Source organism: Boleophthalmus pectinirostris, unplaced genomic scaffold (genome assembly GCF_026225935.1).
Source record: "Boleophthalmus pectinirostris isolate CB_2022bp ecotype Guang Dong unplaced genomic scaffold, ASM2622593v1 HiC_scaffold_4, whole genome shotgun sequence".
Taxonomy (NCBI): Eukaryota; Metazoa; Chordata; class Actinopteri; order Gobiiformes; family Gobiidae; genus Boleophthalmus; species Boleophthalmus pectinirostris.
This window is the reverse complement of record NW_026571353.1, coordinates 20,788,724-20,860,812: the sequence shown is the minus strand read 5'-3', so window position 1 is coordinate 20,860,812 and position 72,089 is coordinate 20,788,724. Positions and strand designations below refer to the sequence as shown.

At 38.4% G+C, this 72,089-nt stretch overlaps 3 protein-coding genes and 1 pseudogene across 3 annotated transcripts in view; 2 read left to right on the top strand and 2 right to left on the bottom strand.

The window, feature by feature from the left end:
• rasgrf2b (Ras protein-specific guanine nucleotide-releasing factor 2b) overlaps window positions 1-19,558 on the top strand; it is a 42,323-nt gene extending 22,765 nt beyond the window's left edge. The window contains exons 12-28 of the mRNA XM_055162141.1: window positions 992-1,058; window positions 1,390-1,523; window positions 1,861-1,943; window positions 2,169-2,417; window positions 4,810-5,321; window positions 9,315-9,440; window positions 11,261-11,350; window positions 11,450-11,556; window positions 13,331-13,443; window positions 13,526-13,586; window positions 13,912-14,015; window positions 15,207-15,291; window positions 16,349-16,546; window positions 17,621-17,700; window positions 17,783-17,900; window positions 18,020-18,088; window positions 18,487-19,558. Coding sequence (XP_055018116.1) covers window positions 992-1,058; window positions 1,390-1,523; window positions 1,861-1,943; window positions 2,169-2,417; window positions 4,810-5,321; window positions 9,315-9,440; window positions 11,261-11,350; window positions 11,450-11,556; window positions 13,331-13,443; window positions 13,526-13,586; window positions 13,912-14,015; window positions 15,207-15,291; window positions 16,349-16,546; window positions 17,621-17,700; window positions 17,783-17,900; window positions 18,020-18,088; window positions 18,487-18,579 — 2,289 coding nt within the window. The 3' untranslated portion in view covers window positions 18,580-19,558. The remainder of the gene's footprint in view (window positions 1-991; window positions 1,059-1,389; window positions 1,524-1,860; window positions 1,944-2,168; window positions 2,418-4,809; window positions 5,322-9,314; window positions 9,441-11,260; window positions 11,351-11,449; window positions 11,557-13,330; window positions 13,444-13,525; window positions 13,587-13,911; window positions 14,016-15,206; window positions 15,292-16,348; window positions 16,547-17,620; window positions 17,701-17,782; window positions 17,901-18,019; window positions 18,089-18,486) is intronic.
• A 6,125-nt stretch (window positions 19,559-25,683) lies between these two features.
• On the top strand, window positions 25,684-28,211 carry LOC110175563 (creatine kinase U-type, mitochondrial-like; annotated as a pseudogene).
• Window positions 28,212-36,454: 8,243 nt separating this feature from the next.
• On the bottom strand, window positions 36,455-41,843 carry LOC110153186 (corticotropin-releasing factor-binding protein-like). Its single transcript, XM_020917068.2, has 7 exons — window positions 41,609-41,843; window positions 41,444-41,531; window positions 40,762-40,919; window positions 39,870-40,080; window positions 38,757-38,911; window positions 37,627-37,747; window positions 36,455-36,938 (listed from the first exon to the last, which is right to left on the bottom strand). The coding sequence occupies exons 1-7, from the start codon at window positions 41,690-41,692 to the stop codon at window positions 36,784-36,786; spliced, it is 972 nt and encodes a 323-aa protein (XP_020772727.1). The 5' UTR covers window positions 41,693-41,843; the 3' UTR covers window positions 36,455-36,783.
• Window positions 41,844-56,362: 14,519 nt separating this feature from the next.
• On the bottom strand, window positions 56,363-58,760 carry LOC110156811 (homeobox protein orthopedia-like). The gene is made up of 3 exons (XM_020921042.1): window positions 58,724-58,760; window positions 58,085-58,473; window positions 56,363-56,866 (listed from the first exon to the last, which is right to left on the bottom strand). The coding sequence occupies exons 1-3, from the start codon at window positions 58,758-58,760 to the stop codon at window positions 56,363-56,365; spliced, it is 930 nt and encodes a 309-aa protein (XP_020776701.1).
• Between the last annotated feature and the right edge of the window lie 13,329 nt (window positions 58,761-72,089).

Sequence of the window (72,089 nt, the reverse complement as noted above, 5' to 3'; positions counted from 1 at the left end):
AGTATCACTTACTCACATATAACTGCCTACTTTCAAACTTTCAGATATAGTCATTTCATTGTTTTATAAATAGGTTGCTTTCTTACCCTGTTACTGTGCTTTTGATGAAACTCAAAAATATTTTGTCTTCCTTTCTTGACCATATTTCTAAATTGGCTGACTCATAAAGCAGCTAGCACCAGTTACACAGTAGACCAGTCGTGTTACACAAGAAAATAGGTCACTGCTAATAGGCTAGCTCCAGTAGTACTGTTAGTGTTAAATAATTGAATAAAAATAGAACAGTACATTTAAAAAGGAGAATAAGTATGGTACAAATTTTACTTAAAGGTGCATGTTGTAGCTCTCTGGTGGGGAGTCCCGGCTTTGATACCTGGACTTTTCAATCTGTCTTGTACGATTACAAAATGTTTTGCTTGGCACAGATTTTTACTGTGAGTGGGGTTGCCTCTGCACAGATCTGTCATTAACTTGTCTCCATGGAGACAAAGGGTGGTGGACCATCCACCAGAAAAGTTGCACAGAGCACCTGTAAATAATTTCACTTTTCAATCTGTCTTGTACGATTACAAAATGTTTTGCTTGGCACAGATTTTTACTGTGAGTGGGGTTGCCTCTGCACAGATCTGTCATTAACTTGTCTCCATGGAGACAAAGGGTGGTGGACCATCCACCAGAAAAGTTGCACAGAGCACCTGTAAATAATTTCACTAATAAATCTTTAATACCTACCTCAAATTTGCATTTTTACTCACATGTTTAAGATTGTTGTTTGTCAGTGAAACAACAAAATATAGTGAAATGTAATATATATATATATATATATATATATATATATATATATATATATATATATATATATATATATATATATATATATATATATATATAATATGGTAATCCAAAAAGAACAATATAGTAGTTGATACCTTTTAGAACTACCACACTTTACTAGTGCTACTCTTTGACTGTTGATTGCTAAACTTTACAGCAGGGCGGTGTGTTGTCCCTGATAGACTGCACCCTCATCGAGGAGCCAGATGCCAGTGAAGAGGAATGTAAGTGCACTGTGCTTATTTAGACTTCCTACCTTCATAGAGGTTAATTAGATGTCACGCAATAACTGTCTCCAAATGACTCCCCTTTAAATATCAGGTGCATTTTGACATTACCGCTCCATTAATTTCCTATTGCTTCAGTATTTAATGGAACACACTTCACAGACACATTCTAATAATCACTGCACATAAAACATTTCCTCAGGGACAGAAAATGGAATCAGCGGTCAACATAATTAACCTGTGCATGCTCATCTTTTTCCTTCTTTACTTTTCATTTTCATTTGCTGCAAAAGGTAACAATGCTCTTTTAATATGTTTAACACTGTAGCCAAAGCTGGCCAGGGATTTGGTCAGCTGGACTTTAAACTGGTTATAGAACCATCGGACCTGCCTTCTTTCACTGTGGTTCTCCTCGCACCTTCTCTGCAAGAAAAGGCTGCATGGACCAGTGACATTAGCCAGGTAATAAACAGTTCCTCCCACACATGTATGTGTATGCCCAGACAACCTGCAGCAAGCTACAAATAGAGTCCACTGAGAATTGTGAGGCATAGTGTTTGAAAAACAATGTAGTGGATAAGCTCCCTTGGGAGACTGCAGCTTAATAAATAAATAATGCAGTTGCACTAACAGAAAAAACAAGTTCTACGCCATTATATAAAACTTCCTTTGACATGTGCTAGCTAGTTACTAAATATTATCTACATTCACAAGCCAAAGAGTGTAAACAATGGAATCTATTAGTTGTTGTTAGTTGAATAAATACAGGGGTAATTTCTCTCTTATTATCTCTCTGCAGTGCATTGATAACATTCGTTGTAATGGCTTGATGACAAGTGTGTTTGAAGAGAATTCCAAAGTTACTGTGCCTCATATGATCAAGTAAGTGTGTGTGTATTCATGCTAAGCATACTTTAATTTCACATTGGTTTTTACAAGGTCAACATTTATTTAACATTGGAATTATACAGTTTTTGATGTCGTTTTGCACTTATTATGGTTTTTAAAGAGGTTATTCATTTAGCTCTTTTGTAATAATCTTATACTTTCTTGCCCAACAGTCACCCATGCTTGCTTGTGTCTGTATGTGTGTACATGATTTATTAGATCCGATGTCCGTCTCCATAAAGATGATGTTGACATTTGCTTCAGCAAGACGCTCAACTCCTGCAAGGTCCCGCAGATCCGTTACGCCAGTGTGGAGCGCCTCCTGGAGCGGCTCACAGACCTGCGCTTCCTCTCCATTGACTTCCTCAACACTTTCCTGCACACGTATAGGATCTTCACCACTGCCGCTGTGGTCATGGACAAGCTCGCAGATATCTACAAGAAACCCTTCTCTTCCATCCCCATCAGGTCATTATACTAACCACTAATGTAACTAATATAACAGTATGGCATGTGTCTATGAACTGCTTCTTATTCTGCTAAACTTAGTATTATCATGAGTAAAATGTTACCTCATCTTTTACTTCATGATTGACTAAAAAAGAAGTGCTATACTGTAGTCATTATTCATTCACTTCACACTTGGAGATGATGAGCTACTATTGTAGCCACAGCTGCCTTGGGGCAGACTGGTGGAAGCAAGGCTGCCAATCTACACCATTCCTGACCACCACCAGCCATTCACCACCAAACAGTGACTGAAGTGTTTTACCTAAGGACACCATGGCAGAACCTGGTCTGATCTGGAATCGATCAGCTGCCCCCTTTTCAAAAAAAAAAAAAAAAAGACAAAAATTTAAAAGATACAAATAAATTCAAGGTTTTAGCACAAAACTTGGACTCATGGACAAACACTAGGAGCAGGGCATTTGAATGAGACGTGAGTGAGTAAACATCAAGTTTGAAATAATCCTGGAGAAAAGGGAAGGATTATGGAAATAGCTGAAGAATTCCAGATCAATCAGCCCGTCATATTGATGCAGAAAGTAGTAAGTAGTTGTTCATGCTCTCATCAATGGTCAGATTTTTGTAGAATAAGTCTTCTAATGTCATGAAATGATGTCACAGCATCAGCTAATATTATAAGAAACAATTATGCAAAATGGACACAGACAATTTGCATGTAACAGGGTAGAACAGCTGTACAGGCGTCTGGTAAAGGACATATTTACATTTCACTTTAGGTTTAAAATTACCTCAAGTGCTTTTCACATCCAGAGGAGGTGCCTCGTTCTGACTAACCCTTGCTCAAAAGTGGTGCTAAACCATTTATTGTTGGAAGCCAGTACAACTTAAATGCATCTCCGTGTACCGGTAAATGTTATTTCAGCCGTGTAGCTAGCTCATACTGTTTATTTGTCCAGTCCTTTATAAGGGCTATGTCAAGTACCAATGTTTAGTGCTTTTCTGTGTCCTCATATGGCACCATAAGCTGTTGTTAGTTTATTTTTTCCCTCTTTTTTCCCCACTTTTAAAATAGATTTGGGTTAGGATTTATTGAATAGAACAGTATGGAATGGATGCTGAGCGGGGAGAGACTTTCAGCATACTGTAACAGTCAGGAAATAATCTCACAAACACAATTGAGCATATTAATGGTTTTCAGGTTCCTGTTATAGGTGACATTTTGAAGACATTTCACAGAGATAGAATATTTTGTTTAAAATTGTGAATTGCTATGGCAGTTGTCCTATTTTTCTCATTCTGAAACCTATGCATAGGTGAAACAGCCTAAACCATGACCATTTGCTTATAATATTTTCTGTTTCATTAATTTGACACATAAAATTATTTACACAACCCTACCTGTGTTGTCCAATTAAGTTCGGTTTTATATATATGTATAAAATAAATAGAGGTTTGTACATAATATTCAACTATAACTTACTATATGTCTTCTGTGTATGTCTTGTCAACATCAAGAGTTATTCATTGTAATTGTTTTTATCTGTGGTCCACCCTCATGTTGCCCACAGCTACCGGACGCAGTATCACTCATTTGATCGTCTGTCCATCTCATCCATCTGTCCTGACTACAGCACCAGGATCAAGAAGATAACCATCGACCAGTCAAAGTAACACGCTCTGCCTGTTTCTTTCCTCTTCTTCTTCTCCTCCTCCTCCTCCTCTTCCTCCTCCACCTCCTTTAGTCCTTTGTGCATGGATTCATGAGTGTGCTTTGTTATAACAGACAGGGTTTGTGTTCAGATGTCTTCACCCAGGATCCTGTGGTGACATTGATACTTTCTCTACAGGACATTACTTAATCAATAGTCTTTATGCTCAAATCTATATTCCACACATCTGACTCTCCTTCAGTTCTCTTCTTCCTCTTGGTTTCTTTCCCACTTTATAATAAATAGTTCTTCTGTCAATGCATAATTTTAACTCTGGCTTCTGCATGATTACTCATATGACAATTACAAAACAATACTGGTGACATATTGTAAGTTGTATTGTTGAATGGAGGACATGCATCAGTGAGTCACAGCATCTTACTAGGATCTTAACTGTAATAAAGGGATTACACTTTAATATTTGATATTGATTTGCGGATCTTTCAAATGCCACTGAAAATATTATAAATGAGATCTCTCTTTAGATTAGTAGCTTGTCCATTAGGATAAGGTTGTAGGGATGGTAATATTCACTAATAATATAGTCACTAAGTAAATCGATTGGGAACTGACCTATGTACCTATAAATACCTATATATACTATATGTACAATTATGTGTGCAGAATCTTCAGAAATGCTGTATTTACAGTCATTATTACTTTAGTGCATCCTTCCTTTTCAGGTCTTTGGAGTTGTTCTTTGCCACCAGTCAAAACAACAGAGGTGGGGACCACATTAATGATAAATCTCCTCGTCTTTGCCGCAAGTTCTCCTCCCCGCCCCCCCTGTCCATCCAGTCCCGCACCTCGTCCCCTGTACGGATGCGTAAACTGTCCCTCCACTCTCCAGTCACATCCAAGGTGGGAGGTCTGGACCTGACCAGTCCTGTGTCCAACCCTACCCTGAACCACAACAGCTCCCAGTCTGCAGGCAGCAGCCCCACCTCAGCCAGCACTCCTCAGACCCCCACCCCCCAGACTCCGACCCTGAGTGCTGTGTCTCCCCCTCCTCCCTCCACCTCCCCTCCTCATGGCAACCCCACCTCCCCTCCACATAGCAACGGCAGGCTGCCCCAGGACCATGCCCCTCCCATCCCATCATCTCCAGACCAGAGCACCAGCCCCAATGCAGAGGGGGACGAAGTGCCCAGAGCTGACCCCTTCTGTGGCAAACTGCGCCGCAGCATTCGCAGAAGTAAGATAGTTCATTTTACTATCAAAGAAGTTGTCAAATTTACCCCTCATCATTACTCAAAGTGGTATTTTGAGTAATCCATATTTGAATGATCCATTATTATCCTGCATTTAAGGCTTTATTATTTAGACAATTTCAGTTTTCACCTACCCCCTATCCATTTTATTTAGCATTTTATTTCCTTGTGATTAGTTGAAAAATCCAGGCATGTACATAAAAAATGCTTGAAAGGCTGCCATTAAGAGGCGGTGCTTGTAGCAGAGAATTAGTTTAACAGTTTTGAACAGGAAGTCAATTAACCTGTTTCTATTCTCAAATTGTAAGTGATTATAATTTAAGATAATGGTCTACATACGTGACCATTAATTGCTAAATACCAGAAAAAAGACTAATATGTCTTCCTTAACTTTTCATATAGCTTTAACATGTTGTTTATAATAATAATTATAATAACACACACATTACATCTATAATATATATACAGTACCTTATTTTATCACTATCACATGCTCCCTACAGTAGATACTGTATATGAATCCAGTGTTCTCAGTAGGAACAACCTCACAGGACGCCATTATCTCCCTTGTACTGGTGCTCGTGTCCACTCTGATGAGTTTGTGCAGTTAGTGTTTGCACATTGGGGCCAGGCCTGTGTTAAACCTTCATTATCAAAACACATAGAACAGCAATATATGTGCTTTGGTAACTGTCTACCCTGTAGTGACATTAGATGTTCAAACCTCCTCTACATCCCTTTTAAGGACAGCTAGATTTTTAGAGCACATTAGTTTTGATGTGATTCATTCTACCTGCAGATATCTACTGGTTTCAGCTCACTGTTCAAGATATAGTATTTAGTTTTAAAATGTTAATTGCTATAGCAAAGCTCTTAATTTGTTACCATTCTGAAACTATGGACATGCATTTTACTGCAACACAATGATAAGCATTTTGCCTGAATTGCTAACAAAAATAACATAATATTTAAAATGTGAAAATGTGTATTTAAGCCAACCAAAGAGAGTCTCGAGAAAGTGAAGTATTGGTGTCAGTTCCATGGGCAAGTATTTAAAAGGGTAAATTAAGTAAAAGTCTCCATGCCACTGCATGCTTAGGGGTAATTGTGTTACCCTGCAGATTAAATCAAAATATGGAATGCTGTTTCCTCATCACGAACATACTTGGAGTTGTGTTTTGTTTAATTCACACATGTTTAATACACAAAGCCTGCATATTTAGAGTTCTTCTTTCAAACAAAAAACACTCCACCTTGTGATATTGTGTGGTAATACCAGAAGTCAATCAATCAATCAATCAATCAAACTTTATTTGTATAGCACTTTTCATACATTTAAAATGTAGCACAAAGTGCTTCACATGCAACAGAAAAATTACAATACAATAATTAAAATCAAGAGCAACCCCCCACCCCATCCCTTTGTTTCATCCATATATACAACCATTTAAACATAAACATAAAAACAAAAACATAAAACTCCTAAAGGTTATTATAAAAATCAAAATGGAGACAAAGTAAAACAGTAATGATAATTTAATTTAGAATAAATAAATAATAATAATAATAATAATAATTTAAGTTAAGACAGATAAAAGTTTCAATTAAAAGCTAAATTAAAAAGATAGGTTTTGAGCTTACTTTTAAAAATATGAACACTCGCAGCGGACCTCAGATCCTCAGGCAGACTGTTCCACAAACGGGGGCCATAAAAGCTGAATGACGCCTCACCGTGAGTTTTAGTTTGGACTCTTGGGACAGTTAAAAGAAAACTACCTGAGGACCTGAGAGTCCGAGAGGGCTCATATGATAAAAGCAGATCAGATAAATAAATAGGACTAAGACCATTAAGAGCTTTATAAACTAATAAAAGAACTTTAAAATCTATCCTGAACGCTCACAGGAAGCCAGTGCAGAGACTTCAGTACTGGGGTGATGTGCTCTCGCTTCCTGGTCCTTGTCAGCAGTCGTGCTGCAGAGTTTTGGAGGAGCTGCAATGGAGCTGTAGATTTCTTTGGAAGACCAGAAAGGAGAGCATTGCAGTAATCAACACGGTTTGTAATAAAAGCATGTATTAAAATCTCAGCACTGGCTTGAGAGAGAAATGGTCTGACTCTGGCAATATTTTTTAGATGATAAAAACCGGATTTAGTGATGGACCTGATGTGTGGCTCAAAGCTAAGCTCACTATCAAGAATAACTCCTAAACTTTTCACCCTCTCACAGGGGTTCAGTGAGTAGGTTTGGAGCTTAGCTTTGAGCCTCTCTCTCTGAGCTTCAGGACCAATAATTAAAACCTCGGTTTTGCCCTGGTTGAGCTGCAGGAAGTTTGCTGCCATCCAGGACTTAATATCTAAAATGCAGTTAAAAAGGGTGTCGATCGGGCTCAGGTCACCAGGAGACACGGCTATATAGAGCTGGGTATCATCAGCGTAGCTATGAAAGTTAACACCGTGTCTCCTGATGACCTGTCCTAGTGGCAGCATGTAAAGATTAAAAAGGGTTGGACCTAAAATTGAGCCCTGGGGAACACCGCACTCCATTTTACATTTTGCGGAGGAGTGTTCCCCAAGACTAACATAAAAATCCCTGTTTGTTAAAAAAGATTTGAACCAGTTAAAAACAGACCCAGAGAGACCGACTGCATAATGTAATCTATCTAGTAAAATACAGTGGTCTACAGTGTCAAATGCTGCCGTGAGATCCAACAGCACCAGGACTGACAGGTTCTTCTTGTCCATGTTGGATCTTATATCATCGAGGATTTTTACTAGTGCAGTCTCTGTGCTGTGGTGAACTCTAAAACCAGATTGATGAATTTCAAAGATATTGTTGGCAATCATAAAATCATTAATTTGGTTAAAAACTATTTTCTCTAAAATTTTACTTAAAAACGGCAGATTGGACACAGGTCTGTAGTTACTGAGCAGGGAGGGGTCCAGGTTGTCCTTTTTAAGCAGAGGTTTGACCATAGCAGTTTTGAGTGGTGTTGGAAAAACCCCTGTCTGCAGCGACAAATTTACAATGTTAAGGACTTCTTGGGCTAAAAAATTAAAAACTGATTTAAAAAGTGATGTAGGGATAGGATCTAAAAAACAAGTGGCTGGTTTCAATTGTAAAATTATTTTGTTAAGAGTCGTAGCATCAACCAGGGCAAAACTATCAAGTGTGTTTGATAAAATCAAAGGACTTGTAATACAGATGTTACTTGGTTGTATCTGTTGCAGGTCAGCTCTAATGGACTGTATTTTATTGCTGAAGTAAGTCACAAAATCCTCACAGTTTGGCATGTTTGATGGCTCCTTCCAATTACGAACAGGGTCGATAACCGAACTAATCGTGGAGAATAGAATCCTGGGATTTTTAATGTTATTTATAAGTTGGGAGAGGTATGCTTGTCTTTCGCTTTTCATACCATTATTGTATTTTCTCACTTGTTCACGGTAAATTTCATAGTTTATTGTAATTTTATTCTTGCGCCATTTTCTTTCTGCTTTTCTACAATTTTGCTTCAGTTGTCTTGTTTTTTCATTTTTCCAAGGAGAAGAAGTGCTCCACTGTGTTTTTAAACTCCATACACATTCAATATAATCATTTAGATAATTTCAGTTCTGAATTCCCATTCCTGCTGAACTAAAGGTAAAAAGTAGCTGTTAACTTTTAAACTACAATTGCATGGCACCAAGGTGGAACAGAGCATTTTGATCTTTGGTGTTATAGACAGACTAATAATAAAGGGTTGCTCAAACATGTGTGAACGAAACAAAACAGAACTCCACATATGTTTTTGAGGAGATAACAACATTCTAATATGACTTAACATTCTCAAGAGTCACTTTTGCATAATATAGGACATTTAAACTGGGCTAAAACCACGATCAAACCAGGAAAAGTGTGTGAATGCAGTGGGTTTAGCACCAGGATATTGAGTGCAGCAGCCTTATCATGATTCCTTCTATCCCTGATTTGTGCTTTAGCGGTGCTGGAGTCTGTGTCATTGGAGAAAATCCTTCCTGAGTCCCCCCAGAGCAGTGAAGCAGGAGATATGTCGCCATGCCGATCCCCTTCCACACCTCGCCACCTCCGCTATCGCCAGCCTGGAGGTAAGACGGCAACGCTTCCTGGTTTAGGAGCATACAGTGAGAAATGGCTCAATTAGCTGGGCATAGAAAACATAGCAGGTCTGTTACACCCCTGACAACATAACTAAAAAGGAATTAGCAGAATTTCATAGCTTGTTTTTGGATTCCTTTAAAGAGCTGTTTTCTGATTTATGTTATAATGTTGTTTCCTCATCAAAACGTGGAGTTGTGCTTTGTTTCGTTCACACATTGTATTTATCACACAAACATAAACAGGCGAGAGTTCTTCTCTCAAATGGAAAACACTCCGCCTCCCACCTTGTGATGTCATGTGGTAGTACAGGAAATGCACCACTGTGTTTTTAATTACACCATCACCAAAATCATCACCGGAAACTACTGCTTCATAAGATCACAAGGTGGAACAAAGCATTTTGAGCTTGGACATGTAGACAGACTAATAATGCAAGATTACTCAAACATTTCACTCAATAATTTTGTTAATGCCAAGTTGTGTTGCTTATTTATTTTTATTTATCGCCATATTATCTATCAATATTACACCCAGACAAACAGACACAAAAGCAAAAGCTGATGTCAGAAGTAAACTGACATGTGTATAATAAACATTTAAATGATATGGTTAAAGTGTCAGTTGCCATGGGTGACAAAACATATGACTCCAATAACGCTCCTTAGAGACAGTATACAAGCTGCTGACTGAGCATATGTGAAGTATAGTGTAATAAACAGTCACCATCATCTCCTTTTAGGATTATAATCACTGAAGGAAAGAGCTGCAAATGTCTTGGTGGCACAACGCAGGTCTAGAGAAGTCCATGGTGTGACTAATTTGGTCTATTTCGGTGCAAAAGGGACATTTTCAAAGTGATAATTAGGTGGTCTTTATGTGGTGTAGGTCTGTGGATGTGTGGTTATCGTGGAGCTTGCATTCACAGCGCTCTTGAATTGGGTGTCATAATTTCAAATGGAGGACAGGGACCTCTATAACTCTATGGGAGATTAAATGTTTTTGAAAGAAATGACTAAACTGAAAATTCACAAATGTTTGAACTTTATATTTTTGTTTGGGATCATATCCATGAACTTGCTCTGTTAATCTTTGTGTCTTAAAGACTTTCAGCTAAAGGCATGCTTGTGTGCCTGAATAATGCCACCATTTTGAATATCGGAACTGGAAATTTATTTTTGTGGACCTAAAAGAAACTGTGTTAACTGTGAATCAATGAAACATCTGCATTTTAATTAGTGTTCAGTGTTAAACTATTGTTCCTTAAAAATCCTATAATACACATAAATTATTTTTGTGAGCTTTAAACCATGTTACAATTTTGTAACCTCATAAAAAAATAAATAAAAATAAAAATAAAAACATACAGATTTGAGTTTAGTTTCATTCACTCATGTTTAAATAATCCTTTATTATTTTGTATTAGTCTGTTTACATCTCCAAAGCTCAAAATGCTTTGTTAACAACTACCTTTTACCTTTAGTTCAATAGAGATTAGCAATTCCAGGACTGAAATCAACCAAATGATCCTACTGAAGGTGTATGGAGCTTAAAAACATATTGGAGCACCTTCTGTTTTACCACATAACATTACAAGGTGGAGTGCTTTCACTTAGAAGAGAGAAGAACTAAATATACAGGGTTTGTGTGTTAAATATATGTAAATGAAACAAAACACAACTCCAGGTATGTTTTTACGAGGAAACATTATAAAGTACAGTAGATGAGAAAATAGCATTATATTGACCCTTTAAGTTACTGTTGTAATAGTTGATTACCACATGTACAATTTCATGGCGTGTGTTTTTAGTCCAGTCTGCAGAAAACTCTCGTCACTCAGTTTCTCCAGCTTCGGCCTTTGCTATCGCCACCGCCGCCGCAGGACACGGGACTCCACCAGGTAAGACCCCGGAGACAAACCAAGGGATGAAAAACTCTAGCAAAAGAGCTACATTGATTGTGACTGTGTTTTTTTTTTCTGTTTTCATTTAAATTCCAGTATTTACAAACTCTGAAAGAACGTGTGATAAAGAGTTCATCATCCGCAGAGCTGCGACTAACAGAGTCCTGAATGTGCTGCGCCACTGGGTGTCCAAACACTCACAGGTCAGTCCACTCACCCACTGTACCCACTGTATGCACTGGGCTATAAATATATATGAGAAAGAGAGAGAAAAGGAGAGACAGAGAGAAGCAGGGAGAGAGGGAGAGAGAGAGGGAGAGGGAGGTAACGGGAAAGAGAGCTAGAGAGAGGGATGGAGGTGGGGTGGGAAGAGGTAGAGAGAGAGGTTGAGAAAGACAGAGCGAGGAGGATTGAGAGAGAGTGACAGAAGGAGGTAAAGCGACAGAGAGTGAGAGATGGGCTTAGGAAGAGAATGAGAAGGACTGAGAGAGGGGTGATAAAATAAAGAGAGAGGGGGGAGAGAGGGAGCGAATAAGCGAGAGAAAGAGAGAAGGCTAAGAGTGGAAAGGGAAAGGGAAGAGAAGTGAGGGTGAGAGAGAGAAAGAGATATAGGATGGAATAAAGAAAGATGTAGAGGAATGGGGGGCAAGGGAAAGAACAGACGGGGAGTGAAAGAGAAAGAAAGGGGGTTAAAGGCAGGGAGGATGGTAGTGAGAAGAGAGAGATGGTGGAAAAGAGACCACAGAAAAGGTTTATAGACAGAGGGAGGGGGAGAGAGGAGTTGCTGAGGAAGAGAGAGGCAGAGATAAGAGATAGAGAGAGAAAGAGACAGAGAGGGGTGAAAGAGGATGTGGGGGCAGAAGAGTGTGTTTGAGAGAGAGAAAGATAGGAGAGGGAGAGAGGGAGATTGCTCATGTTCTTCTACATTAAGATCTATGGTCTCATTAGAGGGGTTTCTTCTTGCTCTGATGCATTGGTTTTTACAGTAACTACACTCACTATCACTGCCCTGAGCCAAGTGGTCAGCTCTCTCCCTTCTATTCTCCTACTAAGCAGCTGGTGTTGCCTGTAATGAATTGAACATGAAGATAATTGTCTGACTGCTGCTCAGGGGTGCTCCTAGCCCTACTGTATTGATTAGGTTTATGCTCTTCCTTCAATAATACCAAACGCCGTGTTGACAGGTCCACTTTAATTGGTCTATTAACACTGAAAGAGGCCATGGCGCAAATGCGTACACCCACTCACTCCAGGAACAAAGAGCTTGTTAACCAACCTTTAAACGCAGTGAAAAGGGAGAGATGTGCAGAAAAAGGACTTCATGTAAAAGCAATGGTTTTATCCAGGAAAGAGCGCTCAGCAAATTCAGGAGCCAGCGGGCCTCATTAGGTTTATGATACACAATGGAAAGACCAGCTAATACAGAGATTTAAGGTAGTTGTAGCTGAGTATAAAGGTGTTGTCTCGATTCAAACTTGATTTCAAACTCAATTTTAATCCAAAGAAAACTCTTACCCAAAGCCACTGCACTGATCTAGTGTTTTTTTTTTTAAATCAACGATTAACTCCTGTCTCCAAGCTTCATATTATAATCTTATATATGCAATTTTTAACTTTCAGTCATAACAGATTTAAATCACTTTAACATGTTGCCATGTTCAGGAGTATTGACATAGGGCCAAACGTGTATCTAGTTCTGTACTAGTTTCATATAGAGTAGATTTTTTGCAGCTCTGTCCTATTTACTGATGCTTTGACAGGCAAGATATCTCTCTATAGGCTATTATTCTAGATCCCAGGTAAACAGATAAGAATCCCACACAGAAAATATATATAATTGTAAATATAAATTGTCATATTATAACTATATATGGGATTGTGATTCATGGATACAAGAATGTAAAAAAAGTTGCTCTGCTTTTCCTGGTGAGCTTGCTTTATAATGTTAATATCTGGATGTGTATTGTGGTTGTTCAGGACTTTGAAATGAATGCTGAATTGAAGATGTCTGTGGTGTGTCTCCTGGAGGAGGTTCTTCGAGACCCAGACCTACTGCCTCAGGAGAGGAAAGCCACTGCTAACATACTGAGGTACAGTGGTGCATTCAAGTGCTTTCAAAATGTAGGTGTAAATAATGTCTACAGCAAAGTCAACATTCTGTATCTGTTTCAGTGGTCTCTCACAGGATGAAATGGAGGAGTCCCAACTAAGGATAGAGGATATTTTACAAATGGTGAGAACAATCTTAACCTGTTGGGAATTCTGATTGCACGATTGTCTGTGCAAAATAGAATGATCTATCTATCTATGTATCTATGTATCTATCTCTATCTCTATCTCTGTCTCCTTGTCTGAATCCAGTGTTCAAATATCTGCAGCCCTTAGCCCTACAGCGAGGAGCAGTTGTCACAAACTATATCTGTCATAGCATCTTAATTTAGATCTTTCTAATCTTGTTCACCAGGCCTGGCCCATGGTGTGAGCATCTGTGCGTTGTTAACTGGACTGTGGCTCTGATTGAATGTAGATGTAAATATATGTTCTGTTTCTGTGTTTAGGCGGACTGTCCGAAGGCTGAGTGCTTTGAGTCTCTGTCGGCGATGGAGCTAGCAGAGCAAATAACACTACTGGACCATATTGTCTTCAGAAGCATCCCCTATGAGTCAGTCTATTTTTTTAATCTTTTTATTTTTTATTTATTTTTGCATTTTTTATGGTACCTCGATAATTCCATGGAAATAGAAAGTTAAAGCCATACTTAGGAACATTCTCCATGGTGAAGAAATTGATTTTTTTTTTCCATAACGTGGAAGATTATAACTAATAAACAACATTTATATGGAAAAATAAGAGTCAGGGTTGTGGAGATGCATGTTTTTACAACTTCAGTAAACACAACCAAAATGGAACATACATGCTTTTATTTTAATCTATTTTTTAGCTAAAAAGTTACATACTGTGGCTTTGAGTTTAAAGTCAAGTAACTTTTCTTGTAGGGAATCCTCCAGCTGTCCTCAGGACGTTACTTCATTGCCTGGAATGTTTCACTGTATGGCATTAACTATATGTATATCCTGCATTTATTAATTTATGGACTGCAGAATAGCTTCAAAACATTTCTGTGAGTGGCCATGAATGTGAACTGGAACTATTCAAACTATAGATTTTGAAAGAATAAATATTCATAGGAATAGGTTTGTATATCACGGTTTTACAGTGGTAAGACCTAAATGGAACTAGAGACCATGTGATAATGCGATGTATAGAACTTAATGTGTAAATGTGAATGATTGTGCAGAGTAAATAAAATATGGGGTGTATAGCATTATCTAAAAATGTGTTACATAAATCATTATTAAAGGTGTATTATGTAACTTTTTGGATGGGAGTCCATTCTGCTTCTTTCTATAGATATGTCATTGTTTTGCCTGAAATGTTTCACAATATGACATTAAAAAGATCTACCTTACATTTATTTAATTACAGATGTTTTTATTGCTCAAAAATACCTTGAAAAACTGTGAGCGGGGTTGCGTCTCCACAGATCTGACTAGTAACTTAGTCTGGGTTGGTCTCCATGAAGATAGAAAGCTACCTTTACTACCGTACTGTGAAACACAACCAGACAAAGCAATTACATCTCCACAGAGAAAAGCATTTGATGGACCCTCCACCAGAAAGGTTACACAATGCACAATAAAGGCATTATTATTATCATGATAAGGTTTTTTCTATTGCTTGCCTCACCACTGTTGCCTGGAGTTAGTGAGTGTTTGTAGTAACTCTTTCAGGGCATTTCTCATGCCATAAATGCTTAATGTGATTTTCTGATCCCCCCCCCACTCATATACAGAGAGTTCCTGGGCCAAGGCTGGATGAAAGTAGACAAGACCGAGCGCACGCCTTACATCATGAAAACCAGCAAGCACTTTAATGATGTGAGCATGGAACCACATTCTTACTTTTGCTTTAAGGCTCTCTTTTAATAAGTTGCATTCACATTGTAGCATTTGATTATGTTATAATTTCAAATGGAGGGCAAGGGCTTATGTAATTCTATGGGAGATTCACTGTTTTTGAGAGAAATATACAAACTTAATCCTACAGTTTAGTTTACAGTTTAGTCCATTCTTAAACTTAGACAACCTTGATCCACAAGGGAAATTATCTGGACACTGTCGCTCACACATCACAACATATTATAATAACAAAGAGCAACAATATAAATGATAATAATGTTGTTTTTTAAAAGTACCAAAAATAGCAAGAGATTGGTGTCAAATAAGGCATCGTTATACAAAGGTATATATACAAGTAAAAATAAAATACAGGAATATTGTACAAGTAAAATAAAATACAGAAATATTGTAATACAAAATATATCGTCTGTATAGAAGAGGTTGGTAAGAGGAAACAGTACAAAGATGAAATAGTGATTGACGTGACATAGGGTTATCTATTCAGGTACCTTGGTCACGTCTTTGATGTTGAACAGTGGCCCTGCTTCCTGAAGCTACTGTGAAAAAAGTATTTCTCATTGTTTATTTATATCGATAGTGAAGTCTTTATGACTGAAAGTCATACAGAGATATTTACCATAAACAAGGTAAACAAATCTGCAATCTGACAGCTGAATGACCTATACTACACAATTTTCTGATCTAATTTCAGCCCTGAAATTTCCAGTCTCTACTGAAAAAAGGATAAAAGGTAGCTATTAATTTGAAAACTACCACTTGGAAGTTGGAAAAGAGCATTTTGAGCTTTTGAGATGTAGACAGACTAATAATAAAGGGTTACTTAAACCATTTATTATGAATGTGAATGAAATAAAAAACAACTCTGGGTATGTTTTTGATGAGGCAACAACATTATAATGGATATGGATGGATGGATTAAAGATCATAAGAGTCAAATTTGGACCATAAGACAGCAAATTCCACTGAAGAATTCTCACCTCACACGACCTGTTCTTCTTGTTTGGCTTCCATACAGATGAGTAACCTGGTGGCGTCTCAGATCATGACCCACACAGATGTAGGCTCGAGGGCCAGCTCTATAGAGAAGTGGGTGGCTGTGGCTGACATCTGCCGCTGTCTCAACAACTACAACGGCGTCCTGGAGATCACCTCTGCTCTTAACCGCAGCGCCATCTACCGCCTGAAGAAAACCTGGGCCAAAGTCAGCAAGCAGGTGCTGTACACATCCTATGTACGGGAGGCAGTAAATCAGGGAAATCTGAGAATATTCAGGCTTATTAACTACTTAAGTTGAGGGTTTGGGCTAGAAGTTAGTGGCACAAGAAAAAAAAACAATTCTTTCAATACAATTCTGATTCCTAATTTGGCTTTTTTTAGGTTTAAAATTTTACAATTATGATTTGAGAAATAAAAATGTAAGAAAACACAAATAACAATGAAACAATATTTTAATAAATAATAAAGTATTGGGAAAATAATATTTTCTTGTGCTTAAATTGTGCCATAGAGAACTCTACTCTCTTGTGTAATTTTCAAGATATTTTCAACTTTTCTTCAATATTCATTCATTCACTGATACTTGATTTGTGTGAAAAAAAAAAAAAAAAAAAAAAATATATAATATATATATATATATATATATATATATATATATATATATATATATATATATATTTTTTTTACAACAGATATTATCCCACTAAATTAAATAAAAATCTGTTCTTCGAGTAGTTGTTTATTGGGGCTTAGAGAAGTGTAGTTATTATAAAGACGCGTCACCAAACTTGCTGATATATTAATGAAGTGTGTGAATGGACAATAAGGGCAACAGTAGCTAAGTCGGTGAGTGTTTGTCCACTGATCTGAAGGCTGGCAGTTTGAATCCCGCTCTCAACATTAACATTGGTAGAGCGGTCAGATCCACTGACCCACAGGTTGGTGGTGCCATTCAAGCTTCCACAGATGAATGCTGTTATTGTGTCCTTGGACAAGACACTTAGCCCACCTTGCATCCAGTGTCTGTGTGAAGATAAAAATGACTGGGTGAGTGATTCCTTGATGTAAACTGCATTCAGTGCCTAGAAGGTGGAAAAAGGCTATATAAAAATGTGACCATGATCATTTACCGTTTACCATAGACTGTGGGCGAAGATTGGCAGCCATGTCTGTCAAAAATTATTAATGCAATGTAAAGCACCTTTAAGTCTCAAAAATAGTGCTATATAAATTCAGTACCTTATTAAATGTAAAGTCTATTTCAATTATTTCTTTTTATGTGTTCTTTTAGACTAAAGCACTGATGGACAAACTGCAGAAGACTGTGTCATCAGAAGGTCGCTTCAAAAATCTGAGGGAAACTCTAAAAAAGTAGAACATGATTTCATCTGATGTTGCTACAGCTGGGCCTGACAGTGTTAGTGTAACCTCTGACCTTTACTCTGTCCTTTAGCTGCAACCCTCCTTGTGTGCCATATCTGGGAATGTATCTGACAGACTTGGCCTTTATTGAGGAAGGAACACCAAACTTTACCGAAGAGGGTCTCGTTAACTTCTCCAAGATGAGAATGGTGAGCCCATTAAGTAAATGTGATTTAAAAATACACTGGTTTAAAAAAAAATTGTGAAAAAAACAAAAAGCAAAACAAACAAACAAAAAAAACCCCATATCTAACTATATCTTCCTCAGATTTCCCATATCATCCGAGAAATTCGACAGTTCCAGCAGACTCCATACAGAATAGAGCACCAACCCAAGGTACCTCTACCCCTTTTTCAATTCACAATTTAAAGACTAGATTTCTCTATAGGATATACTATAGATTATAAGAAAAACGTACAATATCCTATGTCAATATCACTTTCTTTCTTATAAAATTTTATGTGGCCTTACACTAGTATAGGTCAAAAAAATCCAGGAAAGATTCAATTTTCTCCTATTAATGGTTTTTCAATATAGATACTTGTTCAAATGATTATAACTTCTCATCACAATAATATCACTCTCTGAGAGCCCTAGTTTATAAATCTGTCTAAAGGAAATTGTCCATACAGTGCATGTGGAGCAGCATGAAGCATATTCCAAGTTCTTTATTTTCAGACAATTTGAAACACATGGAGCTGAAACAGACGAAACTGCTGTTTATTTCTCTGCAGGTGACCCAGTACCTGTTGGATAAGACTCTGATCATGGATGAAGACACACTATATGACCTCTCCCTGAAGATCGAGCCCAGGCTTCCAGCTTGAGTAGGGGGGGGCTGCTATTGGCCAATGATTGCAGGACCCTACGGCTACATGGCCATTTCATCTTCTGATCAGTGCAGATGGAAGAGTGAAGCAAAGTTATGACAGCTTTGTGCATAGAACAATGAGAAAGACTGATGTCATGAAGATATCCGCTGATGTGGGATTCAGCTGTGAATGGGGTTGCAGAACTATGGCACTTTGAGAGCAGGAAAGTGACAGATGTTATGGAGCTGGTAGGAAATGGTTTAAAACGAATGGCATGCTGCTGTGCACTCATTATTGATAGTGAAACAGGCAGATCGGGGAAGCTGGAGAGTTTGTCTGCGTGGTGGGAATTGATCAAAACTATGGATTTTACTGATGTAGCAAATACAGAGTGTGTGGAGGAGCAGTTTTGGATAGTTTTTGTAGTCTTTGTTCTGCTGCCTGTGCATTTCTGTTTTGCATTTTACTCAGAGCATGTCTCCCTACATGCTTCTGTCATGACAAAGAGCTAGCATGATTTGAGCTCAAGATATTACTGCGCAAAAGGCCTTCATCTTGACCCTGATTCTGCCTTATACTCAGATACTGGTCTATGCCACTATTGCATCCTCAGTGTTGGATATGCTCTCTGTTACATACAAACAGAAAAATGTGACATGCTTGATGTTTTTATTTTTTGTACCTAAGAATGCTAAAAATATATGTGAATGATGTTAAAGGTTATACATTTTTGTGCCTTCTAATAGTTTATGGGTCAGTGTTTCAACAGTGTTTGCAACACCCCCTTAGCCACCATCCCAAATTGTACACTCTTAGTTTAAAATCGTCTACAGGTCCTCCATGGTCAGTAAAACAATAAAACAGGTCGTAGGTAATCGTAGCATGTTAGTGCTGATTAAGTGAATCATTGCAACCAATATCCCTCTGGTGTTTAGTCAGTTCCTGAACTTGTGCAGTTTTTGTGCTCAGTTAGGTAGACTGGACACAGGCTGGACAGGCCCTGCATTCTTCAACATGTAGCTTTGCTAGAGTGAGAATTACTGTTATTATCATGCTATTTATTTATCCTAAGTTTTTTTTTTTTTTGCTATTTTTTTGTAAAACTGGTGATTATAAATTGTTATGCTGTAAATATGGATTGCTTTTATCTTGTTGGTCCTATAGATTGAATTTTGCATCCCATGCTTTTTTATGGCAAGATACTTGTTGAAGTACATTCTAAAGAATAAAAAACAGTTTTAAACTTTGAGAAAAAAATGTAGCATTTGAAATATGTCCTGCATGCACACATGTGTGGCATGTTGTGTGAATGAACTGGCTTCTCTTCTCTCTTCTTTTCTTGTACTGTCTATGTAGCTGTCATTGACTCTTTAAAGGCCTAAAACACTTGAGCATGATTGCCTCATAGAGTGCTTCACTAAATCAAACCATTTACACAGATGTACTGGAGAATAATGTCAACGTTCAGAGTGTGTACCCACATCTGTATTTAACCGGCTGTCTGTTACGTTTACAGAATGCCTTGTTTGTAATACATCTGTTGAATGTCTGTTATTTGTTTTAAGTGATTGCATTTTTCATTTAGGAGCAGAGGAAATAAAGTCAACACGCCTTATGTTTGTGGTGAACTATTATTTCTCAGACACAAACATTTTACACAGTTTTAGGTCAGGCATGTCCAAACTATGGCCCGTGGGCCAAATGCGGCCCCCAGACAAATTTTTCTTGGCCCTCAGGCTTCCAGATGACTTTAACCAAATTACCTTGCATCAATTAAAAATGAACTTTATACTGAAAGTTTTTTTTTTGAAAATCTACCATGATAAAGCCAAATATTAAATTCTGGTGTGTGGTTTTAAGGATCTTAGCATGAATAAAGACTGATGGCTCATTCTAACATGTTAAACATGCACATATTTCAATTATTCACTGTACTGAGCACCAGTCTATGGCCCTCGATCGGCCCTCTGCTTTGTCTGCGTTTAGATATGTGGCCCTTGATGGAAAAAATTTGGACACCCCTGCTTTAGGTGGTTTCCAGACACTACTGCTTTCATTTTATTCTAAGATAAATTCACAAATATTGCATTGCATGATCATGAATAGTGCTGATCCTTTCTATTAGACTACTAGACCCTAGTACTTGCTATTGACCTACACACACAAACTAAGCATTTTACCACCACTTTCCTAGTCTACTGTTATGTAAGGACTGAGATATACTGGTTAAAGTAACACCTTTACTGGGGTATTACTTTGTGATAAGCCATTTAAGGCTAATTTCAGCATAAAATAGCTCATTTGTGATATTTGAAATTCAGTCTACTTTATATCTGATGCTAAAAAACATCTCACATCTCTGAAATGGTCATAATTTGCCTCTATGAAATGTAAATAAATTCTGCCCCCTGCTGGAGGGAATTGGTCAACCCTGTGGCAAAGTGTATGTGACAGTGTGGCAGTGGTGCTGCTCAATAAGTACTTAATATCAAATGTATTTAATAAAGTATAAAATGAAGAAATACAGCAGACATGCAGTGGCATGTTGGAGGCTCTGTGCCGCTGCCAGTGCTGCTTTTGTGGGCAGTTGGAAACATTTGTCTCGCACCAGGGGCGAGTGGCGCGAGTGGATCCAAACACCAGATGGAAGTCAAATGTACAACAGATTCATGGCCGCGTGTTGTAAACGAGCCTTTAGTTCAGCGGCTTTTCATTTCAAGTTTGAGTCAAAAGTTAATTTTAAATTTCAAATACAACACATTATTATTATTATTATTATTATTATTATTATTTTCTATTATGTTAGAAACGTGAAGCTCTAAAGTTTTAAAGCAATACGCAAGTATGTCATTGAGAATGACAGAATACTATTGATATTGGCCACCTCCAGGTGCATCTGCACCATGCAACTTTTCTGAGTGAGGGTCACTCAGCCACCTGCTTGTTTCCATGGAAATGTTATCGGTTATCCCGGTATGACAATATGGCAGTATTGTCTCTATGAAACAAGCAGGCCAAGTCAGATCTGTGGAAAGGTGATTCCACTGTAAGAATGAATTATTTCAAGGTATTTTTCTATTTTCAGATATCATTGTTGCCCCAGCAGAAGGGCCCCACACAGCAAATTCAAGAGTGTTAATTCAACTTGTATATTGTTCATTTTAACACTTTTACCATGACATATGGGGTTCAAAATAAAATGAGTTAAAACTACACTTTCCAAAGTGTAGAAGGCTCAACACTGGTAAAGTGATATATCCAAACTCCTTAGTTGAATAAGATGTGATTTTTTACACTAGTGTACAGTGAAAAACTAATAACTATATTGCTATGTTTTAACACTTTATGAAGTAAAAATAGTGTAGAGTGTTCTTCATGTTACACTATTCAATAGTAACTCTTTATTCACTAAAAACAGTGTAAATGCTGTGGTCAGTCTAGTTCATAATCCCTTTTACAAATGTAAAATAATGAAAACCATCACAAAAATCCATTTCAACTTAACTTGCATTAAAACAATGCACATCATACAATCAACACAATTTAAACAAGTCATATGACACAATACTATTTTTGCAAAATCCAACTGACAGCAGGCATTTTCTGTGCCCTCAATAGTTGGTCACAAGGATTGTCATTTATTTTTTTAAAGTTGATTTTTCAATGAAAGCAGCTGATGGATGAATCAAGATCTTGTTTTGAATGAAATTCAGGCATGCTCATCTGCAAAAGTGAGAAGAGCATGTCTGACTGTTTGAAAGAAGATCTTCTCTCCATTATATAAACATAACAATGTTCACAATAGGGCCAGTCCTGCTAATTATGAAAAATTAATATTGCAGAAACTTTTTACCTCAAGAGTCAGTCTTTCACTCTTGGGGTTTCTTTTGACACATCCAACGTCCATGTTGTAGACAGCTCTTTGAATGCAGGTGTAAAGTTTGTGAGAGTCTGAGGACCAAGTGCCTTGAAGTGTTCACCAAATTCAGCCAGGTCAACGATGAACATAAAAATCTTTGTCTTTCACACTTCAGTCACAGGTAGAAAGGCCGTCCAGGCTCAACCAGCAAGAAATGCGTCCGTATCGATCTGTGAAATAAAATATAGAACAGAATAAATATAACATATTCAAATAACCACCTTACAGAACGGGCTACACAATATTTAATGAGCCATGAATAAAAATTAAAAAGTAAATATATTATGGTGCACATATCATTATTTGTTTGTTGTTTGTTATTCAATTTACTACATCAGCAGATTATGCTGTGGCATGAGCTGTATGTTTTTGTATACAGGAACCATTCGAATAAATAACTTGAAGGGTAATTTGAAAAAATGTAGCCCCTTAGAAAAGATTATTTTTAAATGCAAGACCCACATGAAACAAAACATCTAAATGCCATTAATCACGAAAATAGAATGAGATAAAGAAAAATATTACAACTACTTAGCACATATGTAAAAGTCAATTAGTCAATTACGAAATTATTGGTGAGGTTACATTTCAGTTCTACATTTAACCATTTCATGACATATCTGCAAATCACTGACGAGATGGTTAATGGCTTGTGCCTCTTTCCACTGTAGCCTTTAGGAGCTGGAGATGCATGGGAACCAGCAGCAAGAATGTATCATTACTCTTTTTAACTAAAGATCAATAGCATGTTAACACATTGGGTAAGACGTCATACTTGAAGATATTTTGTTTTTACAGAATACTACTAACCTTTTGATTCAAATTATTTTAATAATTCTCCACTTGGTACAATATCCTGCCTCAACACACCACACAAAAGTGTGCACGTTTATAAACAATTATTAAAAGAAATATGAATACAACGAATGAAAGCAGCCCCAAAGTGTGAAAACTTGGAAGAGCTAAGCAAACGAAAGCTAACCTGCCCTTCACTTCACTATAGACCGAGTGTCCGTGTCGCGGTCATCAGATTTTCGTTTGGAAATGGGGACTCGGTACCGGGTGCAGGCAGAGATAGGACCGTGTGAGGGCGTTTGGATCAGGGCTGCGTGAGATCGTGGATCCGCTGTTTGTGGTCTCCTCGAGACGGAGCAGAGGCAGAGCGGGACTCACCTGGTTTAGGAGTATGCGGGTGTGAGATGTGAGGAGAGAGGCGCTGTAAAACCATGTAAAACCCGGACAACAGGTGACAACAATGAAATAAACGTAGGAGACATTATTTTACCACTAAGATTTTTGTATGTATCACTGGAAATTGCTCATAAATAGCTCATATCTGTCCTAAATCATCGTGTAACATACACCGAGTGTAGGGCAGGTGTCACAAGAATTACAATGACCTAATGTATTATGACATAATACATTTACTTGCGTCACTATTTACAGATATTGTACTTTCTTCCCCACTGTGAAAATATCAGACATGAGTACTATTTCATGTTTCATCCTCGCTACTGCATTAACTTTAAATGACAAATCAGATGTTTCGTCCAGTTACTTTTAATTAAAGTTACTTGAGGAGTAGTTTCCCCCGAATACTTTTACTCTTAGCTACTTAACACATTTTTTGGACTTCTACTTTTTACTTAGACTTGAGAAGTATTTTTTAAAATGTATTTATTTATTTTATTTATTTATTTATTTATTTTTAAGTAACGTTACTCTTAGTTTACCCTATTTTTATGGACATCAGTGATAACAACATTGACTGTCACAGGTAAATTAGTTAGCTTACTACTACTCAATACTACTACTAGCATTAGACCAAATATATTTAGTATTTCTATGAATTAAATTAACTGCAGAGTGTCCAAAACAGGTAAAGTAATCTGACCCTGGGCATGTGAGAGCTCAGGTGGTTGGACTTAAGATGAGATGTGGCTTCTCTCTCGGACTGTATCTCTCCCGCTGGAAACGTTACAAAAGCCCAACACTGATGCAGTGTAATATTCAAAATAGACACTTTTTAAGTGTTTGACTTTAACATTGTGAATCAACAACTACTTATTTTACTCTACAGCACTGTCATAGTTGAAATAACTCTTGACTATGTTGAAACATATCTGGATTTTCTTCACTTTACTCACAACTCCAACACGGTCAATTTAACACTTTTGAATTTGCTGTGCAGCATGGCCTGTGAATCTGGTCTCCTGCCTGACCCTTAATCCTGAATACATAATTTAAAGACATAGTTAACATACAGCACATTTATCACATATACAGTATATCTCTCCTGTGTGTATGTGTGTAGGGACAGGCAGACAGGCAGACTATACAAAGAGGATTGGGTGTAGTTGATTAATCCGAGTCTGTGCTTCTAGTCTCTGCTCTTCTGTCTCTTCTCTCTATCTGAGCTCCAGGTTTCAGTGGACCCTTAGTCCCAAACAGGTGAGTGATGATGTCTCTATAGCTTCAAGACTTCTCGAGTAACTTTAGAAAACTTTGGGACTTTTGAGTGACCAGTGAGAATGCACCTGGCTTTGCCTGTTATATTGATACAATTACATTTTGTAATGATATTTGTGTACAAATATTAGCAAGTCAATTGTACATTTAATCAACTCCATATTTCTTAATTTCCTATGATGTAATTTCAATCAAATTAGAATACTTTCCAAATTGTGACAGATATTCATATGCATGTAGTTTTATAATGTTTTACATCGAATTAATAACACCAGGATGTCAAATAGTCTTATTGTGTGCCACTTCTAATGCATTATTTGCATTAGCTACAAAGGTAGAGGTAATATTCATGATGTCTGTATCAGTGCTGTATAGAAACTGGAACCAAGTGCATAATTATAGTAAAGTAGGTGGACATATAAAGAGTGACAATAAAACAAGCAGCAGTTTTAGAAATAATACTCCTCAGGTTTGTCTCCTCTTGAGGATTTGATCTAATGCAGTTAATGCTTTTGTGTGAACAAAGGGGGATACTACTCAATTGATCAATATTGCCTTATTATATGTAACACTTCAAACCTCACTGTGTACTTAGAAAAGAAAAAAAAAAGTTTTTTGTTTATTATTGAGCATTAAAGAATTCAGTTTGTAGTAAAACGTTTGATTGTTACTGTTCATGAGCATAATTTTTGTAACTGATCTTCACAGATCACACTCATCCCCCTGTAACCATGGCAAGCCCATTTGCTCGCATGATGTCAAGCCGAACACTGCTGTGTTGGCCAGTGTGGGAGCAGGAGCCCTGGTCTCTGGATATGTGCTCACAGAGGGAAGTGCTGCTGCTGCTGAGAGGAGGAGGATGTACCCGCCCAGGTGGGTCTCTGAGGGGCTCTGCAAATGGCTTGCCATATAAAACCACAGATGTCATCTTTTTTAAACATAATACATAATATTCAAAAATTAGATTTTTGAGTAGAAGATTACAGTAAAATTATTAATTATACCAACTTAATTGATGTGCAGTGCCGATTTCCCGGACCTGAGGAAACACAATAATTGCATGGCATCAGCCCTGACCCCTTCTATGTACGCTCGTCTGCGGGACAAAGTTACCCCGAACAGCTGGAGCCTGGACCAGTGCATCCAAACTGGAGTGGACAACCCAGGACACCCCTTCATCAAGACTGTGGGCATGGTGGCCGGAGATGAGGAGAGCTATGAGGTTCAGTTTACACTGAAAATGAGAATAGTACATGTTATAGGACCCAAGTCATCACATGTAACAGTACTGACTCAGGTAGCTCAGCTGGATAATAGAATGGATACAAGCAGTTTTATCCAAATTCCCAATCCGCTTCTGTGCTAACATCTGGCCCCATATCCCACTGTGGTGCTCGATGCTCGAATCACTTATTGTGTTGATGCTTAATACTGTGTTGTTGTGTGATCATTTCCAAAGGTCTTTGCTGAGCTCTTTGACCCCGTCATTAAAGACAGACACAATGGTTATGACCCTCGGACAATGAAGCACCCTACGGACCTGGATGCCAGCAAGGTTTGAAGTCCTGTTCCAGTGTATTACATGTGGGTTGTCCAGTGACATTCACTGGTCCTGTCTCCAGCTGTCTTCAGGCATGTTTGATGAGCGTTATGTGCTGTCGTCCCGTGTGCGCACTGGCCGCAGTATCCGCGGGCTGAGCCTGCCCCCGGCCTGCACGCGCTCAGAACGGCGTGAGGTGGAGCGTGTGGTGGTCACTGCTTTGTCTGGGCTGAAGGGTGACCTCGCTGGACGCTACTACAGCCTGGGAGAGATGAGCGAGTATGAGCAGCAGCGGCTCATTGATGTATGTGCACAGGCACTGTTTATAATGGGCACTATACTTAATTGACATGTTGATGTCCTCTTTCTATCAGGAGCACTTCCTCTTTGACAAACCCGTGTCCCCCCTGCTCACGGCCGCAGGAATGGCCCGAGACTGGCCTGATGCCAGAGGAATCTGGTACATTATATCTGCTCTAAAATCTGTTACAAAGAAGTTTGTTTGATTAATTATTTTCTCTGAATTTTAAAATAACAGGCATATCATGTAATTTATACAATTATGCATTATGTGAGATATGAATAAGTGTCATTATGATTAATCAGTGCTGATTTTGTTTTTTGTTTCTGTGTCAGGCATAACAATGCTAAGAACTTTCTGATCTGGATCAATGAGGAGGACCATACTCGGATCATTTCCATGGAGAAAGGAGGAAACATGAAGCGAGTATTTGAGCGCTTCTGCAGTGGTCTTAAGCAGGTTTGTACATAGTTAAGTAGGTTTGTACACACCTTACTTTGTAAGTCACCAATCACATGTGTGTGCTGCAGGTGGAGCATCTGATACAGGAGCGTGGCTGGGAGTTCATGTGGAACGAGCAGCTGGGTTATATCCTCACCTGCCCTTCAAACCTGGGCACAGGCCTCAGGGCTGGAGTGCACATCCGCCTCCCCATGCTCAGCAGGGTAAGGAAACAGTAGAGTATATTATTAAACATTATTATAAAGGCAGATTATAACAAAAGTGGTGAATGATTTAGGATGCTCGTTTCAAAAGATCCTGGAAAACCTGCGGCTGCAGAAGCGAGGCACAGGAGGTGTGGACACAGCAGCCACTGGAGACACTTTTGACATCTCCAATATGGACCGTCTGGGCCGCTCGGAGGTACCACGAGAAGAGCACATAGGAGCAGACTAGGCAATGACACCCATTGCCTAGTAGGCTGCGGAAAACCCTGCCCCCTGCTGGCGATAAATCTCCCTATGCTCTAATGACCGTTCAGCCACAATGCACCTTATTTTTCACAAATCTGCAGCAGCCTAGAAGAGGGACACAGGATCAGTGTTAAAGAATATATCTAATATGTTTTTACTCTATCAGTTCCCTGCTTGAGAAAGTAAAAGCATAATTTGGTTGAATAAAATGGTTTAATGAAATGTAATATAAAAGAAAATAAGTGTGTTGCATGTGTAGCTTCACATGACTGCAAGATAATCTGCAAAACTTTCAAAATCCATAATTGCTTTTTCACATAGCCTGTTGTTCAGCTTGTCCACGGTAAATGATTATTATATTATATAACATTATAACTGTGTTGGCAGGTGGAGCTGGTTCAGTTGGTGGTGGATGGGGTGAATTACCTGATTGAGTGTGAGAAGAGACTGGAGAGAGGACAAGATATCAAGATCCCTGCCCCAATTCCCCAGTTTAGGAAGTGACCTGGGATTATTCTTCTACTTACTCCAACTGCTGTCTGCCAACTGTTGGTCCTGCTCAGTACGAAAAAGCTTTTAGTGCAGTGTAATCATGTACCAAAATGTCTCCAGAGTCCAATAAAACAAAACTAGTTCAAATGAAAATTACAATACTTAACTGTATTTTATTTATTTTATTCGAACAAGACCACACACTCAATATATTCCATCTGACCTCTTATTACACTACATCTCTCCTTATCTCTCTCTCTCTCTCTTTTTGTGTGTGTGTGCTTGCCTGTCCCTCCCTTACTAATCAAACTGATGGAACTTTATTGGATCATATAATTCTACAACCTGGGACTGAACCTCTGCATCTGACTTTCTTAATATTCTTAACAAGGGCATTTCCTAAGTATTTTCCAAAATTTAATAGATTAAACATGAGAGATACAGTATCTGTAGACTGACATTCAGAGCACAGTCTTCTTTATCTGATTAAATCCAAGGTAAAGTGCAAATCTCATTAGGGCCAGACACCGGTGAGGGTAAGCAGAGGTGGTTACATGTGCACTGAAAGGACCTTATGTTTTTGGTTACATTGGTTGGAGTTTTAGTTAAAGATGCTCATGTATTTAAATAATAATAATAATATTCATTTGAATTATGGTAGTTTTATTTAAAGGGCTATATATTTCTGATCTGTGTTACAATGTTGTTTCTTCATCAAAAACATACCTGGAGTTGAGTTTTGTTTCATTCAGACATGTTTAACACAAAAACCCTGCATATATTCTCAAACAGAAAACACTAGTGATCATGAGGTAATGCAGGAAGTGCTCCACTGTGTTTGTAAACTACATACACCTTTGTTGGAAGCTTTTCAAGGATAGAAGCCCTGGAAATACCAATATCTATTGAACAAAAAGTAAAAGGTAGCTGATAACTTAAAACTACCCCTATATGACATCACAAGATGGAACAGAGCATTGCAGACTTTAGAGATGTGGACAGACTAATAAAACAGGGTTACTCAAACATATGTGAATGAAACAAAACACAACTCTAGATATGTTTTTGAGGAGGTAACAACATTATAACATGACTGAAAGCTCATAAGAATGTGTAATATAGGCTTCGTATTTTATTTATTTATTTATTTTTATCTTTGCGTGTTAATGAAAACCACATAAAACACACTGGTTTATGTGTTATCTTGCTGGGACAATTGACAGTTAAACTAAAGCTGACTTCAGGTCATGAATGCCAACAGCTTGAGAGAGGTGTATGGTGCTGGGGTGAGGTGGGGTTATGTGTGGACACATAAAAACTGTTACACAATCACACTTAAAAACATAGCACTTCAAAACCAAAGACTTGTGATGAATCGTATGTAAAAGTTGTGCAAAGTCATATCTCTAGACACACCTGTACTTGAGCTTTACCACTTCAATGGCACTTTTAGCCTATTTCAATGACACTTAGGCACAAGCAAAATCTATTTAAACACCTCAAACATTTGTCAACTTCAAACGCAATCAGTTTGTGTGGTCTGTGTCCAGTGCCTGTGAATTAACATGAGACTTTGGGTAATTCTAGCTATAAACTGCATGTTTCTGTCCGAAGGTAGGTATTTTCTATAATTTTACACACAATTAGAACTGATTTGGTGCTGAAAATGTGTTTTTATTTTATTGTCAGTGGGAAGTTTGCAGTGTGTCACATGTTTCAGTGTGAACCCTGGCTCCTGCACTCAGATATGGAACTGTCCGCATCACTATGATCGCTGTGCAACCACAATAGGTGTGTTCATTTATAAAATTATTACCCTGTTTGGGACAGAATAACTTAAAATACTAAAAACAAAAAATGTCTTACTATTTGTAAATAATTGTGATTTAAAAGTGTGACCATTCAGTTGTTTGTGTTTAATAATGTTATGTTCTTAATATCATGAAAAAATACTTTTCTCAAAAAAAAAAAAAAAAAAAAAAAAGATTTTTTCTTTAAACTGTATTTTTTCTATTTTCTGATCTGAACTGACCTGATTATAATCTTGTTTTCTAATCATAAATATACCTGGATTTGTATTTTGTTTCATTCACACTTGCCCTTCTCTCTTCTCTCAAACGAAAAACACTATGTTCCACCTTTTGATGTCGTGTTAATACAGGAAGTGCTCTACTGTGTTTTTACACTCCATAAGCATCACTAGAATAATTTGGATGATTTTAGCCCTGGATTTGCCAATCTCTACTGAACTAAAGGTAAAAAATACCTCATATATAGAGAGATATCTATATATACATCTATATATAATAAAACAAGATTACTCCAATGTGTGAATGAAACTAAACACAACTCAAGGTGTTTTTGAGGAGATTAACATGGCTTAAAGGTCCAAAACATTAATAAAAAATACTTGAACTTTTTACTCGTGTAAAAAAAAATCTAATGGAATATATGTTCCACAATTGCAGCTATCCTTAATTTGTTTTACATGTATTCACAGTTGCGGAGAACCTGATCACCAAAGAGTGCATGAGGAGTGATATTTGTAACAATGTGTATTCTGTGGGAGTGTCCTGTTGCTCTGGAGACTTGTGCAATGGGGCCAAGCACATGGGGACCACCTCTCCTCTGGTGTTAGGGATCCCCATGTTAGCTGTTTTTATCATTCTTATCTGATGTTGATACAAACACAGCTATTTCAAAACACCTTAAAGACAATGCTGGTCAAAATGTTGTATATGTGACTTTTAATTTACAAATATAAAACTTTTCCCCTTGTTCCCTTTATATTGTATCTAATTCATTTAAACGATATGGATTTGCAGTAGCTAAAACGTATCAGTAGAGGGCACCAAAGAAGGAATTCATTCAAACCTATGCACAGAAACTGATGTTAACTTACCAGTATATTAATGGCGTAGTCTTTTTCTTGCACTATTAAGGCGTTATAAAGTCCTGTTATCACAGTAGGCAAGGCAAGGCAAGGAAAGTTTATTTGTATAGCACAATTCGTACACAAAGTAATTCAAAGTGCTTTACAGAATAAGAAATACATTAAAATCATAATAAAAACAAATCAAAACATAAATAATCATGAAGATTAAAATTAAAAAAGAGAGACATAAATTGGAGAGAAGAGTGCGGAATGAAAACCTTTCAGTCATATGCACAGTTAAACAGAAATGTTTTGAGCCTGGATTTAAACAGCGTCACAGAAGAGGCCTGTCTCACATGTTCAGGAAGACTGTTCCAAGTTTTAGCTGCATGAACCTGAAACGCTGACTTCCCCTAGTATAATTAATAACTGGTATCTGAATACAGCTAAAGCATGACATACACCACACCTAACTGTGGCTACAATCGAGAGCAAAGCTTTTATAGCTGCAAATAAACTACACTGATAGAGATCAAACATCTGTTGTTTACAGGGCAAATTCCATGTTGCTCTATTGTATTTTCCACAATCAGGGTTGTTACCGATTCAATAAACTTTTGTGATTATGTACACTTTTCAATCTTGTGAGTCAATATTTTACACAAATAAAGACATTTACCATCAGTCACCAAATTATTTTTGCTGTGCTTATCCAGTGTTGAGTTCATTACATTAAAGGGCCCATATTACGCTATTTTCTGATGTTACAATGTTGTTTCCTCATCACAAACAGACCTGGAGTTGTGTTTTGTTTAATTCACACAGGTTTAACACACAAACACTGAACATTTAGGCTGAGTTCTTCTCTCAAACAGAAAACACTCCAACAACTGTTCCACCTTGTGATGTCATGTGCTCACAGGAAATGCTCCACAGTGTTTTGAAACTCCATACGCCTTCACTAGAATAATTTGGTTGTAAATGGACTGATAATAAATGTTTTCTTAAACATGTAAAGTAAATTAAACAAAACCACTCCAGACACGTTTTTGATGAGATAACAACATTATAACATGGCTAAAAACTTATAATAGTCAATTTTGTGTAATATAGGACGTTTAAAAATAACTACAGTCTAACTAAATGCAATATGGTAGAATTGGTGTATTTACATCTTTTTAAGTGCGTTTTGAAAATGATATAATTAGTTTTGATTTGTTTGCTTTGGGTCAGTTGCTAATAATAAACAGTGACGCAGATTTCTTAAGCTGCTGAAAATTAAACAGACTTAAACTAAAGCTTAATAAAAACAGTTCTTAAATATGCCTATCACTTATGCACAGTGAGTTACACTGATAAAGCAGATATACTTGTGTCATTTAAGGTGAGGCAGGCAGGACTGTACTTTATCAACAGGGGGCAGTCAGTTCAAAACATTGCTTTTTCATTGTCTCATATTATCCTCCTATAACACAATCCATGGTAATTTCTCATTCTGTAAGCAAGAATGTCCAAACTATCTTTTCCAAAATAACATTTTCCAAATTTACTAACCTGAACAGACTGATGTGGACTTTATTGCTCCTAAAGGGAAATTTGTTCTCTACCTTCTTTCAATCTTTCCAGTGTTGCATATTCAGAAGGATGGGGACCTATTTCCAGATATTGAGCCAGGATCTTGGTCAAGAGAATTCACCACACAATTTGTATGTTTTGGGAGGCCAATAGGGTAAACCTGTACTCCATCACTGCAAAAAGTAATATCTAAGTAAATCCAAATGACTCAAATTAAGACAGTTTAACTTGATTTGAGTAGATTTCACTTGACAAGTAAAATTATCTACCAATGGAATAAGTCTTTTTTTTAAATTAATTTTTTAAAATTCAAACAATATATGATTTAGTTTTTTTTTTTTTTTTAAAGGTTCACTGTGTAAATTTTCCTTACCTCCCAGGAAACGATACAGTTTTGTTAAACTATCAAAACTAACAAACTAGCAAACGAGCAAAACTATCTCACAATAAGAAAGCAATAGAAAGCATGTTTGTTAAGGTATTTGTTTTCTAGAAATAAAATATGTGTAATTGATCAAATACTAGTTTGACAGCTTTAATGCCAACCTGTGGAACATCTCCATAGTGACAAGGTAATAAACTCCTACCAGAAAAGTTACACGGTCCCTCTTTAAGTAAAAAGAGCTGTTGTTCTTCTAATCTTCAGTGTAACTAGGTGTATTTTCCTGTTTCAACTACAAAAGATTTGTTCCACTGGTAGATAAATTTACTTGTGTGAAATTTATTAATTTCCTTGGCAATATCTTAGTTTTTGTAGAGCAGTTTTTATTTTTCTTTGATTTAAGGGTTCAAACCATATGATACTGCACCATGATGTAAAGGAACAACTGTCTGGGATAGTGTTGTTTCCTTCTCCAGTCTGTGTCTCCTATCTGCTTTTTTGTCACACCTTTGAAATGCACCATGACAGAGAATCAAGTGACTGGCAGCTGGTTTCCTATGATTCTTAGTGACAATTTTCTGATTGGATGTGGCTTCTGTATTAGTTAATGTGCTCTAGGTAACTTTCTGCCACATGACACGTGCTTGTCTGAAGAGATGTTATTGCTTTGTCAGGAATATTTTAAAGTTGCATTGCGTAATTTTTCTGGAGGAGGATCTGTCAAAAAGCTTGTTTCCATGGAGATGTTATTGTTTTGTTGAGAATGTTTCACAGTATTGAACAGTTGTATCTTCATGTAGACCAAACCAGACCAAGTCACAGGTCAGATCTGTGGAGAAGTGACACTGCTCACAGTCAGAATGTTAGTTTTTCTCAGTATTTTTGAGCTATTAAACCACCTGTAATTGAATAAATGTAAGGTAGAGCTGTTTATTGTGATTTTGTGGAACATTTCGGAAATAGCAATGACACATTTTTATAGAAACACAGTTTCAACGGGGCAATTTGAAAAAAACAAATAGTGGCAAATAGTTTATTGAATGTATCCATCTTGCATTTATTGAATTATATATGTTTCACTTGCTCATTAATAGTTTGAAAAACATGCAGTCTTAGTGTGAGTGGGGTCACCTCTCCACAGATCTGACCTGTAAATTGTCACTTGCTTGTCTTCATATGTAAAGGTGAGTTTAAGATACTGTGGACCAATACAGGCAAAGCAATAACATCACCACAGAGACGAAGAAGATGGCAAACTCTCCTCCAGATTTTTTATTTATTTTATTTTTAATTTTATTATTATTATTTTTACAATACACTGCATGATTTAAAGAGTATTTATTTTGACAAGACTGAATTAGAGATGCTTGTTTAGTGGTTCATCAACCCAGTCAAGAAAGGAATCATTAAAATGACATAGATCAGAAAGAAGATATTCTATGTGGAACTATGAACTGGCTCAATATAAGTCAGTGTTACAGTTACTTTACCAGTTGAGCAATGGTTGTGCAAGCTGGATTTCCTTTTAGATTTGCTTGGCATTACACCATTCCCACTCCCATGGAGTGGACCAAATGACACAACTCCCTTGCGCAGTTAAAATTCATATTTGTTGTAATTGCTGATAGTCACTGCATCAATGACCTGAAGACTATCGTGTGTTGTTGATACGCTGTTGGCCGCTGAAAGTAACTGATAAAAAGGTGCTAATAAACAAAAACTATGTTGTAACATGAATAATGATTTTTAAAAAGATTTGTTTTGCTACAAGTAAAGTGTGGCGTAAGAAGTTAGGTCAGACCACTCCGATGTCTTGAATAAACAATTTCAACATGATTAGAGAAATAAACACAGTGCATTTCATCTTTTATTGTTTATGACATATTTTGGCCTTATCTCCCATCATCACAGACCCCAACAGATACATGTGTGAACTTTGTAATCGTAACATAAGATAACATTTATTTTGAAGGCTTCAAAAACATTTCATTTTCAGAAAATTGCTATGCCTGGAGCAAAAGAGACATCCGTTGGTTAATGAAATCATTGCGGTTGAGCAGGTTTGAGATTAATTCCATATAAAGAGGAGATCAAAGATGTCAAGCAGAATAAATGCAGAGGCTGTCACAGTAATCCTATTAAGAGCTGTTCTCTCACTTAGAGCCTGACCTGTTCAGTCTCTGCAAATACACAAACTGAGACAAGATGGAAGAGGTGACCACAAGTGAGTCATGGCGATAATATACAGTCAAACAATTATCAGCTATATTTTTAGCCAATTATTACATATTCATTAATTACTATGAAGAAGGCTTTTTCTGGAGCTATTGGAGCCGAGGGGATTATGAGAAATAAAGCAAACACATGAGTCACAGTTTATGTTTAACACCAATTTTAAACAGACACAGTCAAATATGTATGTACAGTATTCTATATATTGTTATGGGCCCTACACAGACATCTGAGAAATCACTTTATCCCTTATGTTGAATTCAATTTCATGATGTCATTTCAGACGGAGGGCCAGAGCCTGGGAGAGATTAAGTGTTAAGTGTCTTGCTCAGACACAACATTGGCATCTGTATGTGCTGAGGCCAAATAGCCAACACGTGGATCAGTTGATCTGACCACTCTCCCAACAATAAATACTTTCATTTTAGTTTATGTTTTGATCAAAGTGTTACAAAATAGAGTATTAAACTATGGGCAGTTTAGAAAGTTGTAATCTACCACTTTGAATTGCTACTTGTTGAGAAGTGACATGGGAACTGCATCGGCTGCAGTTGAGAAAAAAAGAGAACTTTCCCCATCTGTTTAGGAAAAGTCATTATAGCGTAATGACTTTACTAAACACACTAATAATAATAATAATAAATAATAATAATAATAATAATAATAATAATAATAATAATAATAATAATAATAATAATAATGACTGTATAATAACTTATCTCATTTTTCAAAACTGTGTCACAACAAAGGCAGATGTGTAAAAGATCTAGTTCATCTTGCAGCACCAGTTCAGACGTGTTTTGGCTGTTGAGAGGTAATATGTGAATGTTTGAGTTACTATCTTAAAATGAAACCTATATGCATTTTTATAGTTTATACCAATATGCCTCAAGCTAAATCACTTGGCATCGTACATCAAATACTGTCTCATCTGTTGTAACCTGCCTTTTTACAATAACTCACTTCCTCAGGAACAGGTCTGCTCTATTTAACTTTAAGCATCATTAAAGTCTGTGGAGTGTTGATGGAACTTGGAAAACGTCCCCACATCCTTGTACAGTATTTTGCTGGTAAATGCAATTAATTTTCAGTCTGTCATTTTGAAAACATAAAAGTAGTACACAGATGTATAATAAATAATGTATATAATGCTCAAAATGTACCCTAATCAAAACATAATAAATCACTGACTTTGTGCTTTAACATGCGAGTTTATTTTTAGTTGTCATGGCACCATAAACAGTAATGGCAGCAGCAATAATTATACAAAGTACACAAGATTAAGGCAATGTTCTTCTGATAACCAACAGAAAATGTGATAAAATAATATAAGTAAATATATTATAAGTAATAATAAAATAAAAATAATTCTGAATAAATATAACTTTCACAACACATTACCAAAGTAAATATGGGCATATAAAGTATTTGTTGTCTGGTGACAGTTGAATTCAATGTTTGAATGCAGTTGTATTTACACATTGAAAACCATGGTCATAGAGTGTGTGCTGGGTGTGCCCTCACTCCACGGAGCAGAAGTTGTTCAGGCTGTTCTCTGAAGCTTTGGGCAGTGTGTCTCGGTCCAATAGTCTGTACTGAAACGAGACGCGATTTATGTAGTTCCCACTGGACACCAGCCGCACTACTGAGTTATCACAACCAATCTTCATCTGCGCTGGAATGCCAAACAGAGAAAAAAAACATTTCACAAGAGATGAATTATTTTGAGAAAATATTTGGCATGCATTACGATTAGATTTGTAATTTATGTTGTTGTTAATGTATTTTGGGCACATTTTAAAAACATTCCAAAGTTATCACATTTAAGAGATGCCTGAAATGTGAACAGTAAAACAAACACAAAAATCATTTTAGATGGTCTAAACCAGTGATTCCCAACGTGGGGGTTGGGTTTTCAAGATATTGTTAAATTCATTAATATTTGATTGATTATTTTGGTAAATTTAAGTCAAATAATACAATAAATTATATATATATTCAAATAAGCCAGATTAAAAAAATTATTGCTACTACCTATTTCATTCTGCAGTGGGGGCAACAAGTCCATTATTTATTTTAGTTAGTTAGTTTTGGGTTCTTAGCATGAAAAGTTTAGAAACTCTGGTTTAAACTAGAGGCTTGACTGGTTTATACACAATAAATGTTTGTGGAGCAAACAGCTCTGCTTTTTGCACAAAACTATTAGACTGAGTGGCCTGTTTTTGTGCTTAAAGTCTGCAGGTGTACTCAGTATTAAGTACTAAGTAAGTACTAAGTATTAAGTACCATTTTTAGTTGACAGGACAAAAGAAATAAGTGGGTATTTTGATATAAATAATGTGCACATATGAATTGGAACTTACCCAGTCCACTGAGGGAGAAGCAGAGGTCAGCCACAGGGAACATATGAGAAGTGTCTACTCCGTTTCCTCCTAACAGCTCCACATAGTCACCAGAGCCGGAGCACGCTGACCACACCTGCCTCTGCACACAGCACACAAGCTGTTCATCAAGCACTTATTTCTTAGACATGATGTTTCACAACTACGACTGCAGCACAGATTATTTCGCTAATAAATAATGCTGGGAGACCAGATTCCTACTAGAGTGTAATGCCAAAACAATCAATGAAATATATGTATTTTACACTCTTTTATGGACCTTTCCAGAGTCTGCACTGCAAATGTGATAATCCAATAGCCCCTGTACAGTGTGCCACATTCAGTGTAAATCTACAGTTTTGACTGTTTCAAAAAACATTATATGTTAACAGTTACAGCAAAAAAATTTGATCTCACCATAACTCCTAAAGGTGACAGATTAAACTGTTGTTTTTATTGTGTGTTGTTGATCTCGTCCCTTCATTCACAGTTGCAAGTTTCTACAAAAAGCTCCTTCCCACATTCAGAGATTCACCTCAGTGTTATTTGTTTTAGACATCATCAGAGCCGCTTTCCCTCTTACTTGTACATTAAAACACATTTACTCTGAATTGGATGACACTCTTGTTCTGACTCTTGGCCTGGTCCCTTGGATACCTGCCCCTAACATTTGAGCAGAAAATGTCAGTGTGTTGTATTTGGCTGTGTTAGTGCACTTTATCATAATGTCAGCGTCTGGCAGAGGATGTCAGTGTGGCTGCCAACAGCTCCAGGACTCACTCTGCTCTGTACGGGGTTTATCAACACGTTCTTTGGTTCTGTACCACAGATGTGCTTTTGAGGGGAAAAATATCTATTGCTTTACTGTGACCTCTGTAGAGGATAGTAACAGATTTGTATTACAAATGGGTTAAAAATGTCACTTTGAGTGCTAAAAGATAAATTAACTGTTATTCAGTCATTCACAAACACTGCATTCATTCTTTGTTAGAGTCCACATAGTATAATTATAGGAAACATATGAGAGCCTTCATGATGTCAGATCACACACGAGTGAATGGACACATCTGTATATGTGTGTGTGTGTGTGTGTGTGTGTGTGTATGTCTCACTTGTGGGATGAGCTCATTGCTTTTGGCCTGCCCCAAGCTGAGTTCTGTCAATCGGATCTCCACAGGGTAGATGATGGAGAAGCTGCAGTTCCTGCGCTGATGTGGCATCACCATGGTGAAGCTGCCCTCTGGACTCTGAGACATGATGTTACAGGCTGCACACACACAGAAGACCACAGCAAATCAACACTTCCCTTTCACCTCACCAAGTCCTTATTGACACCGTGCGTCACAAATTAGACAAATCAGAAGTGACTGTGGGGGGTGCACAATTAGCACTGGGCATGGAAATCCAATTCCAGTTCAGACAGGGGGAGATGTGGAAATAATTGAAAGCAATATAGTTATACTGACTGAAAAAAAGACATTATTCATGAAGAAATGTTGTTCATTTTGGCAGTGTATGAAATGCCAATCACAGCAATGAAACTTTAATTAAATATGCTCCGATATTATGATTGAATGTTGGAGATGTAAATAAAAACTGTTCTGCAACCTGCATACATTAGCACAACATGCAGCTTGTAAAGCAACCATTTTTATCTTTACCCTACAATTAAATATAGTGCATAGTATAAATTTAAACCAGTCAAAATGAAACAATCCATACATCTGAACTGATCAAACAGGGCTTCTGTTAATCCAGATTAATAATCTGAATTCAAGATCTTTTAACCGATGCTAGATTGTGCAGGGTAAACAGCACTTGTCCTTCGTCTTTGTTACTGGGCTCATGACGCAAAGGAAACATAGGAGATTTAAGGCTGATGCGGTGGCCAGCTGCTGCAAGTGTCCAGATACAATGTGATTTATATTGTTTGTGCCAGTCTTGTGCTTCATTGTATGCTCTGTCTGTGATTGTGATGTTGCTTGACACAGTGTTCACACCATGTTTGTTTGGCAGCTGGAAAACAGGTGCATGCCGCTCATTCAATGTCCTGCTTTCGCCCTGGGCCCTGATTAACGCTTGACCGAGCGCAAATATCCAAGAACTACACACAAACACACAAACACAGCAGCCTGTTCTAAACACCAAACTCAGTGGAAATAATGATGCATGTTTATCAAGAAATTCCTGTAATTCCGACTTTGGTTTGAATAAAAAGGACTTACGGAAAGGGTTATGCAGTTTTTTGACGGTGAGGGTGAAGCCGCTGTCTTCTCCATGGATACGGAAGAAGACCATGGCTACGTTCTGTGACGAGCGCGAAGAAGAGCCAGCTGCACTGGACGAACAGTAGTCTGTGTAGCGCTGGTGTGAGGCCAGAGGGTGGTCCTGACTGCTCGGGTACTTCTCCCCCTTCAGCACCCAGCCATCAAACATCTGATATTGAGGGAAAGTGCAATTTAAGTCCTTTTTACTTGTTTGAGGGAATGGGTTTAATAGACTATGTAAGGCCTTTTGAGCTCTATGATATGTATGAAAAGGGCTTTATAAATAAAGTTTGCTCTCAGTGTCTTATACAGGGGTTTATAAATTATAAATTACTGTACTTAAATATAGAATACATAATATGCAATTTTGGCATGAAAATGAAATGTATGAGATATAAATGTTAATTAGACCCAGATTTGTACCATCATCCTGTGAGTCTGGCTGTTTTTAATTACCATCATAATCCATGTGAATTCACTTCTATAAATACACCTCTAATAGTATTAGTGGTTTAGAGGAAAAGATGGTCTCTTGGTTTATGAAGATGCAGTGTACACAATGCAGCACATATTTGAAATGTTCCATATTTAGGATTTGCATTACAATAACTTATGGCACTATAGTTTCATTCAAACCATTCAAACTGTGTGGCAGTCGTGGCCTCAGCGAGACTTTTCTACCCACTCTGACCATGTGTCCTGTGAAAGGAAACATCACAATGCTCTGCCCTAAAACACCTTAGACAAGAGTGGCAACATATCAGTCCAAAAGAATGTCTTAGGACTTTGTCAAACTAGTTTGTGTTGTTAGCATGTGTTAGCGTGTGTTTGCGTGTGGGTGTTTTGAGACCTTAATGAAGTCCCCAGCATTGCAGTCGATGTTGACATCAGATAGCTCCAGACTAATGAGCTCACTGGGCTCCGCAATCACAAAGGTGGCACAGGCCAGCTGTGGACGGGACGCCACAAAGGTGAAGGAACCTTCAGTGGACAGCATGTCCAAGCACCCTGAAACAAACAGGGAGCTTAGCACACAAAGGCACAGCCCAAAAAGTGCAAGGAGAGACATTCAAGGTGAGACAATAGTTAAATGTGGCATGATGCCCAAATAATAAAAACATCAATCACACAGAAAAATGTGAACCATAAAGACCACAAGACCAGAACCTCAAACCCTAAATCAATAAAAATGTCACACAAAAAGAGACAAATATGTTAAAAGCGTGTCCCCAATATTCTAGCAATTTGATTTAAAGTTAAACTCTTACTATTTTTGAACATTTTGTTCAGTAACTTAAATTAAATAACATTTTGTACAGGGTAAATGTACTAATTTCTAACTAGTTTCAATAGCCTATATTTGCAGTGATCTCAAAGAGTGAAGCCTATTGCCAAGGCCAGATTTCACTTGTTCACCTGTAACCTCCATTTCCAAACAACCAGCAGTTTGCTTGAATAAAAAGTTCCCATAAACCCCTGGACTGTTAAATAACAGTGTTAATCAGAATCAGCTGTTGAAATAATCCACTTACTGAGAGGTCGACGAAAAATGAAATCCTCAGCTTCTCTTTTCTGCTCCAAACTCAAGAGGGAGTACAGTCCATCTGGGGCGTCGTTTTCCTGCACAGTAACAACAGGTAGTCCAAGTTTACACTACTTTAAGTAAAAGATGCTAAACATCACGTGGTAGTGTTTACCTCTATGTATCGGCTGAGTCCCATCCGAGCCGAGAGAGACACGAGGAAGAGGAGCAGCTGTGCGCGCGGAGGCACCTTCATCATGATGTTGGTTTAAGGAGGAGGAGGAGAATACTACTGCGCTGCCTGGGCGCAGGCGCTTTTATATGCGCGCTGTGGCAGGCACAGGCCGACATCACATCACAGGGTCAACGAGAGGCACTGAGCCAGCTCATATGAGCGCCTTCAACATGCGCGAAGGAGAGCTCCGAGGGCACGTCTCCAACCAACAGTATGAATCTCGATTCAACATTTGGACACACAGCCTTCACAAACCGCCAGTGAGTGTCTGTCTAAGTTATATAGGCTACACGTCCACAACATTTGGCTTCAGTATATCCTAGATTACATTGTTAAATATTTATATGTTTTGTGAGTGGGCTATATGTAGTTTGTCCAGACGTCCCTATGTACCCTGGACAGTCCCAGTTTTGAACCCTGTGTCCCCTGTCCCAGCAGACTTTTCCAAAACCAGTGATTTGTCCCAGTTTTATACAAAAAATGTCCCAAACCGGGGATGTCCCAGGTTTTTATTTTGAAAATCTAGTCACCCTTGCCTGTATGCTACATACAAACTGTACAAACTACAGTGATTGCTAGGCCTCACACTTAAGCCTCAACCACTGAGTTGCTACAATTCATAACACTGAACAATAACATGTCCTATTATTACCTGCAGTTTCCCTTATAGTGACACTGCAACAATGGAGTCTGAAGATAACCTTTGTGGTGAAGGCAAGGGGACTAATACATTGTCTGAAATGCTAGGATGTCATGAAACTGGCAAACTCCATGGAGATAAGGGCATCCATAAACCTCTTTTTTGGTCTCCTCACTTTGAACCGTACCAGTTCTCCTAAATCACACTTCCTCTATCTGCTGACACCTTTAGATCATCACCCCACACCTGAATCCATTGCCCATGCCAATCTGGACTTTTGACAAGTCATTTCTTGCTTTTTCATCTTCTTGCTGTGACTAACCTTAGCTCACATTTCTAGTGCTTATATTTCTCTCCACCTGTAGATTTCCTTCCTTCTTCTGCCTTCTGCAGATCAGTGTCACCTTCAGTTATTACAGTCCATGGGGTTTCAGGCTGACATCACCCCACGTCATCAGTGTCTGTTCTCACCTGTCTCACCCTGCACTTTCTGTCTATTCTGACTTCCTCATTGCACAAAACAGCAACTCCTCTATTGGCAGCTTGTAATTCATTCATTAAAAACAAAATTTGCACATTCTGAAACATAGTGACATATGGTTGAACTTAAAATAATAGGCTGTTTCATATGACAGAATTATATATATATTAAGCTAACCCAATAAATATACCAAGCATAGACTGTAAAAGTGGACTAAGACAGTGTGGTGTCACCCATAGCATTAGGCTCCAATTAAATGAAGCTCATGAGGCTAGAGGTTACAGGAGTGATTTTGGAGCCAGTTTCATAGTAGGAAAATGAATTTATTTACTTACAAAATAGTGAAATAAAAACAACAGGATCATATGGAGTGGGTTAATATAGACATTTCAAACCCAAAAAGCAAAGTCGATGGACCCGGAAGTGTCCCCATGAACGCTTCCAGTTTGAAACATGGCGGCTAGCGAGTAGGCTATGTCCATTTATATATACAGTCTATTATACCAAATGATTTACACATCACACAGTTGCTATGGATCGAAGTCACTCCCAGCTCGTACCCGTGCATAGTGTTGTGGTATTCTTGGGCAAGACACTTCACTCACCTTGGCAGTGTATGAATATGGTGTGTGAGTGATTGGTGGGGCTCGGAGGGGTAGTTGGCACAGATTAGCAGCTTCACTTCCAGAAACACCCCATGTTTCTGTTCTGCTTTGGGATTTGTTCTGGTTTAGGGTTTAGATTATACCCAGTTTAGTGATAATTCAGTATATAGATTGAACTGCATTGAATATTTTAATGCAGTTTTATCTTGAAGAAAAAGCTAAAAATCTCATGAGAGTATCACTGGCTGTGGTTAAATGCACACTTAAAATCATTTTTAGCTAAAATATTATTAAAATTAAGCATGCAGATTACATGTCCTATCAGTCATTTTAAAGGTGCACTATGTAACTTTTCTAGTGGAGAGTCTACCTACATTTTTTCTCCATGACCATGTAATTGCCTTGGAAGATGGATAAGATGGAAAAGTTTAATGCCACACTGTGAAATATTTCAATGGAGACAAGCAGGTGGTGGACACTCTACCTGAAAATTTACACAATGCATTTTTAAATGTCTAGAAATCAGATATTTATCAGGTTTTGGTGAGCTTGTAACCGCAGCCACTCTTTTAGAACGCATCTGTTTTGGTGCTGAATGACAACAATGACTCACTGTATCATCCTCAAACATCTGGAGACATAAAACTGTTACTGACCCATGAAATACAACATAACTTCTGCACAGGTGTTGTATTTTTTCAGATGACAGAAGTTTGGGGCAAATATTCTTTTATTATGATAATAAGTGTTTCACAAGCCACTCCACATTTTGCACTTTCCCCCAGCCCAATGTGAGTAAGATGTCTATTCTTCCATTTTTGCAAATATTCTATAAGTAGTGAAGTTCTTTTGTGGATAATTAAGATTGTCCATATTACTTATCAATACTAAAACTAGTACTGAAACAAGATACTTGTTTGAACAATTATCGCTACTAAAAAAGTCACCACATAGACCGATATACGCCCATGAACCACTATGGCACATACATGGACAATGAAGGGATTACAAAGATATAATAAAAAAGTAATATAAAAGAAAGTACCATTATTTAATCTTGAAAATGACATTCTGTTGCCAAAAAATCATGGTATTGGAATTGGTATTGAGTATTGAGTCTATTCCTTAGTATCAAAATCTAGTTAGAAATGTTAGTGTCATGACAACACTAGTCCATATAAATCCACACTTAATTATCCTTAAATTCAAAAATATCCTTAAAAGGGATTCTGTAGTCCTGATGCTCAGTAGTAAAAGAAGGACATTTGAAATATGCATCTTATGTGATGTGGAAGATCAGTAGTCAGATTATTGAATTCAACATAAGTGGACTTTCTTTTTGGATATTTTTCATGAAAAATACAATACAATCAGTGGTGATCAATGACAATGACTGTGCATAATAGAATCTACAAGAGCATGTTGTGATCCGACTTGGTCTATAAAGTTCACATTGAACAATCATTCTCCCCAAAGGCAGATGATACAAGGGGATGTGACCTCATCAATATTAAAACACAATACAGGAACATCACTTCTCCAATTTCTTATGTACCAACACATTAAGTATGTTGTCTCTCATATTTCACTATGAATCACATATAATTGCTTCTTCTGACACAATTTCTTAGATTTCATTAATGTATTATGTGATACCAATAATAGTTGTTTATTTAATATTACAGATGTAATAAGTTTATTGTTAATGAAAACCATTGTAAAATGCTTCAGAAAAGCAATTGTCGAGAATTGTCCTATATTTAAAGTATTGACACTGACATGGCTGAGTTGATACGATTAATCACTGGGACATAAAAAATAGTTTCCTGTTATTGACCATTCATAGTCATGATCATTTTAGGCCATTATTTGAATATGAATGGATAAATGAATGAATGGAGAGTTTAAGTGTCTGAGGAGCTGGTGTCATTAGGAAACAGCATATTTCCTGGAAAACCTCCCAGATAATAATCCTGGCCATCTGAGGTGTTGTTGTAAAGGTCACACTGTAGTTAGTTGTAATGATGCTGGTTGTGGTCCCCCTCATTCATGTGATTCCCTGTGGAGAGACGGAGCTGAATGGAGGCTGTGAGATGTGCTTGTGCTAATAGCGGCTGACATTTCTCCCACAATGATGAAGGCCTCTGACGCCACACGCAGGGCAATTTAAAAAGGCCACATTTCTGAACACACTGAGGGATATTCACTTGAACATCCTCCCCGTCTGGAGCTAACATTAATTATGACCTATTCAAGCTGCGTTAGGTTTGTTAAAACCAAATGCTCAGTCATACGCTGAAATATCTTAACATAACGAGATGTCTGAGATCTACATTAGTAATAATGAGTAAGCCTATACTATTCATTTTATGTACGTACTGGACTCACAAATTCTTTTTAGTCACAATTATACTGTTTTAAGTTACTGAAATCCTTTCTTTAATAGAACTTTAATAGTAATCTATAGAATGCTGATGTCTTTGTGTTAATTTGAAGATATATTTCTGTGCCATATTGCATATATCCGTTTACCATAAAAACAAAAAAGTATGGTTGACACAATGAAAAAGCAATGCCTGCAAAATGAACAATGACTAGTCAGTCTGCAATATTGCAACGATGCCACAATAAAACTAATGTACGTCTATATCTCCCTCTAGTGGCGAAAGAAAAGAATGCACTCTTACATTTTATCTGAGTTGTTAATGACTAGTTAAGAATAAGTCTACAATATAACTGCACAAGAGTAACTGCACACGTTTTGATCTTGTATTTTGTTTCTCTGCGAAATATTTGACATTGATGGATTAGGTCATGGTTGCTATTGTAGTTATTTAAATAATAATTAAGACATAAACTGAACATTTTACCAGTAAATTCAGATTACCATTGTGTGGCCATCTCTGCTCTACCTCATGTAAACAAATAGCCAGCAGATGGTGCCAAAGTAAAGCAAATTTGATTGTGACTAAACTCACCACATGCCTTGGAAAACTAGTTCAAAACTGGTTCAAGGCCCACCTCTGACACTTCGTAATTGTCAGTATGTGCCATTGCACTCCTTAGCATTTCTATGATTTCAGTTGTAAAGCATATTATAGGATAAGACGATAAACCTTTAACTGATTAATTATTTCATGTAAATAATGACGTATGTCAGACTGTCCATCTAACTATTTGAATGAATTTAGACTATTTCAAACACCTAGGAACATGCAGCAAAAAACATAAAAAAATTAACACTTTTCATAGTTTTCATGCCATGTTCTCATTGCATTCTAAAGTAAGATGGGCATGATGTGAATCTGCTGCTGCTAATCTAACTCTAATTTAAACCAGAGACCCCTGACCTGTGCTTTTTGTATGTGCGTGCTGGTTGCGTCAGTTGTCCAGATGGGGTCAGTCTAGGTAAGTGACAGTGATGCTTGTGAGCAGATAGGAGTGTACTCGGCCGGCCTCATCTCCCAGCATGCAGTCTGTTTGTCCACACCTGCTCCCTGTCTGCCCGTGCTCCATCCTCACACAGGCAGTGTTTGAGTCTCGTCCTCTTTGTTTACCGTCTGACGCACGCGCACACGTACAGAGGAGCAGTGCGTCGGAGCTCTTGTCCAGCCTGGTGCCGCTCACAGCCTGACCGAGCCATTCATCTCCTGTGGGGGCATAATGAGCCGACACTCCCCGTTTGGCCCGTGCTGACAGAGAGAGATGAGAACAAAAGTGCCATAGATTTTCTCACATGTCCCTCCTCCTTAGGCCTCCCTCTTGAATGGGCCTAATTCAAATGCATTAATGAGGAGCGATGGATAACACACTCTACTTTTAATTACCTTCCAACGCCATTCTTCTGAGGAGGCTCCCATCAGCTGGACCACCCTTGTGCCTTAAATACACTTAATTTATGATTGTAAGCAAAGAAGAGCTGAAACAATGTTTATTAGGATATAAGTCCATATTGTTTTTTCCTTGTCAATTAACCTATATTGTGTACTTTTTGTAGTACCTGGCCTTGGCCATGTTTTACTGTGTGTGCACACCAGATACGTCTAATCTCCATTAAAATTAAATTAATAAGTAGGGACGTAACAATACCCAAATCTCTCCATATATATTATCAAAATATGCATCTCATGGTACGATATTTATTGAGATATTTTGTGGAGGTTAATTTTTTTCCCTTTTAAAATACCTTGACAATGCCTCTGTCATAATGCAAAGAACTAAGAATGCGCTTATAACAGTTATTTCTTCATATGATCTGGACTGAGACAGAGCAGAGAATCTTGGTCTAGGTCTTGGTTTAGTTCTCTCAGATTTTTTAGCTTTTGCTGCACCATGACTATTAATTTAAGCCTATTAACTTTACTTAAAGAAAGGAACTTGTGATTCGATATATTATTGTGAGACGATAAAAAACATATTATTTCGGTTATTGTCACAACCTTATTGATGAGTGGATGAAAAATCACACATTTGGTACCACTAATACTAAACCAGGTCAAGAGAGCACAAATATTCCAAACATATGACTCAATTGCATGGCTGTCATCCACATTAAGCCCCATAGCAGCACTACAACATAAGAAATAGTGTGGATGCCTCAGTTTAAACTATATTATCAGATGTCTGAACATATAATCTATGCAGCTTTGCGCCTGTTTTTTGCCATAAGTGAGTAATGTGTGTGTGGATTGTATAGTTTATTTTATCATTTATATTAAGATGCTACAAGAAATAACCAGCATTGACAAGCAGATCAACTTAGAATAGCCTCCTATATTCTAACATGTATGTGTGCTTGCATTATTATTTATTCCAGACCAAATATAAATCTTGACTTTTGTGGTCGGGTGTATGTGACATGGTTAAATATCCTGTCCTATATTATGCACATTTTACTATGTGATGTTAAAGCCTTGTTATAATGTTGTTACCTCATCAAAAACATACCTGGAGTTGAGTTTTGTTTCATTTCATTCACACATGTTTGAATAACATTTTATTATTAATCTGTCTACATCTCCAAAGCTCAAAAGGCACTGTTCCACCTTGTGATGTAATGAGGCATTCAAGTTTTCAAGTTAACAGCTACCTTTTATCCAAACTACTGTAGTGAAGATGTATGGACTTTATACACTTTCTCTATTACCTCATGACATCACAATGTGGAACAGAGTGTTTTCTCTTTGAGAAAAGAACTCAAACCTGTGTGAATGAAACAAAACACAACTCCAAGTATGTTTGTGATGAGAAAACAATATTATAACAGAGATCTGAAAATGAAGTAATATGTGCCCCTTTTTCTTTGCAAATGTAACAGTGAAAACTTTTCCAAGAAAAAGACTTGCACTAATCATAAGTTATGTAGGGTGAGTACAATCAGGTTTAGGTGGGTGGGCCTTTGACCCTTTATAAACGTGTTTCTTCATCATTCAGCTGCACTGTGGCCTGGCCTCTGTAATAAACATTGATTAACAGACATAATCAATGCACTCAATGACAATGATTCAGTGCACTGCATAAATGTATTGACCACAGGCAGTCATAAACAGACAGGCTCTTTTTTCATGCATTTTTCTACATTTTATTAGCTTTATTCTGATGGGAAGATAACTGTATCACTCTCTTGGCATAACAGGCACTTTTCATTACGTTAAACCGAGGCAGGATAAAATCTATTGATCATCTGTCTCGTTTATGAATTAAAAGTGAAATAATGCATGAATATGAAAATCAGGCAGCTGATCACAGACACACAGTGACCACAAGATGGCAGTGTTGAGCTTTGGTCGGTCTGAAGACTCTCAGCCAGACTTTTTGCTAGAAATCTGGAAGTGGGCACAGTACTTTTATTCTATGTGTGTACTAATAATATTTGCTTCAAGATCATAAACCAAATTTAACATCCACAAAAGTAAAAGTATCCATTATATGTAGGAGAGGCATATTGTTTGAAATATTGTACTTTAACCTTTTTTTTTTTTTTTTTTTTTACCTCAAATAAACTAAATCTTCCACTTCAGTGACTTTCTACAGCAATTAGTAATGCATGCTAAATAGTTTTCACTAAGATGTCTTTATATAAATATATACAGTCATGGAAATGGTTCCTTCATGTATTGGGAATCTCTACTTAACCTGCATATGAACAGAATAGATAGAATGGATAGTCTGACCTACCTTATGCACAGTCCCTTACACAATTAGTCATTGCATTTAAAAACATTCCTTGGGGAAAAACATATATGACAAGTAGGTTTGATTTTGCTGCTTTTTCTGTCCATGCATGAGCAGTTTGCATAATGAATGTTGATAAAGTAGAAAAGCTGCTCTAATCAGGACGGATCACTGTGCAGAGGTAGAGAATGTCAGGCACAGCTGCTTGGTGAAAAATCCAATATTGACTGTCGGGATAAATGTCCTGCGTTTTCTCTCATCTGTCCCCCGGGCTGTGGTATTATGCCTCTCACGCTACTGTTCCTAATTGGATTAAAAATGGCTTGTTATTGGGAGGAATATGACTGAGAAAACTATCATGATTATTACCACTCAACAGTGTTGGCCAGCACACCTCTATCTGGGAAAGTAATTGCAGTGGTTTTGAAAATGTGTGCATCAGGCAAATGTGTTCAATTGGATATGAAATGTTTTATATTCAAATGTAAACAGATGATTTTCAAGATGTATGAAACATTTACATTTTCAAATCAATCATACTGCCCATTTTTGCCTCGAGTCATCAACTTTTTGGTTGGGGGACAGTGGTTTTATACTTCAGAAATACCTAGAAAAACAGGCATTCTGACTGAGTGGTGTTGCCTTTCCACAGATCTGACCTGTAACTTCTGATTTGGTCTCCATGAAGATAGAACAGTTTAATAATAATACCATACTGTGAAACATTCCAGACAAAGCAATAACATCTCTATCAAGAAAAGCTTTTGACAGTCCCTCCACCAGAAATGTTACACAATGCAACTTTAAGTCTGCAGGCTAATACAGAGATATACTAGGAACTTTCTGTAATACCTGAGACTTTTATTTTGCTAGTCCTTAAATATACTCTTGTCACAAGCCCTTTCCAGTCAGACCATGAACCTTTTGGTGATGTGGTTGCCCAGTTTGAGATTTATATACACAATGCTGCCTTTGGTGATTACAAAGTTTCACTCATTCATTTGTTTATTTGAACGGTTTTGCAGCCAGTCCATGCTGAAAATGTCCAATCTTGTCTGGAAGCTAAGGGTTAGGCCTAATTAGTACTGGGATGGGAGACTGCTGGGTATACCAGGTACCATGGTGGGACAGCCATGGGTCTAGTGCATACTGTTTATCCACATTGCATAATATGAATGTGGTGTGAGAGTGTTTGGTGGTGGTCGTAGGTGCCAATGGTGCAGTCTGCTTTCTTCAGATGGGCAGCTGTGGTTACAGAAGTGTAGCTCACCAGCACTGAGTGTGGAGTGAATGAATAATGTAATGTAAAGCTGTCTGGGTGTCTTGAAAGGTGCTACATAAATCATGAATATTGTTTTTAGAGCATTACTCTTTTATGTACATTGAGTCCTCAAAAGGAGTAGGGGGATAAAATCAAATTTAAGTTAAGATAATACATATTTTCTCATTTAACCTTCTCCACCCAAGGACTTAATGTAACTAAATTTAACAGCCTTTAACAACACATGCTTAAGTTTGTTTGTCTCAGTAATGGAACAATTTGACTCACACCAAAGCACAGAACTCACGTCATCAGGTTTCTAGGAACTCAGTTCTTGGAACTACTTTGTACGGAAACCTCTATTAAAACCTTATAGTAGCAAGAGACACCCACTCTCACAATATTTCATTAAAGGCCACCCTAGAGGTTAGTGAAACATTTAGCTTCACAATGATCAAACTATTTGTGTTCATGGTAAACATAAAGTAAGTGATTCAGAAGAAGTCTAAGACTGAGGAAGTTTTCTTGTTTATGTTTTATAAAAATAACAACAACAATAACAACAACAACAACAATAAAAGTTACCACTCCTGGCTCTTTGCAAAAGTTAAACCCCCCATGCTATAGTTTGCTCTATAGGCTCATGTGATCAAATATGCAGTGTTCTCCAGCAGGGCCGTGTATGCATGCATGAACAGATCAAACAGACAGATCCATCAGACTTCCACTGGGCTTCACTTTGTGCAGCAGCAGGAGCAGCCATTAACAGAAAATAAATGTTCAACGCCATAAAACTGACAGTGTCTCATTCATACTGACACTTGGGCTAAATTACACATAAAAGCACTGATAACATCATCATTAAATATTGATTTTAAGGATGGTTGCAAGCAAAACAAATCTACACACACATGCCACAAATTGTAATGGGGCTGCTTTGGATGTGAGTCAGGATGATCGTAAGGAGCTGTGGGTGAGAGTGGAGCAGGAAACTGAAGTATAGGCGAGGGGAGCGGAGGGAGAGGAGGGGTGCAGGTGGGTTAGAGGGAGATTTAAAGGGGGCAGAGGCTCAGAGCAGATGTTGGTCCTGATGATGATGGATGGAGCTGGTTGAGATGCAGACTTGTAATTATGAAAGGCACTCGCTCCTCTCGCCACTTCTCCTCCAGATGTCACTGTGCTTTCTTACTCTGTTTCAGGCTGTTGTAATGCACAGACAATGTGTATGTGTATGTGCATTTTTACATTCATGAAAAACACTAGAGTCATAATACAGCAGGCAAGTTTCTGGTAAGATGAAAATCTCTTATTAATTATTTAAAAAATGCCCTTTTGATGTTATCCTGAATGCTGGACTCTCATATCTGTACTGTCAATAGCATGAGGTGTATCAGTAACTTCTTGCTCTGTGCCTTGAAAACAGAAATAGAAATAGAATAGAAATGTTAGTACTTTGCACAAGATATAGTTTAATTGTTGTTTCAGAAGTAAAGTATTTTTAAAAGTACATGACAATACAACACTGCTCAGTGCGGCTGTTGCAATATATATATATATATATAATTATTTTTATTATTTTAAAAATGTAATAAAGGGAATAAACATGGCCTCTAGATTCTTTCAATAAGCAAAAAGAAAGTTCATTAACCAAACACACTTTATATATTTACCACAAATGTATTATTATTTTTCATAAAATAAGACAATATTCACAGCACTGTATTTTTTATAAATATTTTATCAACACTTGGGTGGTTGGCATGTGTTTTAATAATAATCATTCAAAATAATACAAATTTAGTTTACTTTAATAGCAGTTAGCCAACTTGTATGCAAACTATTATGGCTAATTATCCATATCATCATTTTTTGTAACAAGGTATTGCTGTGTGTGTGTTTCTTTGCTAATTTATTGACGAAATTCTAAGTTGGTTGTAATTAAGTTATAAATAAAGTTTGTGTTGCGCTAATTAAAACATTTCCCTAAAAAAAAAGGGTAAAAAAGTACTTCATTTTCAATTTACACCTTTGAGAAGAATGTTGTATGTGTCTTCTTCAAACTATGGGATCACTGGGCTACCATAACTCAGTGAAAAACATTCAGTGTGTATGTTGGCAGCTGGTGAGAGTGAATGGGAGCTGCCGAGTGGTAACCTGCTCTCCAGTGCAGCTCATAAAAGGTGCAGGACACAAACATGCCACTAATTGATTGCTAATTGGTTCTTTTGTAGTCCTTCATTGTGTGTTGACAGAGGTCTGCCCTGAGTCCTATTCAGCTTCACTCTCACAAACTGGCCTGGACAACACATAAGCAACAGCCACACTTAATGACAACATTTAACAGCCACTACAAGGGCCTGAGTACTGGAATTTCACATTTATTTCAGAGATACCTGAGCCATCCTGGAGGAACTGCTGAGTTTCAGGTGACATTGCAATAATCTATAAGTCTTATAATATTTAATACAGATGGGAGATGCAGTTAAAATTAATGTTACTAAAATATTGACGATACAGTGAGTTCTTGTGTCTAGTCAATAGCCAGAAATCAGATTCAACATTTATTCATTTACCTTTTCGATATTTCTGGCTAGGCTTGTTACGATCATCACTTTTAACTTAATTTATTGTTCAATACATGAAAGCTGGAACAATATAAATTGGGGCTCAATATTATTTGCATAATATATCATATGCATATTTTAGCTGCAATAGTGGGGAGGTTTCTGCCAGATTTTATGTAATACAGTAAGATTTGAGCTGAGGGGTGAAAAAATAGCATTTAGGACTAATTACTGGTTCTTTCTGCTATTTATTTGTTGTAGCTGATGTTTTTTAATTATACTTATTTTTAAAAAAAAGGTTTAGTGGGATTAACCTGCTTTATTTTGATTGTGTCAAGTAGTTTCGTTGTTATAATTTTATTTATTTATCACTTTTCTGTTGCAATATATCATTCTTCAAAATGTGTTATAGTGACAGGCCATGCAAAGTGCAATGTTATCAATAGGAAAAACTGTCTCTTGCCCCTATTTAAATCTGAAAACCACCAATTGTCCTATACTTAATCATAAGGAAATTGTTCAGGTGTACTCCCCTTACATCTGGAGGCATGCATTTGACAGTAGCAAGAAGTGCAGAGTTGCCATCCACGTGTCTCCCTCTCCTTCTCTCATCAGTGCATGAGAAATTACCTAATGAGGAATGGGTCGCACATTTCCACAAACTCATTAACCCACAAGCGAGTGAGACTAATTGCTGCGTTTGGGTAATGTGATTTCACATCTGTTACTGCAGCCCAGGACACAGCACTGGCCGCGATGTGGTGAGCAGGACCACATAAGACCAGAAGGAAAATACAGTGGTTTACAGGCACAATTTTCACTGCTAAGATTACTGCAATATTTAAAAATGTATTATAAAATGTATTTTACTTGGTCATCCAAATACAACTGTTTGGCTTCTCTAAAAATCTCTCTCTCTCTCTTTAAGCACACACCAAAAACAAAATTGGGCCTCTTGAGGTTATCTGATTATTCAGATCTTTACTGGCCACTGTAGTTTAATCTGGGACCAAATCTATAGAAAAGGCATCCTGTTTTTATGCAGTAGGCTCTGCAAAGATAACAACGGTATTTCCAGTATTGTCAAAACAAGCAGTAAAAGTTTAGTAGCTAAAACATAAAAAGTTAACTTTCTGATTAAAATACTTCAGCAGTTTAAAAATGTATAATGGCATTCAACAATGACATTATAGGCCTGTGTTTTTCGTTGTTATTTTAATGTTAAATATACCAGTGCCATTAATTACACATGACCCCGCGCACCTCTGAAATGTAAATAGCGTATAAAATAAAATCCAAAATAGATTTGCTGTTTGGCATTCTTCGTGGCTAATTGGATACAACAGAAACACCAGGCTTGGAAATATAAGGTTGAGAGGAATAAATTATTTTTTCCAGGGTCTTGACTTAGACTGGTATTTTCAATAATTCAGCAAATTACGGCAAACAATTTATGTTAATAGAAAAGGTGGAAACCGACTGTTTAATATGAGGAAAGTAATACTCTTTTGATAATTGTGATTAATTCTTTGTTTAACCCGCAGCATTGTTACAGAAAGTCTAATTATAAGTTTACAGGCAGCGCGACTGCTTGCGCTAAGCCGTATCTCATCAATTACCATCCCGTGACCATAAATTGGCCTCCGCGCTGACAACGAGATGAGGTTAACACGCTGATTAATCCGAGCTGCTGTGATTCCAGCCTCAAGTTGACACTTACAAACTTTGACACAGACAGCAAGGGACGCACGCCTTCATAATGGAAAATTGTATTTACTGACTAAGGAACTGCGCTTTGAACGTCGAATTATCTACAATACAAACAAAGTTTGTAAGGTTTGCTATTTGATGGGGAAATCCGGAGTGTGGTGATTAGGTAAGAGGCAACACTACGCCAGACAACTTATGCTTGTGTTATTATTTGCGTTAAATAGGGTACAAAGAAGAGGAAGCGATCTCGCCAATTATTTTTTGACATTTTAATAGCTATTAGAAAGAGGAATCGATTTAGGATGCGCCTTAACACGTGTACCGCTATAAGCCATTGCGATGTTGAATTTTGCAATAATAAAAACTGTGCCCTAATCGACAACATCAGAGTAAACGCTCACATCCTTGTTACAGCCTATAGGCCCATTGATGCATTATAAAAGATACACGCTCAGCACATAGTGGCCGCGCGCCTCTGGACTTGTGCCATATTTAAGAAGAAATGTGCAATTTGCGAAAAATGCTATCCATCAGACAAAAAAACAAAACAAAACAACAACAACAACAAAAAAAAAAAACCTAAAAAACTATCACATTGTCATAATTCTTCATAGAGAAATAAATCATTCGTCGTTTGACAATCTTGAAAATTACTTTTATTGTTTGTCATTTTAAATTTGTACAAACCCGTCAGTGGTGCATTTTGATATGAGAACAAACATTTAGGAAATGCCTCAATAATAGCACATACAATAAGTTAAACATGTCACAAAAAGACCAGAGGAACAGAGTAAGAATGTCTTATGTACACACAACATCCGCACAGCGCAAGCTACTGACGCTCAGTGTATTTTTTCCTTCTTGAGGGCTGCCCCCAGGCCAACTTAGTCCAAATAACCCGAGGACACAACTTACGTGCACAAGTCCTGTAGTGCGAGTGCAGTAGGTCCTAGCAAGTATTGCTAGAATAAATAACCGTTTGACATAACACAACTTCACCTGAACACAATAACATGTGTGCGTCATGACGCACCCAAAAACATAAATACAACGACTGTTTGGCTCTTCGCAAACGGCCTATAGTCTATGTCATTACAATAGTATTCACCATCAGTAAGTGTTAAAATCCATTTGAATTACAAGATAAATAACCCCGAACCAGCCATTCCTGTCCGTGCATCAGTTTGATAGTTTTGGACCATGTTTTCTCACTGGGTGTCACTGCAGAGGCCTAGATCAGGGGTTTGACAAAAGTCACTTTAAGTAAAGCTCATGGACACTGTGTGCTCCAGTGCTTTGCGCCGCAATGACGCGATGCTCGTCCCTCTCCACATGTCACTGTCCGGGGAGCTACACAGCTGCGGTGAGCCCGACACGTTTGTAGGGCCAGAAAGAGACGCCGACATGCCAGGAAATGGGGACTGGTAGAGATGGGACTGCAGGCCGGAGCCGTTTGAGGTGAGACCGTTGGACAGGCCCATGGAGTTGGGTGGGGGTCCGGGCCCCAAGCTGCACTGGGACAGAGACTGTGCCATACCGGGTTGACGGCCCAGTGCTGGAGGCAGCTGGAGCTGGGATACGCCCGGCATGCCCGTGGCCCAACGGGAGTCATTTGCGTGGAAGGAGCACAGGCTGTTTTCCATTGCAGCCGCAGCCGAAAACTGGGGCAAGCCCGGAGTAGGCAACAAAGTGCCTGGAGCGCGGAACACGTTGGTGGTCTTCTTCCGCTTCTTCCACTTAGCGCGTCTGTTCTGAAACCAGACCTGCAAGAAAAACACGGATTGAGCCGTGACAGAATTCAGAAATCTAGCTAAACTGACTTTATGGTATTAAGGTCAATTAGGTCAGCTAAATTACTATTCACCAGTTTTTTTGTTTTGTTTGTATAACTGTATAGTTTCAGTAGCCCTAAAGAAAAAGAAGCCTCAAACAGTGCAGTTATTTAATAAACGACAGTGGCTTTTTCCTATATTCTTTTAACGACCATTGTTTAAATTCAGAAATATATATCAGTGGAAGGCCTGTAGACCGGTATAAATGTATAACTGTGCTGTACATAAACGGTGTGGAGATAAAACCAAGGGCATGCACAATAGAAATAACAACACGCGGCACAGCCATCGAGCTTTATAGAGATTTCACCACGTTACAGCGTGATTAATGCGCGCGCGAGGCTGTGAGCAGCGCCTATATTAAAAGTGAGATCTCGCTCTCATTTCGCTCAGCCATCCGTGAAACGTCCCAAAGCCATTACACCCATGGAAAGAAAATGCAATTTCTCATTCCATTAAAAAAGTACAATATATTCTGGGGTCCTATTAAGACGTCGCTGATGGAGCATTTTAGAACACGAGCGGGTGACGCGCGGTCCTTCACGCGCATTCCGACCTCAGTGTTTACCAACAGCACATGACCCAGTGCTGTAGCTCCTTTTGCTCAGCAATCCAACCCAACCAGCACACATTGGTGGAGTGACTAATAGTGGCACTTGTTTTATTGCTTTCAATGGGATCATTTGCATCAATGCCACATCAGCGGTTAATAAGGCGTTCAGACCCATTTTGTTACTTAAAGCCCAGTTTGGTGACAAGAGTATTTATTTTATATATCTGTCTCTGTCAGTTCTGGATGTCGATAGCCCACATTGCATTTTAATAGTTATTATGTAATTATATTAATTATTTAAAATGTTTGTTTGAATATAAATCGATATTCCTGTCCCCAAAAGTAGCACATAGCACGTTTAAAACAAACAGTGAATATATTATAAATACCATGTAAAATATAAATGCTAAAATATAACTACCAATACACTGCAAGAGTGCAAATACTGTGAGAGAGTGCAATGAAAATAAACGCAAAAAAATAGTCTGTCATATATATAGGCCTAAAGACAGTGATGTAAAAGTATAGGAGTACACTTTTCACGCGATATCGCGTGTGTATTTATCTACAATGGTGAACTTATTGTGAAGACTTACCTGAACTCGGGACTCTGTTAGGCCGATGCGCAGAGCCAGCTCCTCGCGCATAAAAATATCAGGGTAATGCGTCTTTGCGAAGCTGCGCTCCAACTCGTTGAGTTGTGCGGGCGTGAAACGCGTCCGGTGCCGCTTCTGCTTCTGCTGACTGGCGGTCTGACTGGAGCTCTGTGGCGGTTGCGGCTGTTTTTCTTGCTCCTTTCCATTCACTGTCATGTTTCCCGCATTGGAGCCCACCGTGGCAATGTCTTCACTGGGCAGCATGGTGGTGCCTTCTACAGAGTCCGCGCCAGGGGCCATGTCTCCCGGGTGGCCGGGTTCTGGCATTCCACCCAGGCGACACTTGAGTGGCTCTCTGTGTCCCAATAGCTCCGCAGCATCCTTCATCCCTGAGACCAACACAGAACAGCACAGCTCAACGCACGCGCTTTAAACTAGACACTGCTCGAGGAAAAACTGGTTAGGCAAACAATAAATCCAGTCCATTTATCATCAACTATAATTATTACAAAATACCACCAAAGCAGTTAGCGACTAACATCATTAACTACAAAGGCTATCTATCAATTGACAATGTGAAACAATAAGTTGAAATCTTACAGTGGAGTTTAGGGCCGTTGTTTAGAGCTGATAACTCACCAAGCCGAGCATCCAGGAGGTCGGCATGAGAAAGCATCGCGTAACGCTCCAGGGCGAACCGTACCAAAAACTACTACTGCAACTTTGAAGCAATTTACCAAGCATATATGCTCTAAATGAAGGAAAATTCGGTTTGTGGTTAAAAAGGGGGTCCCTTGCATTATAATGCCCTTTAGAGCGATGGGGAGGCGCTTATTAGTTCAAAGAGTCCTGCGCTTCCTCAAATAAGAGCCAATCAGAGCGCAGCCTCACAAAAGTCAGAGAGACGTGAGTACCCCTCCCTCCGCGTGTTACACACTCTCACCTCTCTGCAACAGTGCAGGCACACGCCATCACGCGCACGAACGAGGCGCTACAATTGAATTTAGACCTATGCCATTCCACCCTCTGATTTATTATCGTTTCGTGGTTAAATTACTCTTTGTTTAACATCTCACTGTGTTTGTTTAAGCCTCCTCCATGTCGAGGCTGTTTTCACATACACATGTAAACACACAAATTGATTTCTTTCAAAATAAATATTTCTTTTTACAATATGTGGTGTCTTACCTTTACATTACAGAGAGCAAATGTGTGACACTGTCATTATGCCCGACGCCCATATAATATTCTGGGATAAGATCAAGAAAAATTACAGACGGATGTAACATGTTAACGATCAGTACTTTAAACGGCATCGACTTTTCATCAGTGCCTACGCAATTAAAGGTATTCAACCTGTTAGGTGCAAACCAAATCACACGTGGTGCCACTACACGAGTGCCCTTGTAGCAGCGTCCCATCAGTATGTTTATTATACAATTAGCAGGACAGTCATTGATCAGTATCCAGGGCACCACACTCGGAGCCCGTTTCTGCCAGGTGGGTTTCAATAGGCCGGCCTTACACCACGTCCACGTATCCATTGCCATGGGTCGCTTTAGTAGCGCAACGATGACGGCGCCAGCGCACAAAATGCGCACGTGCAATGGCGTATGGTCTAAACGGGCACAGCGCACTCTTCAGACGTGCATGCGCATAGTAGACTTGATTTAAAAATAAAATCAAAGTCCGGGCGTTCTTTGAAACTTCTCTTCTAAACGATGCATCCTCAGATGGGCCCTGGCCCCTGATGCAAAAAGAGGAACCCAGTGAATTGCCCTATGTCTCATTCAGTCCTTAACTGGACCACATCAATCTTGTCTCAGTAAAATCGCGCGCGCACAATCCTTTCGGGTTAATGCAGCGCATCGCCTGTTTACACGCGAGGAGACACTTTTAATGGAAGCGCACCAAAAACAAATGCAATTTCGTAAAGCAATTTCAGAGATCAAGAATCCCGTGTCCATTCTTTTCGCGGTTTTTAGTAATCAAACTGCGTTAAATCTATTGCACACAAGACTGACATATTTTACAACAGAATCTCTCCTCCATATTTCACAGCACCACACCAAAACAGTTCAGTTCTTTTGAGTACAGCATCTCTCTCTCAGATAGTGCCAAAGAGAACAGTGAAGAACAGTCAGTGAAGGTGGCTCTGTGACAGAGGGACTCTTATTGCTCCAAACACACACTGCTCCAGCCTGCGGTCAGTCGCAGCCGCTGCGCTCACGTCACGGCTTCATTATGCGTCTGCACTGCGTGCGCCTCCTCGCCTATGCGTGATGTGCTACGCAACACTTTAATTATACCTTAAATAAAATAATAAGCAAACAAGAGCCATTTCCTTAATAGGGCAACAGAGGAGGGCGTCACGGACCGTGCTGTGCAGTGACAGCGTGAGTGCGCGTGCATGCACTGGTACTAGTAAAAGCTTATTAAAATTACAGGGAACGCAGAAGGTGCTAAGTAAAAAAAAAAAAAAAAAAAAAAAAAAAAAAAAAAAAAAAAAGTACCGTGGTCCCATTGCACACGTTTGTAACCGAAGGTGCGCGTTTATCTGTGGATTGTATTTATAGCTGAACATGAAGAGTGAAATGTATATCATGCATTGGCCATAGTCTATATATATTTGTCATTCCAATAGTTTTAATAAAACGAAAGTATTTAAATGACATTGTGAGCTATTGTCTGTTTTAGAAAGTTGTATATAAGTGGCTAAGTTGAGAATGTTTATGTATATACGTGTAAATGGTTTCAGCTTGGAAAAATGAAACACGGTGGTTTTACTGGTAACTAATAATTGTTATGGGCTGGTGGTTATGAATTCCATATAGTTCATCAGTGGACTAGGTTGCTTTAACATTTGATTAGTTGCCTAATTGACTCAAATCTGAACATCATCACTTTGGATTGTTCATATTGTGTTGTCAGTATCAATGTTATTTTTTTTATTGTAGGCCATGGTTTCTGCTTGTGGACTATAAATAAGAGCCTGGACTCTTCTCCTTGATTTCCCCTCCAGTTCTGCTTGAGCTGTTAGAATATGTTCTTTCTTAAGTCCGCTCATTAGTTAGCCCCATTTAGCTCTGTCATTATGAGACTGTAATGCATCATTGGAGGTAATGAGTGCTATATTGCAGGTGCCAGTGAGTCGCAGACACTCTGCTCAGACCACTGTCTCTGTACTCATCATACACATACACACACTGTGCTTTTTAAATAGTACCCCTTCATTTCTACAATATTAGGAAAAAACAACCAACTGCTCATAAAATTACACCTACAATGAAAAAGAATATGTCAAAGGCAGCATATAATTTTTAGTTAGACACTGATTTGTCCTGTTTGTCGTTATAGTCCCAAAATCTTTCCCATGGCGTCCTGACCCTTTCCTTCCAATCAACATGCTCTTGAGAGATGCAATTTCAGTCATTTATAAAGCCATTCTTGTACAGTTGGGATATTTGGTGTCTTCTAAAGTCTTTAAATAGTTCAACAAGTAAAATAATTTGACAAGTTATTCCCGCAAAGATTACAAAATATAAAAACATTCAGCAAGCAACTTTTAGCCCCTAATAGAGCTCCAGTGAGGATATGAACCAAACACCACAGAATTACCAGATACAGTGGATAGTTCACTTCTACATTTCCAGTATAAGACATCACCTATTCACTCTTTGATTTGGCTTAGGCTAATAAAATCTATGTAATATACTTGTAATAAACTGTTAATCTTGACCATTTACTGCTCCACCACTACTCTTGTCCATCTATATAATCAGTATGTTATGATTAATAGCAAAATGGTTTATTCACTGAAGGATTCTCTCTTTAGTGATGGCGGAGTGATCACAGAGGCATGTCAGTTTTAACATATTTTTATTCCTCCTTTTAAAAGTTCTATTGTATTTATAAAATAAATTAACTATGACCCAATCTCTTAGAAAAACCATGAACACTCATACAAACAAAACCATGAAACCCCTATACTACAAATCCTCTAAGTTGGCCAAATTACATGACAACACAGATCAAGAAAAGGCAACGATCTTGAGGTAGAAACATGAATAATAAGCACTCATAGTATTTACAGATGGCTGTCTATTGCAAATGTTTAACTTTTGTTTCCAGCACCAGTCAGTCTTGAATCAATCAAACCATTAGGCTATATTATGTGTATAAGAATTTTGTTTGATCATTTGAATGAGAATGGAACAAATGAGACACAAATCATAGAACAGAACTTAACAAAATTGATGCCAAGTTTGGAAATAGTTAATTCAAAATAAAAGTTCAGCATATAGGCCCAGTCTTTTTGTATATGCCCAGGGTGCTTTGGTAAAAGAGAAGATGGGTCAGTTTGAATTCTGGCATGAAATTAGAAACTGTGCTGCTAATTGTCCAAGTGCAGCACACATAGAGCCACTGGGTGTAACTCTACTCCTGACTGGCATTTGGTCTCACGTGCATGCGGCCAGTGTGAAGCACGATCACGTCTCCAAAACAGACACAACGTACGCTTGTTAGTTGCGCAGCTCCAAATGCCACACTTTGCCACTCATCCATCCTTTTACATTGTTCGTCCCCTCCCACTCCACACATTTCTGCCGCTGAACACCATTCTTCCCTCCCAAGATTAATTGATCATCAATTTAGCTCTAATTTGGACCAAGTCAGCTGGTAAATGGGCCAGTTTTCCCTGATTGTTAGTGAAATGTGTGCAAGTACATTGATAAATTTTGATTATTTATCAATTACAGCCAAATGAACTAAATCTATTGAATAAATTCAAGCCTGATTGCCATAATAGAGTTTGAAAATATGGCTATTGATAATGATTCCAGCTAATAGTCTTTTCCGGCTGTGGTTGCTGGCTTGTCGGAATGACAACACAAAAGTCATTTTTCACCGGATCAGTTGAGTGAGTAGGGGCCGATCTTTCATTAATCAGTTGCATTACGGAGCTGATACGGCATAATACGCAACGCTTTTCCCACTAACTCCGAGACGCTTTGTCATCTTTTACGTCAATTAGCGGTGATCCCATTGTGTTCCATCACTACGTGTTGTAATGGTTAGCATATGCTAAGGTAAAGCCGTGTGTCTGTCCCACCCTCCGTGTTTGGGCTCGTGATGAAACGGGCCCTGCTCTTAATTTGCGCTCCTCCTCGGCAGCGGCGCTTATGGCGAGGGTGGAGCGCGCGCTTTTAAATGAACCTGCCACCGTGTTTTCCCAGAGTAAATGGAAAAGCAGCTCGCTGGAAAATAGGCGAGGGAACAATTGGAATTAGGTTCAGGGGCTTTCACACACGATAACAGGGGATAACTATGAACCACGGGCCTATTTTCACACACACACATTAGAGCTGTCATCTCCTCAACCTATTAATCAACTGTGATCCTCGGTTTTATTTAGTTGCATACTGGGACAGGGATTCGGAGAGGTTAAAAAAAAAAAAAATAAAAAAACTACTTGGTGACGAGTCTAAATAAAATCCACTAGACCAACTACAAAAGGTCCATTTGCCATAAATAGACAATTAAATGTTACAGATAGGCCTAGTTAATTCAACTTTTTATACATTATTATAGGTTGGCTATTTTCCATGCTATGTAGCCTAATATTTGAAAACTATACTTAAGAATATTTTAACATGTATTTAACATTTTCTGTGGCATTTTTACCTGACACATTTTAACAAGCTTTTAGCCAAAAAAGCAAATTTACGCAGAAAAAAAAACAAAACATAGTAGCCCTTAATACAGTATCCACTCCCCCCTCAGATCAATGGCTGTAGCTGTTCGACAGAATCTGGAAGCACCCAGATGATGAGCGTTTAAGCTGGGCAGGTAGGAGCAAACACAAGGGCCAAGTGCGCGTGAATTAACCCAGTCCACATCTAATATGCTCATGTCAGCTCTGGTTAGCGCGCGCTCGCCAGGCCTCTATTGGCAGAGGCGCAACACCAGCACCGCCTGCCTTATACACAGTCAGCTATCTATAATCGATGGCTACTTTTAATTGGACAGGCTGTCTGTTTGTGAGCTACGGAAAAGGCTGGGGAAACTTCATTTAGCGCAAGCTCTTGGGACTAAAGACTAAGTTTACTTTATCAGTGGGCGTTAGCTATGGCACCTTTAAATCTATAATCAGTTCAAAAGGTCAAAGAAACGCACGGAGGGACTAAACTGTGGTTGTCATGCAGCGTTTGTGAGATGCCAATAATTTAAAGGTTTAACTAACAGTTCCATTTTACCCTGCTAAAATATGAAATCATATCACTGAAAATTGCCACATTGTTTTACTGGGTCAAACTTAACACTGTAGTTTTTCAAGAGGGCGAGGAAATAAGGCCCGACTTAAATAGGGTGGTGAAGCGTGGCCCACTGAGATCTTCTGCCTTGGTTAGTGACAAGTGATTTGGCGAAAAACCACCGTCGCCGTGTTCCCTTCCCTTCCTTTCCCTTTCAAGTGATCTCCCCATCTGATGTCTTCTATTATCGGGTTGATGCACATGGTGAGTGGGCCTAACCTGAGTCAGGACCACTGTGGACACGCTGCTTTTGGCGCAGCCGCTAATTGATATTGAGCGAGCTGGTGGTGAGAAGCGCAAGGGGCCACTGCTGGCTAATCTATGCTTTAATCAGCGCGTGTAATGAGAGTGGCGGTACGCACACGAAAAGAGACTTACAAGCAACGTCTGTCAGCCTCCGCGGGAAAATATTGCCTCTAATTGTCGCCATTAAAGGAGAGCGGGAGATGTTGGCTTTTTAGGGATAGGCGATGTGTGAGCTAATGGCGCTGTCCTTCAGAACCAGAGAGCCGCAGAATGAGGGAGATGCGCTGTCCATGGTGCTACTTGCGCAACGTCGGCCGGGCTTGCATCTGAATCTACTGCCATAGCGTCTGAGCTACGTGAAATTGCTGTTATAATGTGTGTGCAAATATTAGGTAACAGTTTGGTTATAGCTATTAGAATATTAGCGAAACATTAACAGGTTATCAGGTTACACCACAAACCTCAACACAAAAATTGTACCTATCAGCCAGTTTGTGACGTATCAGGAAATATATAATCAACTGACCCAACCATAACACAACAGTGCGTGGTGAAGGAGAAGCGAGAGGATTTATAAACAGACCAGGAAATAGAGTGCGGTGCTGTGGGAGCGCGGGGCTGGAAGGATGGATTGTGTGTGCAGTTGTGACAGCGCAGAGCACACTTCGCTGTCCCGTGGTTGGAGCCACATCCTGTCCCTCTGGATCCTGATCTGTCTTTTCATCAATCACACCTGCTGGACACACAACAAGGATATTTGGTCCATAAATAACGGGGCTCGTGTGTAAGCACGTTTTGTTTAAACTGAACTAGCTTTGCCATAGATCTGAAGAGGGATTTCCCCCCAGAGCTGAGATGTAATAACTTCTAAAAATAGGTATGGCACGAAAAATGGAAATTATTACCACGGACATTTGTGTCATCATATTAATTCTCAGAGAGTCAAGAGTCAAATCCTATAGCCTAAATTTAAATCATGTCAATTTATGGTGGTTCTATTATTAATAAGAGATTGGCCTAATAGCCAGCCGAGTCGTCTACAAATTATATCTCATTTAACCAACCAGTTTTTGGTAGCCTTATAACCTAACAACCTGACAAACCTACCCAGGACAAGTGATAAAATGTTATTGGTTATCAGGTTATAGACTATTTGTAACTTTCCTCTGCATAAATTACAAATATAGCTAACGCCGTAGCCTGTTTGGGATAACAGTGAGTTTGTGAATTAATTAAGGAATTCAACAAGATATTTTAAAACTATTACATTTTTGCGCAGAGCAGTGGCCGATACCGTCTTTGCGACATTTGTACCCGTTGGAAAGACGCAATGGAGATATCAGGAGGCTTTGTGATAAATATGCGCAGTTCCGCTCCACCGGTGCACTCTTTGTTTACAAACTGCAGAGCCCAGCGTTTATGAGGCGTGTGGATGCGTGCGTACTATATGCGTGTGTATGGTCCGCAGACTATCAACTGACCTTGTAGGGGTCACGAGGAGGACGTAGACAAACAGAGGCCTGAATGTGTACGGCAGTGCAGCTGAGGTGACGTCCGACTTCAGGCGCGTCCCTGTGTGTACCTCCCTTGAAACTGCACTGCATTATGGCTTATATCAGCAGAACGACACTTATTTCCTGCACAAATAAAGTGCCTTTGAAGAGGATTACAGAAATATGTATGAATTTCTGCCTGATTTATTTGATCATTCCACATTACAAAGCTGCGTAATGCTCAAATGCGATAACAAGTTTCCACTTCCCTTCATTATGTAGCAAAAATGAGACCTCGTGGGGCACACTGCTTCCTCGGATGAAATGTAATTTGTGGGGAGAATTTGTTGTATCTGTCACAAATATTCCCAATTAGCTGCGTAATTATTTGAAGGTTTCTGCAATTACGGCACAAAGCGGCAAATTTGAAGCAGTGGCTTCCTCTAATTGCTCCAGATTTGATATTTTGCATATTTGCATAATGGGAAGATTGGTAAGAAATTGTGTTCACTCGTTTGTGAAAAATTCTATGAATTTTATGAATGTGAAGCCGACCCCTACGCTGGGTGACTTTCCCAAAGCTCAGACACGTGTCTCCATGCGCACCTCATCCACTTGGGAGAGACAGAATGCTGTGAGGCAATCCATGCATTTTAATGAGTTTAAAAATATATATAATATTTTCACTCCACTGTTTACAGCCCAACAAAAGATCCTACATTTTTCCTTCTTGCCTTTGTTCTCATTCACTGATTTATTAGGCATTTGCTTATCTTATTCATTTCACACCACTTAGCCAACAATATGGTTGGATAGGTTTTATCAAGAAGCCTTTGATTTTGTTATTAGATTTATATTAGATACTCCACAGATTTAGATTGGCGAGTGAGACTTAATTATGCATTATCTCAGTGTCCTGATTGATATTGAAAAAAACCAAGTGTTCTATGTAATTGGTAATAAAGAAGGTAATTTTACAAATTTGTCCTATTAGAAATGATATGACACTCTGGAGCAAATTATATTAACCCAATTCACCACCTTCATGAGCAGATTATTTCACTGGCAAAAGGTATACAAAATATGAACACCTATGTTAAGGCTGGGCTGGTCTAGTGTAACAGGATGTCTGCAGAGGGCCGTTTATCAGAGGACCAAAGCTCAGATAGATGTGTTAAGTGACCTTGGTGCATTACACTCTCCTTCAAGCTGTTCCAATGAAGATCAGTCTGGTTTTAGCTCACATTAGGACTGTGTGTGTATGTGTGCAAGTATTTACTCTGGTCACTTTAATATGTATACGCAATATACTTAATATAATATTTATTCTCAATAGGCATTTGCATGCGTTGGCACATACGTATACCGAAAGTGCAACTCGCATACCAGTGTAATACTTGGCTTTAATACTGGTTCTCGTTTAAAACACCAAATGAACCCAACCAAGTCAGCAGCGTCCACTACTGCTTGCAACCTTTTAAACTTTTATGAAGTCAATGCAACAAAAAATAATAATACAAACACAATAGTTGTATTTAATTAAAATGTTTTAGTTACTTTTTGAAACTACTGTGTTAAATGATGAATTTATGAACGTCTCACAAAGAATCCAGTAAAACTCACGGGGAGCTCATAAAACCAGTGCGTAATGATTTGACTCATTCATGGGAGATTAGAGCATAATGAGCACAGTCCACCCTCTGCAGCCCACAGTGCTACAGCCTGCAGACACACAGCCCCTGGGCAGAGCTGTGTCCAACTAATTTATAGATGAAAATGAAAGACAAGCTTAATGTAAGGACTCCTCCTGATGCCAGCCGTTATATGCACTGGCTCTCACTTTGAGAGGAGAAAACGGGGTGTCAAACGAATGTATCTGACAGGTTGCAAAAATACAAAACACTTCAATAGTGTTAAAACTCCAGTTGCATCAAATATTACATGAATATTAGTGTTATAATTATCATACATTTACAGTACTGTATAAGAAATACCATCACTGATCTGTGTGTGTAAAAAATATCTATAAAATCTTACTATACCCATTACTCACTAGTTTAGTTCATTATTCCAGTTAAATTAAAACAAAAAAGTGAATACATGGCCTGGGCTTTTATGCGGCGGCTGTGCTCAAACTGAAAAAGTTTACTCCACTCACCAGCAATTCTTTCTTTTATTACTATTATTTGCACTGTTTCATTCCACTGGTTTCAATGACAGGTGACATTAACAGGTTTTAAATGATTATTTTGAATATGTTTATTTATTCCTCATGTATGCTGGTCGGTAAGTCAATAATTAAGAGTACAAGTGGTGTATCTGCTTTGTTGCAACATATGACATAAAGTGTCTTTAAGTGATTTTTTTTTAAAGTTTGTGTGAACATGCTGTAATATTTGAGCAGGAGGAGACTGGTCATGTGACAGAGTGAACACACGAGTGAGGACAGCTCAGAGCACACAGAAGATTTTTCAGGAAAAGAACAACAGCCCCATGAATGTGTTCCCAATGAGTGTGCAGGAACAAGGCTGAACAAATACAATCTCACACACACATAAACACTGGCACAGAGGCAGCACTGAAACTGGCCTATTCTACTCTTTGAGTTAATGGGAATAAAATACCTCGGTGGATGAGTGCAGATGTGTTTGATACAAATAGTCATTTTCCTATTTGCTGCCTCATTGGGCATGATGAATGATGGAAGTCAGAGAGGCGCAGTGATAAATGGCAGCACCTTGGCTCTACTGCATGGCCTATTGATTCTCCTTCTTTATTACCCCTCAGCCCAGCTGGCTGCTCTACCCCCTCACACACCCCTCTCAGGCACACTCCGACCGGCACACATGCATTCATTGCATTCTGGGAATCCAACTAACTAGACGCTGCTGCCATGTGCTCCCCAGATGCACCAAAGATCCTACAAATGAACAATCGCAAAAACAGTAAAAGAATGATGTTACATTGTTATATGAGTAGTATATTATAATAAGTATAAAATATTTGCAGGAGTTAAAATGAATAATCACATTAGACATTGCCCTTTTTGTCCATACCACCCCTCACAGAGACAAAGATAAGACACTAGAACATTTCCATCTGGAGAGCTGCTTTTTCTGATGAATATTATGTCACTTTGGACTCATCCAGAGGCCTGTGACAGGAGCAGAGTCGCCCCTGTCAGAGAGGCGTCAGAGCAGACGTGGCGTTCTGATGGTGTGAGGAGCATGGCTACTTCCTGTCAGACAGCAGTGTGTCAGAGGGTCAGACACAACAGGAGCATGCTCTGTCAGAGCTATGTCTCTATCATCACTGTCACAGCTCGGCTCAACACAGTAACAGAGAGATCACAGCAGCTGACCTCCACACTTCCATTTACCTGCTGCATCTCCTTGACCTTGAGCAGCGCAGATAATAAGTCAGGCTCCGCAGTGATGAATGGTCTGTGTGCACCCAGGTGTGGATGTGAGTGTGTGTGTGTGTGTGTCTGTGTGTGAATGTGCAGTGAGAAAGACCAATGAAAACACAATGAACTGGTCAAACTGAGATGAAGATAATCTTTAAGTATGCTTTATACCAGGAAAACAACAGAAGTGGGTTAAGAGGAATGGGCCTTGATATTAAAAATTAATCCACTGCATTATAGGTGTACATGTCAGATAAGCTGCTAAAAGTGATCACTTTGATCTGCTTCAACAGCTTGTACAAATGTTTGCAAATGTTTTAGTGGTAAAAGCCTCTCACCGTACACACCAAAATCTTAAATATCCATGTTACCTAGGTAACTCTTATGAGTCAAATAATAAAGTGCCTAGGAAAATTAGCATCCTTCATTTTTTTCACACATATTACCAACTATGTGAGTATGTGCGCAGTCATTGGCTCCCCCCTCACGCTCGCCGCTTTAAAAGTCCATTTGGACCTCTGCCTAGAATCACCTTCTCGCCGTCACTGTGGCAACGGAGCCAGGCCTAATTAGTATGCATTATCAATTAACAAACTTAATAGCCGGCAGATTGATTAGATCCTCAGTTATAGGGGCAGAACTCAGGCGAAACATGGAATGAAAAATAATCACATACACACACACACTGCGCTAACCTTCTCCTCCTCCTCACTTGTGTAATTACTGTACGCATATGGTGCAGAGGAGATTGGAGCACGCTTTTGAATAAACCTGCGGCTTTATAATGAGTCAGGCCGCCATGGCTAGTTTAGCTCTGATTGTGCTCCAGTCTAATGAATGACAAAGCCTCCATGCGCACACAACTACATGAAGACATGTGCAGAAATGTATGGCACGCATCTCTCCTCACAACATCTACACACTCAGACACAGAGTGGGAATGTAATCAGGCGTTAGCTTTACCCTCCTATCAGTCTAATGGAGGTTAATGAATGATTAGGTCTAATAATTTTAGAGTGGAGCTCCCGCTTAACCACACAATGCATCAAATCCTGAACAGTGAGAGAACCTGCACAATGCAGTCCTTGTTTAAACTGAACAAAATATGACAAAATCTGCATTTTTATCTATTGGATACACTGTCCAGCTCAAAATTATTCATACTCTGCACAATGTAATTTTATTCCCAAATAATAAAACTGTTCTGGCTGAAGTCACCAAACAAAATGATCACTGCACATCAATGTGAAGTGAACAAATAGAATAATAAATGTATAATCTGCATATTGCACATGTGTATACCCTTCCTCAATAATCATTGCAGTCACATATTTTTTACTTGAAGTACTGGGTAATATATAAAAAAATAGTATTATTTTCTTCACTGTAGCTCACCTTCAGCCAGAACATATATATACTTACTTCTCAAAATCTTGTTTTAAGTCAAACAAATATGATTAAAATGTAAACACTATGTATGCACGTCATGTCTCTGAGTGTTGAATCTGCACAGCTCTATGGTGTTACTTCTCTGGTCCTCAGCACAGACAGCAGCAGTGACCTACCACATCAGTGAAAGGCCAGTCCATGAACATTAAAATGCAAACGTGCACATATTTCATAGTGTTAAGTTTTATGAAGCATTTAAAGCCCCTTCCCTCCAGTAGTAAATCCTAATGATCTTATTTCCTATTCATAATACTCACACTCACCACCTCTAAGCGGTCACATTAAAAATGTTTGCATCTCCACCAAGTTCCAGGGTGAAATTAAAGTGAGTTTGTGCAGAGGACACATATTTACACATAATGACAGAGCGCAGCGTGACTTTAGTGCAGATGTGGGCCCGTCTCTGCACTGGCCCAGTTTGCAGCCATCTCCCTCTGATGTATAACTCGTTGTCCAAAGCTTAATGTTGATTTATTATCCATCCATAAATTAGAAAAATATGTTGGAGAATTCGGCGGCACAGCCCGGCTCGAGGAGCGTCTGGGGATTGGCTGACATGTCAGAGGCGCACAGGCGCTCGCCAGGCGCCTTTTGTTTCCCTGCACCAGCAGGCATTTAATGAGAGCTGATGCTTTAAGGTAAATGTGTTAGGACAGACAGCAACAACAGCCACAAAAACAGCCCGCTACATGGAGAGATGGAAAGGGACGCCAAGCACTAATCTGCCTCTACACACCACTGCATGTGGAGTTATAACATATCTAACAGTTCACCCTAACACATCTTAACAACAAAGCCAAATCTCCAAATCTGGAATATACGTACTATATATATTCAAAAGGAACTCGCTCTCCTAAGTATTAAAATGTAATTGGCCCAAACCTTGCCAGTGTTAAACTAAAGCTAATGATGGCAAATGTTATTTAGCAAACTCCTTCTCATTTAGTTCTTGAAAGATTGTGGGCTTTTATTTGAGTCAAATTCCTCTCTAGAGTCAGCTCATCATATTAGCTCTAGTTTGGGCAGCATGCGCACCTCTTTTTCTCTTCTGTTGCCATTATCGAATAAGGCTGATTATTACTGGTGGCGATTCTCCA

Excerpts from the sequence above, each read along its gene's own strand:
- LOC110153186 (XM_020917068.2), bottom strand. The coding sequence starts at position 41,692 with ATGATGAAGGTGCCTCCGCGCGCACAGCTGCTCCTCTTCCTCGTGTCT. Across the intron at positions 40,920-41,443 it reads CATTTTTCGTCGACCTCTCA|GGTGCTTGGACATGCTGTCC; the intron begins GTAAGTGGATTA and ends TGTTTGTTTCAG. Across the intron at positions 40,081-40,761 it reads ATGCTGGGGACTTCATTAAG|ATGTTTGATGGCTGGGTGCT; the intron begins GTCTCAAAACAC and ends CCTCAATATCAG.
- LOC110156811 (XM_020921042.1), bottom strand. The coding sequence starts at position 58,760 with ATGCTTTCTCATGCCGACCTCCTGGATGCTCGGCTTG. Across the intron at positions 58,474-58,723 it reads CCTCCTGGATGCTCGGCTTG|GGATGAAGGATGCTGCGGAG; the intron begins GTGAGTTATCAG and ends TGTTGGTCTCAG. Across the intron at positions 56,867-58,084 it reads TAACAGAGTCCCGAGTTCAG|GTCTGGTTTCAGAACAGACG; the intron begins GTAAGTCTTCAC and ends TTTTTCTTGCAG.